The 72,089-nt window shown below is 41.4% G+C and overlaps 2 protein-coding genes and 1 long non-coding RNA gene across 5 annotated transcripts; all 3 read left to right on the plus strand.

Annotated features, from left to right (window-relative positions):
• The first annotated feature begins 27,375 nt into the window (after positions 1-27,375).
• Positions 27,376-35,396, plus strand: LOC143490534 (uncharacterized). The gene is made up of 10 exons (XM_076989388.1): positions 27,376-27,472; positions 28,974-29,024; positions 29,118-29,465; positions 29,746-29,907; positions 30,029-30,178; positions 30,283-30,378; positions 30,458-30,493; positions 32,357-32,377; positions 32,950-33,009; positions 33,427-35,396. Exons 1-10 carry the CDS (start codon positions 27,457-27,459, stop codon positions 35,394-35,396), a joined length of 2,910 nt encoding a protein of 969 aa, XP_076845503.1. The 5' UTR covers positions 27,376-27,456.
• A 6,209-nt stretch (positions 35,397-41,605) lies between these two features.
• LOC143527517 (uncharacterized) lies at positions 41,606-44,647 on the plus strand. 2 transcript variants are annotated; one of them, XR_013134151.1, is made up of 4 exons: positions 41,606-42,447; positions 43,051-43,187; positions 43,821-44,092; positions 44,192-44,647. It is a non-coding gene; the product is annotated as an uncharacterized LOC143527517 (long non-coding RNA). The 2 variants fall into 2 exon arrangements; XR_013134150.1 differs by having other exon boundaries at positions 43,821-44,647.
• A 6,714-nt stretch (positions 44,648-51,361) lies between these two features.
• On the plus strand, positions 51,362-56,807 carry LOC143527521 (butyrophilin subfamily 1 member A1-like). 2 transcript variants are annotated; one of them, XM_077022800.1, is made up of 11 exons: positions 51,362-51,596; positions 51,800-51,844; positions 51,954-52,313; positions 52,562-52,711; positions 53,326-53,508; positions 53,626-53,703; positions 54,434-54,467; positions 54,635-54,657; positions 55,398-55,460; positions 55,986-56,012; positions 56,117-56,804. In XM_077022800.1, the coding sequence occupies exons 1-11, from the start codon at positions 51,587-51,589 to the stop codon at positions 56,647-56,649; spliced, it is 1,506 nt and encodes a 501-aa protein (XP_076878915.1). In that variant the 5' UTR covers positions 51,362-51,586; the 3' UTR covers positions 56,650-56,804. The 2 variants fall into 2 exon arrangements, with proteins under 2 accessions (XP_076878915.1, XP_076878923.1); XM_077022808.1 differs by lacking the exon at positions 53,626-53,703 and having other exon boundaries at positions 56,117-56,807.
• Positions 56,808-72,089: the final 15,282 nt, after the last annotated feature.

Below are 72,089 nucleotides of genomic sequence, written 5' to 3' on the forward strand. Positions count from 1 at the left end.
TACGCACATGCTACTACCCCACACCCCAAACCTAGACCCATGACATCGTGGGGTCGTAACAGACGTAATCTAGACTAACAATATAAACCAATACAAAGCGAAATATACTACAAATTGCACCCGAACCTGAATTTCGACCTGAACCTGAATTACAACCCGAACCTGAATTTCGACCCGAACCTGAATTACGACCCGAACCTGAATTTTGACCCGAACCTGAATTGCGACCCGAACCTGAATTGCGACCCGAACCTGAATTTCGACCTGAACCTGAATTTTAACTCGAATTTTTGCATACCTGCGAGGATTTTACAGACTGTTTTTTCAAGTAATAATGATTTCAGGTTCAGGTTCTGGTGACACTATAATAGCCCCATAATTTTCCCTCTCTTCTCTTATCTGGTTTCTTGGAGAACATGTGTGAGTGACACAAGACAAACAAATATAAGAACTGAACAATTAACAGGAACCTGCAACTTTAGACATTTCAGTAAACTATTCTGCATTGCATTTCCTGGCCAAAAGTCTGTATGTCATTTGTGCACGATGAATGATGTCCCCATAGCTGAAAACTCGCTCCACTTTTGTCAATATATTTTTTTCTCGACGTAGATGTCTTCAAATACACAATCCATGCTGAGATAGAACTGGATATTATGATGGTGACAGAGAGAGGCTCTCTTCCCCGAGATCAGATACAGAACCCAGGGTTGCCAACTCTCACGCATTGAGCGTGAGACACACGCATTGAGCGTGAGACACACGCATTTGACCGTCTTCACACGCTCTCACGCCACACGTCCGATTTCTCACGCCGGAAAAAAATCTAGTTTATTTACCTCTGATCCACATCTATGATTCAATGAGTTACTAGTTCGCTCTGGCACCAACCCCTGGCGATCGATCGATCGCGATATAATACTTAATTTGTGTCCATTTTACACCCCGCCCGGTAAAAACTTACGTTCGCCAACCCCCCATTTGATTGGTTGTGCTGCAGCTCATGCACACACACGTACAGAGTGTGGAAAAGCAGAGGACTGGTCTGCGTCAGAAGGACGGAAATGAAATTAATGGGGCGCACTTTATAAATATTAATATGCGTTTTAAAATTTAGATTTGGGGTAAAAAAAAATCAAGTCTTTGCAAGTAAACAGGTTCAAGTCCAATTCAAGTCCCAAGTTATTGGTGTAAAAGTCCAAGTCAAGTCTAAGTCTCTGAATATTTTTTCAAGTCAAGTCAAAAGTCTTAATATTAATGACTCGAGTCTGACTCGAGTCCAAGTCATGTGACTCGAGTCCCCACCTCTGCTTTGCAGGCAAGCATCGAGGTTTTAGATCTGATGTATGCAGCTACTGGAAGGCAGTAAAGAGAATGCAGCACTGGAGTGACATGTGAACTTGGGGAGATTGAAGACCAGTTGTGCTGCTGCATTCTGGATCAGTTGTAGAGGTCTGATGACCCATAGAGAAAGATCCATAAGTAAGCAGTTGCAGTAGTCCAGCTTTGAGATGATGAGAGACTGTACAAGCACCTGGGTAGCTTCCTGTGAAAGAAAAGGTTGTATTCTCCATATGTTGCAGAGAAGAAATCTGCAGGATCTGGTCATTGGCCTCTCAGAAGTGAAAAGCTGAAGTCTGCCTGTTAAAAAGTTGCAGACAAAATCCAAAGTTAGCTGCTGTTAATTTTGTGCCAATAACATTACAAATATTATAGTTCTTATGAGCTGAAACCATTTATACCATGATTTGGTATAAATGATAAGTCTTTAAATCATCATTTACTTGGTTAGATTCTGAATCTTTGCAGGTAGAAAATTTATTGATATTGAAATTACTACTCAAGTTCATCCTTGGAAAACCATTGATGTCTAGGGGTACAAGTGTGCAGGTTAACAAAGCTCTTTTTCAAAGAGACAAAAATGTGATACGTTCACCTTATCGGAGTCCCTTTGAAAACCTACAGAGCTTTGTTAAGCTTATACATCTGGACATCAGTTTTCATGCAAGAATGAAAACTGCAAAGCCATTTAAAAAAGGGATCAGACTTCTGTTATGTTGAATCATGACAATGATAGCACTTAATCTTGGAAAACACATAAACAGTGAAGAGGGATTCAGGAGGTGGCAGATCCTGAAGATCCAGTGTAGTGGTGCAGCAGGGAGAGTCACTCACCTCAACATAATGGCCAGATTGATTTGTACTGTGAGCTAGTGCTCCTGATCTGGGCTGTGTTGCGCTCCTGCTCTGGGCTGTGTTGCGCTCCTGCTCTGGGCTGTGTTGTGCTCCTGCTCTGGGCTGTGTTGTGCTCCTGCTCTGGGCTGTGTTGTGCTCCTGCTCTGGGCTGTGTTGCGCTCCTGCTCTGGGCTGTGTTGCGCTCCTGCTCTGGGCTGTGTGGCGCTCCTGCTCTGGGCTGTGTGGCGCTCCTGCTCTGGGCTGTGTGGCGCTCCTGCTCTGGGCTGTGTGGCGCTCCTGCTCTGGGCTGTGTTGCGCTCTAGCTCTGTACAGTAAACAAAATGTAGGCCAAACTTGGTGCATATTATTTTTTTGCTTTACATATTTAACATATGAGAAAGCATATTTATTCCCTAAGGGTTAAAATGCAATGGACAAAATCTTCACAATGATCCCAATAATGGTGTTTTAATTTTTTACACAAACCATACCTGGTCTCCTTCACCCTTTCTTTCTTTAGTGCAGATCTGCATTAGCTTAACTGAGAAGTGGTCCAGCAGCAACAAGAATTTTAATTGCATAGGATTTTCTCCATTAATCTGGAAAGGTTTCAACAAAAAAATGCTGCAGTTTTAAGTCTATTCATATTCATTACATATTGTAACGGTGTCGAGTCAGAAGGACCAGAATGAGTCATGACACCAATGTTAGCGAACTGTTATTTTATAAGCAACACCCTAAAAGCATAAACAAGTGCCAAATACACTGATTCTAAGGGGGAAAGGGAGGGGGAACACTAACACACATACAACACACATCCAGGGAAACAGGGGGAACTCACCGCGGGGCCTGCTGGGAGGCCTGAAGACTCCACCCCTCGATGCTGCCCATTGGCGGACGGTACAATATTCAGCCTCGCAGAACGTGATGGAGGCGGATTTTTTAAACCCCATTAATGTCTGCCGCTCAAAATCTAGATCCAGAGTGCTAAAAATGTAGAAATGACGTCAACTACAACATGCGACATCAGTGGCATATGGAGAAAGCTGAACTGTTAAGCACATTGATTTGTACATTATTTAATGTAAATATTAATCGTTATAGGAATAGTCGGCGACGTTCCTAGCAAATTAGACTTAACGTTACCTCAGAAAAATGCTCAACTATTTCAAGGTTCACCTCACATTAAAACCAATTCAAAATGAGACCGAATTTGAGTAACTAGCTGTCGCTAGATTTAGTTATGTTCAATGAACCTTATAACAAAGACTTGATTACCGCATAGAGAATTATTTAACCCATTATGTATTTAACAGTGACCGAATTAAAGTATTTTAAAGCATCGGAAAATATTAGATATTAATATTTTATTGTTTTCATCTTTATCAAATGAAACATTCAAGTGAAATGTGTTTTTAAACTGGGCTAACTAGCTAGTTAACTAGCTAACATTGGCTTACATAAAGTAAGGACGTTTTCTTACCTGATGTCACCAATAATGCTTCACTTAAATTTTCTTCCTCTGTGCCCCGTTTCCATCTTATTTTGTAGAATCATCCAACGATAATCCGCTCAAAATAATAATTTGGCAGGCAGATGTAAAATAATCCAGGTAGCTAGCTAGCCACCACAGCTCGTAGGCTGACCGACCGTAATGTCCACCATCAGCACACTCGCTGAAATTTTCAAACATGACCTGAGAGGCGCGAACAATTGTCATTGGCCAGTTTCCTGAATGACAGTCAGATTAACCAATTATGGTTAAAAGCAATACGTTGAGCTCAAATCACGTTTATGCCCCTAGCCTAGAGATAACATTTATATTTAAGTGGTTGTTCAACTTGTGTTTTTATTCCAGTGTGTAACTATAGGCACACACATTTTTAAGTTTAAAAGCCTCTTCCATTACAATGTACGTCTACCAGTATATCAGTTCATCTGTCTCTCAGTGTGTTACAGGTTATTTCCTTGGTTATGTTCAAGTACAGACCCAGTGTTTAGAAATGTTTCTTTTAAAAGTCCAGTACCCAAACAAACTGCCATTTTCTATTGCCATTGACTGCACAAGAACTAAAATGAGAACAGACATCAATAGAGATGGAACAATCAACAGAAATCTCCTACAGCCATTACTACAGTTACATACTTTAGATATGCCAATGTAAAAATCTAATGTCTGAACTGACATTAGGAAGTAGGGGTGGGCGATACTCGGAATTTTGGTATCGATACGATACCGATACGATACTGGTCAGTATCGCCGATACCGATACTTCCAAACTGTTTGGGGGGCGATACTTTTTACTTGAAATTATAATCCATTAATATAATAATTTATATTAAATTATATATATTTTTGCTGATGCTGGTCCAGCGTGTCGCGTGCCAGTGATTATGCCTCGTGCCAATGGTGGCATGCGTGCCATAGGTTGCCGACCCCTGCTGTAGACGGTCAACCAGTTTCAGCTGTGGAAAATTCAATTAAAACAGGCGAATACACCACAATTAAGCCAACTACAGGAAAGTCTGATGTATGGAAGTCATATTCCATTGTAATTAATGGAGAGGGAAATCGGCTTGTTGTGATTGATATCAGAAAGTGTTGGTGTACGTCACCTGATGGCATGTGTTTGGACTGTGGTAAGAAATGGGACAGCGCGATCCATCGCTATATTGCTGTTTTAATAAATATATAAGAATATTTCAAGTATTAAATCTAATTAATTCAATTCATATTAGGATTGCGGGCGGGGGCGACAGAAATGTGTATGTGGCGGGCGGGTGCGGGATTAAAACAAGCGATTTTTTGGCCGGTGCGGGCGGGAGCGGGACTAAAACAAGCCGGTGCCGGCGGGAGCGGGATTAAAACAAGCGATTTTTTGGCGGGAGCGGGATTAAAACAAGCGGGAGCGGGATTAAAAAAGCAGTCCCGCGCAGACCTCTAAACTGCAGCAAAAGAATCGATATTTTCGCCGTGGTATCGATCCGATACCGATCCTCACCTTTGTATCGATACTATCGATATAAATATCGATCCGCCCACCCCTATTAGGAAGTCACTCTTCATTCTGTAGGCATCATAAAAATGAGCATTTTCAATTGCAGAAATTATTTTCTTTTTCGTCAAATCAATTACCATCACGTTCTGTGGCAAATTAATATGTCCAAACCTATATATTTTGTTCTGTGTACATTTTTCTCCTGAACATCAATGGATCATCTAAATTACGAGGATGCCTAACAATCAAAATATGAGTATTGATACATGTAAGCTAATACTATGGAAACCACATTCATTTCTGACATTGAAAATCATGTTTAAACCAGCAGTGCCAAAAGACATAAGATTTTGATTAAAATGAGAGAGAAAAAAACTTTTTAGTTCTTACAGACATAAACCTTTATATAATCAACCGAATGTTTAATTGCAGATAATTGCTGTAATTATACATGAATCTGTATATAATTTAAGAAAGCAGAAAAATACCGTATAAATAATACTGTATTATTTCCATAAAAAAACGAGAAAATCATGTAACTTGTAATTATTGTCATTATACTTAAAATAAAAGACATTTTGTCAAATTACAAATAATGTCTGTAATTTTTTTGTAATAAGTTTTGCATACAATTGGAAAAAATGTTAAAATACATTAAATATTTAGTTATTTTCCATAAAATTAGGATTTTTTTTACAGTGTACATATACATGTATTAAGTTGTCACTTACCAAATGTAACCATGTTCATATGTGCTTTTGTGACCTCATATTTATACCTGTCTGTGCATTATGTGTCATTCAGTGTCCAGAAGTGGAAATTAAGAATGGCTCAAGGTATAGGCTGGTAGAGTCAAATTAATACTTATTTAGGCAGAGCATACAAATCAATTTATTTAGGAACCAGAGAATTCCAATTGTCTTGAAATTGTAATAGTCTGCTTTTGTCTACCATTAACTAAATCTCTGAGAGACGGGCAGGGTCACAAACCCCCCTTCTCTCCCTTCTCCCCTCTCTCTCCTTTCTCGGATTACCTCCTGTCCGGGCAGAGATTATGCATATTCAGGAATCAGAGTCCAATGATCACCAGAATAGCAGCTCATGGGGAACTACAGTCACGCCCCTAAATGTTGCTTAAAAGGTCTCCCTCGAGAAGTGAAAAGAAGAGTTGGAGTGATGCCAAGAGACCGCAATTAAGTTAGAACTTTATCCAACTTCTAGGAGATCTTCGTTATAATTTATTTCTCGAGAACGTGTTTTATTTAGTCTGTGTCCGTCAAACTTACTTTTGTTTTCATTGTTTTAAAGTCAAGCTCATCTTCCTTTCTTAGTTAAATTCGAGTTATTTCTGTTTGGCCAATAGAAATTAACTTTAGTTTAACTTCGAAGTCCATCTCATCAAGTGAACTGCTACCCTCCAGCCACGACTGTGACATCATCGCCAGGTCTTAGCGATTCGAGCCGTCTTGAAAGACAGACTCAGCTGACCCAGCCACCTCAGGAGTGAACGAACATTGAACGCGCGTCGGTCGACACGCCTTCCTCCCCCGGACTCACGCACGGACGTGCCGGCGTCACAGTAAGACCCAGAGTTCACGTGCTGTTTGGGGTTGCCAGTTCGTCTGTTAGCGAACAATTATATCTCTACCTCCCAGAGTCCGATTTAGCAATAGTTGTTACTATAGTAATCTATGCCCGGATCTTCTCTTCATACTATCCTACTTTCTATTCTTTGGTGTTTACCATTATGTATCTGGTTTGATTAGTAGATTCACGTATAGGTTTAGTTTCACTTTGAGCCAAATCATCCCACATGTTATCCTTTATTTCAATTGTCATATTAACCATTTAATAAATTTTGATATTTGTTCATTAATCTGGTCACGGTGGTAAATACATATTTTGATTGATGGTATTAGGTCACTGCGCGGAATCAGAACTTAACCCTTTGTTAATGAGACTGATTAAACCATATTCCACCTATCTCCGGCTAAGTTACCTTGAAAAAGTAATCCGATTACTGATTACTCCTTTTAAAAGTAACTTAGTTACGTTACTGATTACTTGATTTTAAAAGTAACTACATTAGATTACAAGTTACTTTAGTAGTTACATTCAGCAGCAAAATCTATTTTTCCAATACTCACTTTATTGGATGTGCATTTTTAACAGTAACAATGTATTGAAGCAGGTTCGGTAACCGAGGCAGAAACTGCTTAATCCAAAAATCCAGAGGAGGAAAACTTTATTGATAACGCACCCCTGGCACGCGCAGACTCCGCCCCCCCAGTGTCAGCGCCCCCTAGTGGGCCCGCCGGCGGGCCCAGCTCCTTTACGGCGATATAAAACATATTAAACATTAATGAATCTCCGAACAAAAGCGCTTAAATAAAAATTTCCTATCCCATCTACATGCCTACCGAGTTTCAGCCGTCTACGTGCAGCCGATCGCGAGATATCCGGCTTTGAAGTTGACCACAAAAGTGCACCCCGCGAGGGGGTCTCCCGACATATCCGTTTACAAAACATATTTATGTTGTGAAATGTCTTAATGTTTTGTCACCTAAAAATCGTTTACTAATAAGGCTTTAATTTAAGACCTTAACAGCGTAGATCCGTTGTGGTTAAGTACCTTAAAAAGCTTGCTCACCTCACTGCAAAATTTTCCAAAATCCGCTTCCTGAATGAGACACTCCGACAAATCTGCCCCCTAAGCGTCACAGAAGCGTTTTTAACGCTGATTTGATCCCTCATTACAAAGCTGCAGCGGTTCTGCTTTGATTTGAGTGGTTTTTATTGGTCTAAAGTGGGGTAGTGACTTTGAATGACAGGTTTTACAACCTCTCCCACGGCGAGGTGCGAAGGGGAGGGGGGGAGGGTGAACCAATAAGCCCACAGAGACAAGCTGGAGCCTCAGAAGTGATTGAAAGCTGTTCTAACCAATAGTGTACATCCTTCCGAAGCTAACCAGCCCTCATATGACATGATTGGTCAAGTATATTTTTAAATTGAGCCCTCGGAAACTGGCGCTTCATTTCCAATTTCGGCCGCTAGCATAGCAACATAAGCTAACCCTTTGCTAACCTAAGCTAAGCTCCCCAGAACACACTGTTCGGCGAAACTGAAGCTGCCATGGATTATTTTGTTCGTTTTTATGTGGATTGTGGATACTTTTGAACATAAACGGATTACTTTGTGTGGAATATATGGGCAATTTTCGGAATTTTCGCCAACCCGGAAGTGAGATGGTACACCGGCTACGACGCGATTCTACGTACTGTGAGTGACAATGGATAATTTTTCATAAGCGATATTGTACAAAATATATATTCTAATACTAAACATTAACTAAGCGTTAGATTATAAACAGTTTTAGAGCGTTTGAGTGCTGCAGCACTCTGTATCGTGTCGGATGCTACCGGAGTTGGCTACGGTAACCTAGCTTATGCTGTCGGACTATATTGGACATAAATATGATATCATAACGTTCATATTTGGACATGGAATTTATTCATTGGAATTTTCTGGTCTTTCTGTAATATGTGCAGCGTTGTTGTTTGAAATGGCTCATCGGTTTCGTGTATGGAATTTGTTAGCATGTTAGCTTGGTTGACTAAGGGTGTGTACCGGGTGTGGCACATACTTAGCACATTTGGACAGGGTGTGGTGAACTGGACATTCCTTGGAACAAAGTGGAATAACTTTGCAATGCTTGCATGGATTTGCTTCATTTTTTCTGTGTTGTTAGAAAAGACCCTAGCGAAACTTTTTGCAATTTCCAATAAGAGATTTGAATAACTATGTGAATATACATTCCAGTCATGTTCAAGTTCAAGTCAAAATTTTTGACATTCCTGGCATTTTAGCATTTGTAATAGAGGCTCTAAAATAAACCAAATTATGTGAATATGATATTGAAGTGAATCAGTATGTTCCCCCAACTGTCTACTTCAGTTTGAGCCATGAATGATGATTTTCCTATATGTACAACTTGAGATATCTAGTGTTGAAGTGTACTAGTACCATTCGCTCAAAGATGGCTGCCAACCAGCATCAAGCATCAAGGGCTAGTAAGACTGCAGCATAAGGTTAAAGGGCTAAGACTCGCCGTGAGGAGTAGTAGTCGCTACTGTATCTCCTGACATTACGTTTGTGTAGCTGCGCCGTATTATTTGTAAATTTATTTGTAAACGTAATACAAGCGAACTGTTCAGTCAGACGGCTTGTGAAACGAAATACCATTACAATTTCAAGCATTTTAAAGTAAGCGACGTTAGTCAAAATTCCAGCACTTTTCAAACGTGGAACACAAAGCAACATTAAAATTCATCAGGTAAATGTCCCTTCCCCTGTTTTTGAGGGGTGTTTCTTTATACTACCACATATCGTTACGGGAGGAGGACACTGCAAAAAAATGACTGGTAAAACGTACTCGCGCTCTCACAGGGTGGCGCGCAGCATGCGGAGTCGAGCGCTACGGTCAGACGCAAAAGTAGAACTGAGCCAAGAAGGTATTCTATTCCTCTCAATTTCACCTCCTGAATCATGTAACCTGGCCGCAAAAAAAATGACTGGTAAAACGTGCTCGCGCTCTCACAGGGTCGCGCGCAATCATGTAACCTGGCTGCAAAAAAATGACTGGTAAAACGTGCTCGCGCTCTCACAGGGTTGCGCACAGCGTGCGGAGTCGAGCGTTACGGTCAGACGCAAAAGTAGAACTGAGCCAAGAAGAAAGCAAAAATATATATTTTTACTAGGGAAAATAAAAATAGTAACGCAGTTATTTGGATAAGTAACTTTAATCTGATTACTGGACTGGAAATAGTAGCGCGTTATATTACTCGTTATCGAAAAAAGTGGTACGATTAGAGTAACGCGTTACTAAGTAACTTAGATTTGAGGTATAAAATTATGTAGGGTCAGGCTAAAATCAGGTTTCTCTCTTAGGGAGCGACCTGTTCTTTATGATTCATTTGTTATTTCTCTGGTCCACCATCAATAAGGCCTTCAATAAGCCTCTGAAACTGCCCCTTTAAATCCGTTCACCTATATGCCCACTGCTCAATATGTCATGTTGTGTGCTGGTATTTCTTCTTCCGATTCATTTGTGTTCTAGAACAGCATTTCTGTGTTTTTAGTTTTCAAATCTAAGAACATGTTTCCTTACGTTAGAAATGCTGACGAATTCAATAATCATGTACAAATTGCATACAATTGTAACGACTTGAAATAGAAACCATTTTACAAAAAGGAATGCTTTCATTATATTTTAATATTTTTTTCTACATTCACAAAATCAGTATGGGAAACAATAACCTCTTAAACCATTATCTCCAATCAAATAGTATTCATGAAAAGTTCCAATCAGGATTTAGACCGAACCACAGCACTGAAACAGCTTTACTCAGGGTAGTGAATGATTTACTGATATCGTCAGATAATGGGCTCATCTCGTTCCTTATACTGTTAGATCTTAGCGCAGCTTTTGATACTGTAGACCACAACATTTTGCTGGATCGACTAGAAAACACAGTAGGTATTAAAGGAGTTGCACTCTCCTGGTTTAGATCATATCTGACCGATCGCTTCCAATGTGTAAGTGTTAATAAAACATCTAAATCTGTTCAGGTTAGATATGGTGTCCCACAAGGGACAGTCTTAGGACCACTTCTATTTACACTTTACATGTTACCCTTAGGCGAGATTATGCATAAGCACAACATCAGTTTCCACTCCTACGCAGACGACACCAACTATATTTATCGGCTAAACCCGATGATTTGGGTGTAAACAGTAAAATCGAAAAGTGTGTAGAAGAGATAAAACATTGGATGGCATGTAACTTTCTAGCACTAAATCCAGATAAAACAGAGCTAATAATAGTTGGGTCTAGAGCAGCGAGAGACAATGCTACGTAATGTAGCACTGAATCTACATTATTTTACTATAACCCCCAGCGCAGAGGTAAAGAACTTAGGTGTCACAATAGACCCAGATCTCTCGTTCGATACACACATTAATAATATAACTAGGGTAGCGTTCTTTCACTTACACAACATTGCTAAAATTAGAAATATATTAAAGACAAGTGATGCGAAAAAGCTAATCCATGCATTCATATCCTTTCGCCTAGATTATTGCAATAGTCTTCTAGCTGGATGTTCTGGTAAATCGATAAACAAACTCCAGCTTGTTCAGAACGCAGCAGCGCGAGTTTTAACGAAAACTAAAAAATTTGATCACATTAGTCCCGTACTATCGTCACTACATTGGCTGCCAGTTAGATTCCATATTGACTATAAAATACTTTTATTAACATATAAAACACTGCATGGCTTAGCTTCAGAGCAGGGGCGAGGCTAGGGTATTTTGGTGGTGCTAGAGCACCACCGTGAGGTTGCTCAGCACCCCCTGGCTCAACACATTTTTTAAATATTATATTATGCAAAAAACTTGCTCTGCACCTGCGCAATACTTTGGTTCGACTGGCCAATCTGGCAACCCTGCTTCAAAACGAGGCTTGTGACCAGTTCACTTATCAACTATATCTCTTCTGATATGGCACATTCACGCGACTACTTGCTGCTAGAATTGTCTACAGCTTGGCATTTTGTTCTGGTCGTAAGCTAGCTGTTCACATTCTACATTTCTGGATCTGCAAGGCAGCCAGCACCTGAGCTGGGGTGAGAAGGTATGTTTCTTCACTGCAAAAAAAAAATATATCTTAACAAGTAAAATAATAATAATAATAATAATCTTTATTTGTATAGCACCTTTCATACATACATGCAACTCAAAGTGCTTTACAGTATAAATAAAATAAACATTAAAAGGAGATAAGACAAAAAGACAAAAGGAAAATGTTAAAAGAAATTAAAGATAAAAATATTAAAATAACATAAAAAGTAAAAAAGGTAAAGTCAATAAGATAATAAGAAGTAAAGTAAATAAGATAAAACTATTAAGATAATTGGATTTAGAAAATAATAGACAACATAATGTAATAAAGTAAATAAGATTGAGAATTTCTTAACTAAAAGCGGATCTAAACAGGAATGTTTTGAGACTGTTCTTAAAACTATGCAGGGATGAAATGCCTCTGAGCTCTTCAGGAAGAGAATTCCAGAGCTTTGGGCCATAGTGGCTAAAAGCACCCTCGCCAATCTTTAGTCGGCTTTTAGGAATCACCAGTAGATTACTGTTTGAAGACCTGAGAGACCTGACTGGAACATATCTAACCATCATTTCACTGAGGTAAAGAGGGGCAAGACCATGAAGACATTTAAAAACCATCACTAGAACCTTAAAATATATTCTAAAGCTGACAGGTAACCAGTGGAGTGCAGGTGTAATATGATCTCTCTTTCTCCTGCGGGTTAGAACCCTTGCAACCGCGTTCTGAACTCGCTGTAGGTGCGAAATAGAGCTCTTTGGAAGAGCAGATAGAACAGCATTACAATAATCTAGCCTTGATGTGATAAATGCATGGACAAGTTTTTCACTGTCAGCAGGAGAGAGCATATCTCGTACCTTAGTGATGTTTCGAAGGTGAAAGTAAGCTGTCTTGCATGTAGTCATGATGTGTGATTTGAAGTTGAGCTCATTATCAAAGGTGACGCCCAGGTTCTTAACACATTGTCTGGCATTCAGATTCATATGATTTAAATAAGTCTGGACATCATTCCTCTGTGAATCACTGCCAAGAACAAGAACCTCTGACTTCTGTTTATTTAACTGTAGAAAATTGTCAGACATCCATGTCTGTATATCATCTATGCAGTCAAACAGTGAGCAAATTGATTTTAGGGCTTTAGGTTCTAGCGAGATATAGCCTACAGTTGAGTGTCATCTGCATATTGATGATAACTAATACCATGTTTTTTAATGATGTGTGGTACCGGAAGCATATATAGGTTGAATAGTAACGGCCCAAGAATTGATTCTTGGGGGACGCCACAAGTAATTTTTTGACGTGTGCAGGAAGAGGTACCTAATGCTACATAGTAATCATGCCCAGTTAGTTATGATCTAAACCAGTCTAAGACTAAGCCACTAAGGCCTACCCAGCTCTGTAGTCGATCAAGAAGTATTTCATGATCAACGGTGTCAAAAGCGGCGCTTAAATCTAGCAGAAAAAGGACTGAGAGTTTGCCTGCATCCTTATTCAATCTCAAGTCATTTACTACCTTAACTAGGGCTGTTTCAGTGCTGTGGAGAGCTCTGAAACCAGATTGAAAAGTGTCATTTATTTGATTTACTTTGACATAGTCATTCAACTGGATTGACACTACTTTTTCAATTATTTTGCTAAGAAAGGAAAGGTTAGATATAGGTCGATAATTATTAAGAATTGTGGGATCAAGATTTCTGTTCTTTAATAGTGGTTTAACCATTGCAGTTTTAAAAATTTTAGGGAATTCACCCAATTGCAGAGACTGATTAACAATCGTTAGAACTTCATTTGCTAATGAGCTCAGAACCTGCTTGAAAAAGCTTGTTGGTAAAGGGTCCAGTTCACAAGTAGAGGATTTTAGTGATGAGATCACATCAAGTAGTGTTACCATGTCAACTTCTTGGAAATAAGACATATTAGGTTAGGCTGAGTAACTGATGTAAGGGTTGATGGTCTATTAGTGCTTGTTGCTATGTTCTGCCTTATACTAGTAATCTTGTCCCTAAAAAATATAGCAAACTCCTCACATTTTTCAACTGAAACAGTCTCAAGGAAGCTACAGGAGGTGGGGTTTACTAGCAGATCTATGCTTCTGAACAAGACAGCTGAGTTATTATTGGATGAATTTATTAAGGTAGAGAAATAGTTTTTCCTTTCTGATTTCACTTCACTGTTGTAATTCTTCAATGTTGTTTTATAAATATCAAAATGTACTTGCAATTTTGACTTTCGCCAACGTCTCTCAACCTGCCTACAATCTTGCCTAAATTTTACAATAGATGGAATGTTTCTCCAGGGCATCTTAATTTTACCAGAGATTATTTTAGTTACCTTTGGTGCCACAGCATCAATACAGTTCCTAACTCTGTGTGCGAATGATTCAACTAGCTCATTCCCATTTTCTGAGAGGGGAGGGAGGGACTGTATCATGTCTGTGAAGGCCACGGCACTGCCAGCACTGAGATAACGCTTGGTTATTGTACGCTTTTCACTGAGTGTTCTAGTAGATAATGACATATTGAAAAATACACCAAAATGGTCAGAGATTGCAACATCAGTAATTTCAGTATTATTAACCTCTATACGTTTAGAAATGATCAAAATGTGGCCATGCTTATGAGTTGGGCCTGATACATGCTGTATGAGATCGAAAGAGTTAAAATCCCCAGCAATTAAAACATAATCAAAATCAACCAAAATCCTTGAAAGCATTTCCTCAAAGTCCTCAAGAAAATCTGCATGTAGTCTGGGAGGATGATAGACAACAACCAAAAGAACTGAATAAGTACTGTTGAGTTGTACTGCCAGATATTCAAACGTAGGATGTTCCCCCAATGAGATCTGCTTACAGCGGAATGCTTTATGGTAAAAACATGCAACACCACCACCTCTCTTATTTACTCTGGAGACATTCAAATAGTTAAAGTCGGGAGGCAAAGCCTCATTTAGCACTATTGCTCCATTGCTATCAAGCCAAGTCTCTGTTAGAAAAAGAAAGTCCAGACAGTAATCTTCAATTAATTTAGCTATTATCAAATCAATCAATCAATCAATCAAATTTTATTTATATAGCGCTTTTTACAACAGTTGTTGTCACAAAGCAGCTTTACAAGTGCCGAGTCCTAGCCCCCAGTGAGCAAGCCAAGGGTGACAGTGGCAAGGAAAAACTCCCTAGGAACCAAGACTCAGGGGGGAACCCATCCTCCTCTGGCCGACACCGGTCACCATGACAACAACAATTTAGACAGAAAGAAGAGAAAGAAAAGGAAAAATATGTAATAATGTCCATCATGATGTATGCATCCGGTTAGGCAGGAGGTGGCTGGCTCAGGATGGATCGCTGGTCTCCTCATCTCATTATTCCTCAAGCAGGCGGGCAGCCATGTGGAGAAATGAAACAGGGAAAATTAGCTCTGTATGAGGACATATACAGGACAGGTAAAATTATAAACATTTCCGGAGTGTGGCAGCAACTCCGGCATTTAGTTAAATTATTACAGCCTAGCTAAAAAGGCAGAACCAGAAGGTAACATAGGCTTGGGGGCATTCTGAGACAATGGCATCCGTCCACTGCACTGTCAACAAACTTGAGTGACCACGAGCAGTGACAGGACGACAGCACCAGCGCCCCAGTCTACCATAAAACCTTTCGTCTATGAACCCCTGGATCTGTACTTTTATCTAAGGGGGGATATTAATTATCAAACGCTAAACTAAATAAGTGGGTTTTCAACCTAGACTTAAAGATTGTGACTGTGTCGGAGTCCCGGACGCATTTAGGAAGATTATTCCAAAGCTGGGGGGCCTTACAAGAAAAGGCTCTTCCCCCTGCTGTTACCTTATTAATTTTTGGAACTAATAAAAGACCAGCACCCTGTGATCTTAGTGGGCGTGGGGGTTCGTAATAGGAAATAAGTTCCTGAAGGTACTCAGGAGCAAGCCCGTGCAATGCTTTATAAGTTAATAAAAGAATTTTAAAGTCAATACGGAATTTAACTGGGAGCCAATGCAGGGCTGATAGGACTGGACTGATATGCTGAAATTTTCTAGTTCTGGTCAGAACCCTGGCTGCGGCATTTTGAACTATTTGAAGTTTATTTAGATTCCTATTTGAACATCCTGACAGTAGTGCATTGCAGTAGTCTAATCTAGAGCTAACAAAGGCGTGCACCAATTTTTCCGCATCATCCTGTGATAATGCATTTCTTAATTTAGCAATGTTACGGAGATGTAGAAAAGCTATCCTAGTAGTATTATCTATGTATTTATCAAATGATAGGTCAGAGTCGAGTATGACGCCTAGGTTTTTGGCTACTGTGCCAGGTGTAATGGGGTAGCCTGCGAGATTAAGCATTAGATCTGGAATTTTCTGTTTTGAGGCCTTAGGGCCCAGAAGGAGAACTTCTGTTTTGTCCTCATTAAGTTGGAGGAAGTTTAGAGACATCCAGCATTTAATATCTTTTACACAGGCCTTTTTCTTAAACTGAGTTTGTCATCAGGTTTGGCTGATATGTAAAGTTGAGTGTCATCTGCATAGCAGTGAAAATTGACACCATGTTTGTTTATAACTGTGCCCAATGGTAGCATATATAATAGTGGTCCTAGAATGGAGCCTTGCGGGACCCCATATTTAACTTTTGTACGTTGTGAAGTATTACAAAAGACTTGTTTGTGAGTGAGCGGACATTTAGTAAGGAGACTTTGAAGACTTGGTGTGTTTGATCAGCATCGCCTACATCACTTGTGCATTTCACTGGGATCAAATTTTGTTTGTTTGTTGCACAATGTTTTGTGCCCTTATGTTTTCTTCTGACTACATTTTTATTTCGATTCTGTGAGCCATGCCACCGGCTATTTAAAATAACTGGAATGTAGCACTGACTAGGAGCATGGGTTCCAGTGTGTCAGACCTGAGAAATCACTGAGTGTGCAGGAGAAGTAGGTGAGTTCCTACAAGACTGCAGACTGTAGTGTTGCAGAACCTCTTCAATATCCTGGAGTTTACCTCTGAGACTGTGGACAGATTCTCTGACAGGAGATGGTGGGCTCCTTTTACTGACATTACTGACATTTACTGCTGGCGGTTGGGTGCAGATTCCGCATTTGAGTGATTCCATACATTAGATTATCCACAAGCGTTTGAGTCCCAGCCCTGTTAGGGTGAAGCTGATCAGGTTTAAAAAGCTCAGGACGCCTCCAAAAGATGTTGAAATTGTCAATGAAGTTTATCTTCCAATGAGCACAGGCTGTAGTGAGCCAGCTGTTTAGAGCCAGCAGTCTGGTAAAGTGACCACTGCCTTGACGTGCAGTTGGTATCGGTCCAGAAATGAACACTTCACACCGGGAAAACTCCAGAATGTCAAGCAGATGGTTAAAATCCTGTTTCAGAATCTCAGACTGTTGTTTGTAAACATCGCTAGAGCCGACATGTACAATCAGTCTTTCCGTAGCTGGATGGTCATGCAATATGTGTGGAATCATGGGTATCACTTCACAGACAGTAACACGAGGAAAGCAAAAGGCCTTAATACTGTTGCTCCATACATCTCTGATGACTGAGTCCCCAATTAGCAGCGTTTTGGGCTGTGGCGGTGTTCCTCGTCTTCTTTCACCATTAATGCCTCGGCGGCTAACATGGTTAGCATCCCGATGGCCAACATGGTTACCACCCCGATGGCCAACATGGTTACCACCCCGATGGCCAACATGGTTACCACCCCGATGGCCAACATGGTTACCACCCCGATGGCCAGCATGGTTACCACCCCGATGGCCAGCATGGTTACCACCCCGATGGCCAGCATGGTTACCACCCCGATGGCCAGCATGGTTACCACCCCGATGGCCAACATGGTTAGCATCCCGATGGCTAACCCTATTAGCATGCTTATTAGATAGCTGTCGATTGGCACGAATTGCAAGCTGGTGGTTGGGACGACTCTTAGCATGCTAACACAGTTTGCAGCCTGGTGGTTGGTCGGCAGATGGCCAGAGTTGTTTGCATGCTTAGCAGCCCGACTGGAGTCGGATCTCTGATGCTGATTGGGGTGTGCTTGATGTCCTTGATGTCCTGGAGAGGGAGGCAGTATGTTGTGATGAGACTGCTCAGTTTCTGCTACTTCTGTTGAGGCAAGAGCTTCATATCTGTTATCGAGAAGAATGTTCTGTTCTGAAGATTGCTGCTTGCCACCGCTGCTGTGCTGGTTTCTGTTACGTTCCTTCCCCCGAACAAGAGTCCAGCCCTTATCATTGTTGTTGTTAACGGGATTAGGAGTTGAGGCCAAGATGAGCAGGCTTTGCCCCCAGCACATCCCAGCGACAATGGAGAGAAACATCTCTTTCTTTGCCAGTCACAGGGATGGTTTTGTCCGCGGTTTGTGTGGCAAGAATCGAGTCCAGATATTCTTCCTCTTCCCTTATAGAGTGTAAGGTATGGATTATTTCCTGAAGTTCTGCAACCCTCTGAGATAGTTTGATACACTCAGAGCAAATAGATGATGTGGAAGCATGAGCCATAATCGCAAAAGCACCGGGCTTTTAATTAAGTCATTTTAAGGCAATAAATCTTTTTTTCTCTGATAAGAATTTTTGACTTACTAGGCATTGCAGGTTTTAGGATTATTTTGCTTATTTTAAGTATAATGAACTTAATCAGTCTTATCTAGAATTTTACCCAATTTTATGTCATTTGAACTCAAAACAAGCACAAAAAAACTAACCGTTCAAGTTAATAAAATTTTTCAGTTTACATGCTAAAAACACAATGATTTGTACTTGATTTAAGATTGAATGTTGTAGGGGAAAACACAAATCAAAGCAAAACTAATACGGCTCCAAAATGTATAAATGTACTAGTTCGCCTCAATTGGTGAGAAAAAATGTGCCTCTGTGAGCACTGGGGGCTGGGCACCCCTAAAGACCAGATCCTAAAATCGCCCCTGCTCCAGAGTATCTTAAGCCCTATCCGGACGGGATTAGTTTTTCAGGGGGACGTCTGTGAAAAATATTTCACCCTTGTACTCGGTGATAAAACTCTTGCATCCGGACAGCAATTGAAAAAACAGGAGGACCCACGAGTTTTTGGCTTTCTCGGTCACATGACATCGCCTTGTCACGTGATAGCATGTTTAATAATGTCACACTGCCAACTCTGATGATTCCTTTTTAACTTTTAACTTTACTACTGTTCAGTTCAGCATTTAAGATCTCCGTTTAAGTTAAGCTATTTTGTTAAACCAATACAGAAAACACATTATAAAAAATCGCTAATGAATGTAAATAGCTAAATAAATCCGTTAAATAAAATAAATCCATTAAAAAATCCAGTAAATCCATTTTCGCTCGCCGCTGTCTTTACGTGGATCTCCGTGAAAACGCGCGCCCAACGTGTAACTACGGTGCGTGGCAGTGGACATATAGCTGTTTTATTAAACGCAAGGTGATGTCTGCATGTATAAACTCAGACATGTGGATCCGGACGGGACTAAAATTACCAGACGACCACGGAGTACAGCGAAAAACAGTAGGTAATTCCGCCTGTAATTTTCTCTGAGGACGTCTGAGAAAAACACGGACATGCTCGTTCCGGACGGGATTAAAATCACAGAGGACCCCCCGTAAAAGAGAAAATTACCCCAGGACCCCCTGAGAAACTAATTCGGTCCGGATAGGGCTTTAGTGAACTTATTGATCATTACAATCCAGCACGTTCACAGGATGCAGGCTTATTAACTGTTCCCAGGATCAAAAAGATCACAGCAGGTGGAAGAGCCTTTTCTTTTAAAGCTCCACAACTGTGGAATAATCTTTCTGCCTTTATTCGGGACTCAGACACAGTCTCAATGTTTAAAACTCAACTAAAGACTTATCTGTTTAGTTTGGCCTTTGAATAATCTGTTACATATTTACCACATCACATATCTTTCTTCTCCGAGGTTCACTTGGGGAGTAACACTCCAGTTGGAGCCTACAATTCCAGTATCATTGCTCCGACACGGAATGAAAACCTGGCGTTAATCATAAGACATTTACATTGACAATATCAACACCCAGAACTTTCATTCTAGTTACCTTATACTTAGCCTGATTGTGTGATTTATTTGTAACTTGTGTATTAGTCTGTATAATTTGTTTTTGTGTAATTTGTGTGTTAACGGGCCGCCCAATGGAGGATGGGTTCCCTTTTGAGTCTTGGTCCTCCCAAGGTTTCTTCCTATTTCCCACCATCTAGGGAGTTTTTCCTTGCCACTGTCGCCTTTGGCTTGCTCATTAGGGATTTGGTAAAGTGCTTTGTGACAACATATGTTGTGAAAAGCGCTATACAAATTTATTTGATTTGATTTGATTTGACTGACAAAGACGAGCACAAGATGTTACACACACACACGCTTTATACACTAGCTAACAAGCACCGCGTGAAACACGTTAGACTAATGAGACGGGTGAACACACACACAACCACACCCCCACATGTACATACATGGACACGGACTATGTAAACACACCCTCAAGGGGAGCGGTCCGGGGCTGTAATGTGACAGAGCCCCCCCACCAAGGGCACTACCCATCCCGGGGTGTCAGCAAAGCTATAATGTCCCTGGACCCACACCAATGGATGGGTCCGGAGACAAATAATATACCAAAATATAGACGGGCACATTTATTAACATGGGCACAAAAGGGAAAAGGGGATTAGGGAGAAACACTGGGACAGACACAAACACAGGCACAGGTAAACATGGAAACAGGCTTCGTGCTTGCAGGAGGGCTGCCAGGGGAGAAAACCCTCCCTGGGCTGTAGGCGCTGCAGTGGGCGGTCTTCCTCCTGCCCTTGCTGCAGACCCTCCACCATGTGCGGCGCTACTTGGCGAGCTACTCACTGATGCCCCTGCAGTCCTCTCGGTGGGCATGCGAGTAGTCTCTTTCGGCGCGCCTCCGGGTATGCCTGCCACCACTCACTCTCTTCTCTCCGAGGTGCGACAAGGGGAACCTCAGCACCCCATGGCAGTGGCTCTGCACACATGGAACATAGACACATACTGTATAAGTGTATGACTCTGACAAAGACGCAGAGGTGGGGACTCGAGTCACATGACTTGGACTCGAGTCAGACTCGAGTCATTAATATTAAGACTTTTGACTTGACTTGAAAAAATATTCAGAGACTTAGACTTGACTTGGACTTTTACACCAATAACTTGGGACTTGAATTGGACTTGAACCTGTTTACTTGCAAAGACTTGATTTTTTTTACCCCAAATCTAAATTTTAAAACGCATATTAATATTTATAAAGTGCGCCCCATTAATTTAATTTCCGTCCTTCTGACGCAGACCAGTCCTCTGCTTTTCCACACTCTGTACGTGTGTGTGTGTGTGCATGAGCTGCAGCACAACCAATCAAATGGGGGGTTGGCGAACGTAAATTTTTACCGGGCGGGGTGTAAAATGGACACAAATTAAGTATTATATCGCGATCGATCGATCGCCAGTGGTTGGTGCCAGAGCGAACTAGTAACTCATTGAATCATAGATGTGGATCAGAGGTAAATAAACTAGATTTTTTCCGGCGTGAGAAATCGGATGTGTGGCGTGAGAGCGTGTGAAGACGGTCAAATGCGTGTGTCTCACGCTCAATGCGTGAGAGTTGGCAACCCTGGGTTCTGTATCTGAACTCGGGGAAGAGAGCCTCTCTCTGTCACCATCATAATATCCAGTTCTATCTCAGCATGGATTGTGTATTTGAAGACATCTACGTCGAGAAAAAAATATATTGACAAAAGTGGAGCGAGTTTTCAGCTATGGGGACATCATTCATCGTGCACAAATGACATACAGACTTTTGGCCAGCAAATGCAATGCAGAATAGTTTACTGAAATGTCTAAAGTTGCAGATTCCTGTTAATTGTTCAGTTCTTATATTTGTTTGTCTTGTGTCACTCACACATGTTCTCCAAGAAACCAGATAAGAGAAGAGAGGGAAAATGCTGTTATGGTTCTTTGTATTGTACTGTGAAAATATCAGCACTTTTTATTTGAACATGGAGTTCTACTTATGACTTTTTCACAGAATATTTATTTCTGGAAAATTGTAGTTTAAAGTATGAATATTTTTGCAGCTAAGTTTAACAAATTGAACTGTGCAATAAAGAGGTGTAATCTTAATTTTTTTTATACTTCGTGTTTTCAGTTGCACATGTTTTATCAAGATTTGAGAAAAATACAGATTTAAAAAAGAACGCATGTCTATTATTTACATTTAAAATATACCTGCAACATTGGTAAAAATAAAAAATAAAAAAAAGACTCGAAAGGACTTGAAATTCCAAGTTTCAGACTTGGGACTTGACTTGACTGTTGCCTGTCTTGACTCGAGACTTGACTTGACTTGAGTGTCTTTGCTTGAGACTTGACTCGGGACTTGAGGTATAAAGACTTGGACTTACTTGAGACTTGCAAAACACTGACTTGGTCCCACCTCTGCAAAGACGAGCACAAGACATTACACACACGCTTTATACACTAGCTAACAAGCACCGCGTGAAACACATTAGACTAATTACACGAGTGAACACACACACACACACACTAGCCACACCCCCACTTATACATACATGGACACGGACTACGTAAACACACCCCAAGGGGAGGGGTCCAGGGCTGTAACGTGACACTTAAGATGTTTGCGAACCAAACTCTGATTTTGTGCTTTGGCTTCTGTGTTTATCTCTAAATCTGATCTATGCTGCTTGCTTAAAGCAAAATGTATTAAAATTACAGATGTAAATGTTTTGCTGTTTATTCTAGTACGTTTTGAAGCGTACTAGACAGATCCCATGTGATCTGTGCTGATGTGTGTGTAGGGTTCTGGAGGAAGGCCTTCATCTCATCTCTGACTCTTTCATTAATTGTCATCATTACACTGGTGGTTCTTCTGGTTTTAGTAATTCAAGGTACTAAAAACCACAGAGAATCACTCCTTCATATTGTAGGAGTAAGTATTGGACACAGGCTTCAACGCACCATGGCAACAATGACAACATCAATAAAATTTTTCTTTAAACAGATTTACTACCACACTGCTCTTCTCGGAAAAACGCTAAAATGGTAGGTAAATGGATCACTTATGATCTACCTGTTGATATTGGTTTGTACAGACAACATCACAGACAATATCATGGACATGGAACCCCTCTATGTCTCAGGAAGAGTATTAATCACCTCCCTCATTCCAGATGAAATAATCAGTCAGAAATCTTGTTACAGGGACACACGAGTGATATTTATTTACTTTTATTGTTATACAGCAATTTCCAATGACTCCATCCCAGAAGAAACACTCCCCCTTACAGGTAACCTTTCACTTGCAGCATTTCAAAATTACAGGACAGCACTAAGAAGAACCTATCTACGAGTGATTTACTGTATGTTAGTTGCCTTCATGATAATGTAGATGTTTGTGCGTGGTCTACACTACAGTAAAACAAGCACACAATAACATGGTTAGAACAGTAAATCACACCAGTCACTTCCTTGTGGATAATGCAGGAAGTGTTTGTATTTTGTGACAGACATGACCAGTAAGTCACAGGGAGATCTGGACTCTGTGGAACGTGGTAAAGGTAATGAAGTCACTGTGAATTCTCACTTCAGTTCACACGTCCAAGAGAACAAGAGAACACTTTCATTGGTCTAACATTGTCTTTGTTCCAGAGACGACTCCAGAGACGACCACAGAGAGAACGCTGGTCTCTGGTAATCTGGTCTCTTTATTGTTCATTGGGCTAGTGTGACAGGTTTTTATTATTAGTCTTAAAACCAGGATAGAAACCTTGCTCCATTACAGCTGGCATGTCTGAAAGAGAACCATGTCTGATAAGGTCCTAAACATACAGGTCAGAGTTCACAGTCATTTGCACCGCCAGCGTCTGATGAAGAAAAAAAACCCAAGTGGGAAATGTGTGTGTGTGTGTGTGTGTGTGTGTATGTATGTGTATATGGATGTGTGTAGGTGTATACATATATATAAGGGGGTGTGTATATGTATGTAGGGGTGTATATATGGGGGTGAATGTAAATATGAGTTTGAGTGTATGTGTGAGGACAGCTGGTTCTGGGTCGGGGGCTAGTCGTGCCCGATCCTCTCCCAGCTGCTCCCCTGTGGTTACTTCTCCCCTCCAGGGCTCCGGCGTGGCGGTTGGCCCGCTCCCCTGGGCAGTTGTACTCCGGGGTGGCTCGGGGCTCCTCGGCAGGTGGGTGGCCCTACCGTGTGATGGGTGGCTCTCGGGGGTGTGTGGCGCTGGCGCCTTGCAACTGGCTCATGGTGAGGGGGGGGCTCTGTTTCCTCTGGTTCCCCTGGGCCTGCGCACCTTGGTTTGGGGCGCGCTGTCCGGGGTCTCCCCCTCCTGCAAATGCTTCCCAGCATGCGGGGGTCACTGGGATGTGCGGCCCTGGGACTCCACTGCTCCTGGAGGGGCTGTGGGTGGGTGGGATTCCTGGGTCTTTCTCTGCCTGCCTCTGGCCTCTGGGGGGATGTTGTTGAAGCTTTCTACTCTTGCTAATAAGGACATTCCGTACATTTATCATATGTTGCACTTACATAAACACTCACACATACACATACATCACAGTCATTTGTGCTGTATGTCTTAGCTACACTTTCTGCTCTTCTTTGCAGTGGTCATTTGAGCTGGTTGTTTTTTTCCCCTTTTTATTCCCTTTCCGCCTTTTTATTTTCTCTCCCCCTCTTTTCCCCTCTTTTCTATATTCTATCTTCTTATGGTCCACCTAACCCCAATCATTGTTATCACTATTGCACTGTATTAAACAGAAATGTTATCATTTGATCTGTACATTAAAACAAAGGGGACATTTTCCAGAAGGGGAAAATAAAAATGGTGGGAGATACTTCAGTGGGATTGGGCTTGAGGTGCCATACTTGTGTGTAGTGTTTTTGGCGCCCTCTAGTGGTTCCTGTAGGTCAGGGGTAATCAATTAAATCTTTCCGCGGTCCATTTTTGGCAGATAGCTCAGACCTTAGGTCCGGGTCCGCGGTGGCGAACGAAAGTTGTTGAGCGGGGGCGAACGTAACACTCAAATGGGTGGTGAACGTAACACTCGTCTAAAAATAAATTCTCCGGTTTAAAATATAGTCTCCCGTTAAAAAATTTTTGGCATTTGGGTCCGTATCCAGTTAATCAGGAATGTGATTGGGTCCGGACAGGACGGCGTTCGGGTCCGGATCCGGACCGCGGTCCGCCATTTGGTGATACCTGCTGTAGGTTATTTGCTTCAACTGAAGAGGCAAATCATCAGAATATGCAGAAAGTGAAACTAACCCAGGATCATTCAGGATGATTAACAGGAATGTTAACATTAACTAACATTAACGTTTACCTTAATGTTTACATTCACATAGAAATACATAATGGCAGGGTTGCCAACTTTTGAAGATCGCTTGGAGTGGGATGTTAGATTTGACTTGATGTGTATGTGACCTGGCTGGTGGGGACGGGAGAAGAAGTCTATCTGTGAGCGTGTGTGCTGTACTGAAGACGCTTCCTTCCACTCGCTGAACTGAACTGCTGCAGCGCATCTGGTGTTAAAGGAAGAGAGAGGTCGGGTGTGTGCGAGATGGTGGCGCATTTCAGGGCATTGTTTTTAATCGATCAGGCTTCCAAAAGATCATTTCAAACCGACCTCAGTAAAATGATGATGATGATAATAATAATAATAATATTAAAAAACGAAGTTTCAAAAGGGCACTTTCGTTGATAAAGGGCAGAGTTGGTGGTGCTTTAGCACAACCTGATGTCTATGTGTGCACGCCACTGCTCAAGGGTGTTAATTATTTTAAATAAAATACACACTGGCTATACGAAGTTCACCTCTGACCACGACTTTGCAGTATTTACAGCAGTATTATGTCTAAATATCTAGTTAGGACAAAACTAAAGTTCTCAATGAACTAAGTTAAAATCACTGTAACTCCGGAATATCATCTGTAGCGTTTTTATGCGTGTGCAAACGAGGGGCGTCGGAATTTGGCACAACACGTTCATTTGGAAAAAATTCTCCGTCGTGCCTGCTGCTTGCATGAGTTAAATGAAAATGAGCACTTTCTTCATTGACTTACAACTATGTCCTACCACCCAGGGTTGCAATTACTTACTTCTCTATCGGCACCCCCCGAACGAAAGTTGTTGACGGGGGGGGGGGGGGGGGGGGTGAGTGGCGAACGTAAGATGGACACAAATTAACTGTTATATCTCATCGATTTGGCGCCCCCTCTAGTGCAGCGCCCCTATGCGTCGCATACGCTGCATACCCCCTTTTTGCGCCACTGCTACCACCTGATTAACTTTCTGTTCCACCCCTGACGGGTGAAGGAACATCTACAGAAAAGCCACACCTCATTATAAGTCGCATGGTTCAAAGCGTGAGGGAATAAGTAGCGGTTTATAATCTGGAAAATATGGGTATCAATCGCGGGGCTCCGCTGTGGCGTGTCGAGGTCGCGTTCCGCTCTTCAGCTCTGTTTGCAGGGTTCATTCACCTTCACAAGGTGGAATTCAAGCACATGTACGACACTTTCAAGGTCCATTTTCAATATTGTCCAGCACCTTCAGCTTAATTAAGTTAAGCACGTAGTCGTCTGTAACTGCACCAGCCTCAATTTGTCCAATTAGACTGTTTATGTCCTCTTTTATTCTGTCGTGAAAAGACATTTCTGCTGCTTTCAAGTCCAACTACGAGCGATTGCTTCTGACTGTAGTCTAAGCCCCGCCCCAAATTCAGGCGAGCGTTCCTATTGGACAGTGATTAGATTTCATTCTGGCATGAACACAGCTTCGCAGAGACACACAGTGGAATACAATGACGTTCAGTCGATTGCATTTCAAGGTGGCTTCTGGCACGAATTCAGCGTTTCTTTCTTTAAATACAAATCCACACACACTGGAGCTTTTACTTTTCATTGTGGCATGTTTTTATCACATCAGTGTTTAAATCAATCTCGTGATCATTACATTTAAAGGAGATATTTGTCAGAAATACCGTACGGTAAAAAGCAATACCTTGGTGCTGTGATTACATTTCGAGCTGTATTATATTCAATTCTGGCAAAAATTCAGCGTTTTGGTTTTGAATGGTAATTCTTGTGTATTGTTTTTCAATAAAGAGATAAAGTGCATTGAAACGTAATGTAATAGTGCTTTTGCATTTCATCGTGGCACGTATTCTGCATGTTTGTATGAAAAAGCAATGCATTTTGTGGATTGCATTTCCATTTTTGCCTAGTAGCGATTACATTTCGATTTGGCATGGAATCTTGTGTTCAAATACAAAAGTAAACACATCCACACACACAATAACAAACCCACAATGCCCTGTGGCCTATCTCAGCATTCTTTGACCTTTGACTAGCGTAAACGCTGCCACAGTGTAATCAGTGACTCACTGGATTAATCTTTAATCAGCACGATTTACAACTTTTGGATCAACACTCTGAATGTACACTTTGGCACTTTGCGCTGTTGTGCCACACTTTGCCACGGCGTTCTTGGTATATTTTTTACTAAGTATTTTGATCTTCATTTACGTTTCATTGAAAATGGCCATGAAAAAAGGTGAGTGCAACATTGATATATTTTGTGTATTATTAAAAACTAAAAAATTTATTTAAAAAAATTATAATAAAGATTCATAAAAATAACTGCTTAGCTGGAGCAGGTGTGTTAGTTCTGGGTTTGAACTGAAACGTGCAGGGTGGCGGCTCGCCAGGAAGACACTTAAAGTTACTACTACTACTCTGTAGTAACTTCTACAATTACACCCAGAAGTAAGATAAAACCACAAGAACACTGAAATAAAATAATTTAGGACATAGAAAATATTAAATGATGCAAAAACCAAAAATGAAACCGAAACCGATTCAATATCATTAAAATATTTAACATTAGACATTTAAAAAATCACAATTGACAAAATATGGCACATTTCACATTTCATTTCATTTCATTTAAAACTCATGGCTAATTAAAGGCTAATCTAAATAAATAGATTTAAAGCTTCTTTTAAATGTATTGATCAAGTGTATTGATCAACAAGGAAGCTCAACAAGGCAGCTCAGATCAAAAGGCAGTGAATTGTACAGCTACAGACACTGTCCTGCCTGTCTGTCGCGAACGGGGGAGGCGTTCATACTTGCCGAGTCCCATTCTTTGCAGTGTTCTCCGAAACGATATGTGGTAGTATAAAGAAACACCCCTCAAAAACAGGGGAAGGAACATTTACCTGACAAATTTTAATGTTGCTTTGTGTTTCAGGTTTGAAAAGTGCTGGAATTTAGGCTAAAGTGCTTGAAATTGTAACTACTTCGTTTCACAACAAATAGCTGTCTGACTGAACAGTTCTCTTGTATTACGTTAACAAATACGAGCCTCATGTAATTCCAGGACGAAACATGAGAGAACGTGAAGACGTTAAGATTGGGCATTTTGAAAATAAACAACCATTAAATAATGTGATAAAAAGCGAATTATTTTGTGTATATGTATAAATATTTACCATAATTAAGTTTAAGGTGCTGGGAAATATTGAAATGGACCTTTAAAGTGACGTACAAGTGCTTTAATTCCACCTTGTAAAGGTGTATGAACCCTGCAAACATGTTCATTGCGCTGAAGCATGGCGCGCGTGAAGTTACAATATTCGAGAGGTGCACGACCTCGCGCATGGCCATTGTCATTTTCTGCGCGCGGACCTAGCTTTAAACCTAGCTTTAAGCTACACCTTTACAAGTGTGAAAGTCTTTTCTGCTCTTGTGGTTCAGCAGCATTTTGCGAAAGACGGTAACAAGTCAGACAGTCAGTGATGTGGTCAGTGCCTTAACGTAGTTTAAATAATGTACTATTAGAGGGAATGCAGCTCTGCTAAGATTTATGAGACACCTTATATGAAGCTACAGCAATAGAATAAAGCCTCGAAGCAAGCAGGAAACACAACTATATTTTAATATTAGAGCTTGTTCAGATATCAGAGAAAACTTTGCTGACATGTTATATTTGCTCTCACTCAGTTGCCTTGTCCAGTGAAACACTGCAGACTAACGTTGTTTTGTGTTAACAGCTGTGCTTGTTCTGTGGAGCATTTGTGGTCTTCTTCATGGTTCATATGCAGGTATTTAATTTACACCATTACCAGGTACCGCTAATGTCAACATGAATCTCTGGAACTGAAATGCATCTTGAAGGAGTCATTTCTTTGTTTCAGATGTTTTCTCTTTGCTGGTTCCTGACGGCTCTCTATCAGGACGTCTGGGATCTTCTGTCCTCCTGCCCTGTTCTCTTTCTCCAATACAGAATTGTAAGAGATGTGAAGTACACTGGTATGGTCCGAATGATCACAAAAACCCGGTTCTGCTCTACAAGGATCTAAGGGTCCAGGAGAACACTGGAGATGTTCAGTACAGGAACAGAGTGTCTCTGGTAGGAGAACTGGAGAAGGGGAACGTCTCTCTCCAACTGGAGAACCTCACACTAGCAGACAGCGGAGAATATGTGTGTTTTGTTCAGACCTTAAAATGGTATGACAAAGCTAGTGTGTCCTTACTACTAAAAGGTATGTACTTCAAGCCAAGCTATAGTACTTTTATATTCTAATTCTATTAGCTAATCATAAAGTTCAAAGTATTCACCACATTTTCGGTTTATTTACCATGACACATTCTTATGAATATTTTAATAAAAAATGATCAAATGGATATAAGGGTGTGAAAGCTTTCCCCTACCCCACTGTTTCCAAGCAACATGACATCCATAGAGTTTACCACAGCCTATAAACAATGTACACATATCAGGTTAACACACCTGTTGACCCTTGACCGTACCATGTCTTTTAGGTGTATTAGTATTAGGTGGCCTTCCTGTTCTCTCATTCGTCAAGGCTGGAGATCAGGTGAATGTCACCTGTGTGTCAGATGGATGGTCACCAAAGCCCAAACTCACCTGGAGAAACCAAAGAGGGGAAGAACTCACAAAAAGCATCAACCACTATAAAACAGGTTTTTAAACAAATAAAATTCATGTTATTCATGCTTAAAGTGGAACATCACTAGAGTGGACCTTCACTGATCGATGCTTAACCTCTGTATGATATTTCCTTTTCTTTTCCTTATTGCTAAGACTCTGAAGGGCTGGTGAGTGTGAGTTCCTGGGTTCTTTTCTCTTCCTCTGGGTCAGACTGGATCTCCTGTTCTGTGGGTTTATCTGAGCAGGAGATGAAGGAGATCAGAGTGGTACCACTCATTGATGCCTCAGGAACATTACAACCAGGTTATTCCCATACCCATCTGTTAATGGTGCAAAATTCATCGAAGCATTAATGGTTTCATATCACATAAATCATATAGACTCAACAACATATTCTCTTTGATCAGATATTTCTCCTAGATGGAGGGCACTGGTCATCTCACTGGTTATCGGTTTGCTGGTTTTCTCTGTAATTGCTGTTTTCACCATCTTCAGGTGGAGAGGTAGGACATGTTATATGTGATTATAATTCAAGTCTCAATTTGTCATGAAAAACTAACTTTTTTTACATTTTGCCAAAAGATCAAAAGGATCAAAAAGATAAAAAAAGATCAGAAGGTAAGATTCACTACAATGGAAGCCTTCAACTTTAATTCTGTTCTGATTTCTATACTTTAAAATTAGGGGTGGGACGCGATTAAAAAAATCAATCGAATTAATCGGAAGCGTTGTAATTAATTAATCGAAATTAATCGCATTTTAATCGCATTTCAGTATTTAACATGAGAAATATTAATTTAAGTTTGAATGATGAATGAATCAATGAACATAATCATAAACTTCAACATCTTGTTTATTTTTCCACCAGTCTACTACGAAGACCAATATATGTGTAGTGTGCAGAAAACAGTTCAGAACATTGGAAATTCTGACCAAAAATGTTGTTTAATTTAGGGAGTTTTGCTCAGGATATTGGAAGAATTGAAGTAAATCAGAAGATGTTTTTTAATACCATTTTAGATGGTAGACTTTCTTTAATTTCCCAGGCCTCTGCCATAGGCATCTTCATAGTGCCTAGAAGTGGTCTTCTGCATGCTCAAAGCAAATGACTGGATCTTCATCATCTATAGATTCATCATCTATAATATGAGCTGTCACACCAAGATCATTCTTGTTGCTAACAGAGGTCCAGTGATCCCCAGTCAGAGCCACATTTGTGGCACTCTTCACAATAACCTGTTTTAATTCTTTCCTCATCATACAGCTGCTGGATTTTCTTCGACATTGTCTTTCTGGTGTGAGTTTCCCAAAACGTTCTTAGTGCCAAGTACTTCGTCACCTCGTTCTTACGTACGAGGTTAAGAAGTACTTGGCGCTAAGAACGTTTTGGGAAACTCACCCCTGGACGGTAGTTCGTAACTTGCATCAGTTGACGCAATTCGCAGCGCTTCTTGTAAGCATTTATCTTCGACCACAGAGAGCGGACAACACAAATAATGTGACGCATCATGTATAAACGCGTGCGGAGTCGCGCGCTACGGCCATTCGCGAAAGTTTAATCCAGTCTTAATGGTCCAATGAAGGTCATTTAAAAACCAGGACGTTTCCTCACAGGATGTGAATTACGGACGTTTGGTCACCCTATCGTACTAGGAATACATTTAGCAGCTAAGTTATCATTACTGACCTGCGCGTTAAGCTGGGCGTACACTGTGCGATTTTTGGCCCATTTTCAGCCGATTTTTCACTCGTTTCGGCTCAATCGCGTGTCGTGCATCGTATAGTTTACACAGGTAAACGAGGAGCGATTCACAACTCCCGATCAGAAATCGCAGCGTCGCAAGAACATCAAACATGTTTGAAATTCAAATCGCTCCTCGTGAGAGTATCGCACTGTTGAAGCAGCTCCACGAGCCGACTCTCCCTGCGATTTAGTCGTACAGTTTGAGCTGGAGCTGAGTACACGATTTAAAATATCGCAGTGTACGCCCAGCTTTAGCCGCAACATGTTTTGCGTTGAGGTAGTAACGAAGGGTGCTCCTGTGATAAGCGAACTCCTTCCTACATAAAGTGTAAATAACACTATTTTTGTTTGTAATTCCATCTGAAAGTTTCTTATATTTAAATTTCCCATCCACCAGCATAGCCTCTTCAGTCATCTCCATCATGATCATCTTATTGTGTGTCCATAATCTGTATGCCCGGAACTCGCGCACTGAGAAACATTCCACGGTGCAAAAGTGTCTCGTCCGTTAAATGCGTTAAAATGCGTTAATTTTTTTAGTGCGTTAATTTTCCTGTAATGAATTAATCGAAATTAACGCGTTAAAGTCCCACCACTATTTAAAATATACCCCGAGATTTGACTGGCTTAAAATGCACCTGCATTTTAATGATTGCATTAGACATATTTCAAATTTTTGAAATAAAAATATTTTAATAGTTTTTAAATGGTGTTTTATTCTTTTTTTTTCAACTTAGAAGAGGCTCGTCTTCTTAATGGTGAGTAGATGTAAAGGGTTATTTGTCTTGTTCAGCCCATGTCTGCTGATAGACTGTCATATTAGCCAGCTACTGTTAGAGCTAAAGTTTAACCTAGTACACCTGTAACAGTTTTTATCAAATGTATCTGCATTTGGACATAAATGCAAATGCAACATTACACTGAGAAGGATCTAATTACATTAGTAGATCATTCACTTGTCTTTAGAGGACATTTCCATCACTGAGTTATGATCTTCACCCAATACACCCAAACATGAGCACATTCGTGATTCAGACGAATCCGCTTTGGAAACGGATCACAGCACCACCCACGTCACAAAATGTGTTATCATGTTTCCTTCAATTGCATATTTGCACCATGCGCCATTCACATACATTTTTTTAAATACATAAAAAAACATGTTAACCAAAAACATGTAAAAAATGTTGAAAATATTCCTCACGTTAATTGGCTGCTACAGTGAAAAAATTGACAAATTGAAAATGCATATTTGTCCAGAATAATTAATCATCACTTTTTTCTGATTAAAGTTCTTCATGCTAAAAGTAACACAGTGTCCTCTATATAGGACCGCATCCACATGAGGAGGAGAATGGACAAGATGATGATGGAGAAAATCAAATGCCAGGTAAACAACAACAATAACAACAACAATAATATAATGGAAGTGACTGAAGACCTTAGAATAAAATTAAACACAATTTTTAACTTATACTGTACACATTACTAGTGTAACTGTTGCTAGCAAGTAAAGACTGTGCTAAAACTTTTCAAACACATGCTGAATTTGCATGTCTCTGATAACAAATTTAAAGGCATTCATGCAAGTAGTACTATTTGCAATAAAAGGACACTTTGAAACATTTAACAGTAATAGTATAGTGACTGACTAAAACATTATACAGGTTTATTTATCATAAAGTTAATTCTCTTTGTCAGAAAACATATTTTAATACATGAAAGACTTTTAGTTTTAGTTAATTTCAGAAATATTATAAACACTGATTGACAGTGTTCATGTCTGATAAAAAATTTTGCTAATCAGTTATTTCAACAGCTATACCACCAGAAGCCTTACAGAAAGCCAAAATGTTCAGTGTGGGCCCAGAGGGTGTAAAGAGAGCTGCACCATCCAGCAATGATTTAAAAGATGTAGACAAAACTGCAAAATCCAGCAATGATTTAAAAGATGTAGACAAAACTGCAAAATCCAGCAATGACACAGAAGATGTAAACAAAGATGCACAATTAAGCAATGTCTCAAAAGATGTAAACAAAGATGCACAATCCAGCAATGACTCAGAAGATGTAAACAAAGATGCACAATTAAGCAATGTCTCAAAAGATGTAAACAAAGATGCACAATCCAGCAATGACTCAGAAGATGTAAACAAAGATGCACAATTAAGCAATGTCTCAGAAGATGTAAACAAAGATGCACAATCCAGCAATGACATGCAAGGTGCAGACAAAACTGCAAAATCCAGCCCTGACCCGGAAGGTGCAGACAAAACTGTAAAATCCAGCAATGACACAGAAGGTGCAGACAAAACAGCAAAATCTAGCAATGATTTAAAAGATGTAAACAAAGATGCACAATCCAGCAATGACTCAAAATATGTAAACAAAGATGCACAATTAAGCAATGTCTCAAAAGATGTAAACAAAGATGCACAATCCAGCAATGACTCAAAAGATGTAAACAAAGATGCACAATCCAGCAATGACTCAGAAGATGTAAACAAAGATGCACAGTTAAGCAATGTCTCAAAAGATGTAAACAAAGATGCACAATCCAGCAATGACTCAAAAGATGTAAACAAAGATGCACAATCCAGCAATGACTCAGAAGATGTAAACAAAAATGCACAGTTAAGCAATGTCTCAAAAGATGTAAACAAAGATGCACAATCCAGCAATGACTCAAAAGATGTAAACAAAGATGCACAATCCAGCAATGACTCAGAAGATGTAAACAAAGATGCACAATTAAGCAATGACTCAAAAGATGTAAACAAAGATGCACAATCAAGCAATGACTCAGAAGATGTAAACAAAGATGCACAATTAAGCAATGACTCAAAAGATGTAAACAAAGATGCACAATTAAGCAATGACTCAGAAGATGTAAACAAAGATGCACAATTAAGCAATGACTCAGAAGATGTAAACAAAGATGCACAATTAAGCAATGACTCAGAAGATGTAAACAAAGATGCACAATCCAGCAATGACTCAGAAGATGTAAATAAAGATGCACAATTAAGCAATGTCTCAAAAGATGTAAACAAAGATGCACAATCCAGCAATGACTCAAAAGATGTAAACAAAGATGCACAATCCAGCAATGACTCAGAAGATGTAAACAAAGATGCACAATCCAGCAATGACTCAGAAGATGTAAACAAAGATGCACAATTAAGCAATGACTCAGAAGATGTAAACAAAGATGCACAATTAAGCAATGTCTCAAAAGATGTAAACAAAGATGCACAATTAAGCAATGACTCAGAAGATGTAAACAAAGATGCACAATTAAGCAATGTCTCAAAAGATGTAAACAAAGATGCACAATCCAGCAATGACTCAGAAGATGTAAACAAAGATGCACAATTAAGCAATGTCTCAAAAGATGTAAACAAAGATGCACAATCCAGCAATGACTCAGAAGATGTAAACAAAGATGCACAATCCAGCAATGACTCAGAAGATGTAAATAAAGATGCACAATTAAGCAATGTCTCAAAAGATGTAAACAAAGATGCACAATCCAGCAATGACTCAAAAGATGTAAACAAAGATGCACAATCCAGCAATGACCCAGAAGATGTAAACAAAGATGCACAATCCAGCAGTGACTCAGAAGATGTAAACAAAGATGCACAATTAAGCAATGACTCAGAAGATGTAAACAAAGATGCACAATCCAGCAATGACTCAAAAGATGTAAACAAAGATGCACAATCCAGCAATGACTCAGAAGATGTAAACAAAGATCTGAACACCTCCCTCTGACCACTCCCACCACAGACTCTAAACACCTCCCTCTGACCACTCCCTCCAGACTCTGAACACCTCCCTCTGGCCACTCCCACCACAGACTCTGAACACCTCCATCTGGCCACTCCCACCACAGACTCTGAACACTTCCATCTGGCCACTCCTACCAGACTCAGAACACCTCCCTCTGGCCACTCCCACCACAGACTCTGAACACCTCCATCTGGCCACTCCCACCACAGACTCTGAAAACCTCCATCTGGCCACTCCCACCACAGACTCTGAACACCTCCATCTGGCCACTCCCACCACAGACTCTGAACACCTCCATCTGGCCACTCCCACCACAAACTCTGAACACCTCCATCTGGCCACTCCTACCAGACTCAGAACACCTCCCTCTGACCACTCCCACCACAGACTCTGAACACCTCCCTCTGACCACTCCCACCACAGACTCTCTCCCTCTGAGCACTCCCACCACAGACTCTGAACACCTCCATCTGGCCATTCCCACCACAGACTCTGAACACCTCCATCTGGCCACTCCCACCACAGACTCTGTACACCTCCATCTGGCCACTCCCACCACAGACTCTGAACACCTCCATCTGGCCACTCCCACCACAGACTCTGAACATGTCACATGTGCACGTCCTCATGTCCATCATTGCTATTTTAAACTCAGAATTGTCCACTGTGATAAATCCCAAACTAAATTAAGATGGAGCTCAACCCTCTTGTGACACTGCCACAAAATAATGTCAAATCTTTGTTTTTTTTACACTCAAATGTGGCAGTATTTTTTAAGGTCTTGATGATGATGATGATGATGATGGTGAATATGGTGATTATGATGATGATGATAATGATGATGATGTCAAATTAATATTCTGTGATGTTCGGGCTGTCACGAAGGATGAGACATGGAATCCTCTTTTGACTGACGTCACTGACGTTTTATTTGACATATAACGCACAAAGTGCACGAAGAACATGCAACACTCACAGATACGTGTAAACTGTAGACAACGACGAGCACAGGACACTGCGCGAGCACAGATTAAATAGACGAACCACATAATCCCCACGTGATTACAAGACAGGCCACAGGTGAGACGGATTATCACAAGACACAACCACAACCACGGAGTTCCACAGACGCAGACGATGCACGTGGACAACGTAAACACACACCCAAAAGGGAGGGGCCGGGGTCCTCAACGTGATATATTCATTAAGACAAAATAAAAAAGTGTTGAAGTGATGAAGAAGTGTATGTAAGTGAGTTTAGTTTGGCCTTTGATTAATCTGTTACATAGTTACTACATCTCGTATCTTTTCTCCGAGGTTCACCTGGAGAGTAACATTGCAGTCGGAGCCTACAATACCAGCATCACTGCTCCGACACGGAATGAAAGCCTGGCGTTCATCAACAGACATTTACAGTGACAATATCAAAACCCAGAACTTTCATTTTTACCTTTTACTTAGTCTGATTGTGTGATTTGTGTGTGACTTGTGTATTTGTCTGTATTTTGTGTAATTTGTGTGTTAACGGGCCGCCCAATGGAGGATGGGTTCCCTTTTGAGTCTTGGTTCTCCCGAGGTTTCTTCCTATTCCCCACCATCATAGTGTTACACTCAAGGGAGGAGGCACGACGAGTGTTGAACGGTGAAACATAGAAAGTTTATTTTAACAGAGACACGTAGCTTCGACACGATAGTGCGAGCACGGTACAGGGACAGTCACACTGGCACGAAACTTTAGACAAAGACGAGCACAAGACACTGCGCGAACGCACATTATATAGGTGATTAACACAGACCCTCGTGATCTCGAGACAAGGCACAGGTGCGACTACGAACACGCTCACAGACAACCCACACCCACGGAAGTACATATATGAACATAACGACACGCAGACAATGTAGCAGCACGCCCACAGGGAAGGGTCCAGGACTGTCACCGTAACACATAGGGAGTTTTTCCTCGCCACTGTCGCCTTTGGCTTGCTCATTAGGGTTCTGGACCCATAGTATTGTTAACCTTGTAAATCCTGTAAAGCGCTTTGTGACATGTTGTGAAAAGCGCTATACAAATAAACTTTGATTTGATTTGATGTTTATAGTGAGAGAGGGAGGGGTGGATGTTTATAGTGAGAGGGGGAGGGGTGGATGTATCACTAGAGCTCCTGAGAATTCAGGATTCTGAGGACATCACCCCTCCTTCTTCTCCTTCTTGCCAGCAATTAGCAAAGCCAAACATCCCCCTTTATTATGTTAATTCACAGAGCAAGACTGAGGCAGCAGCCTCACCCAGAAAGTCTTTGATCACAGAGATCACAGATCACAAATCACAAACAAGCAGAAACACAAATGCTTCTACCAAATGCTTCTAACACAAATATAGATAGATAGATAGATAGATAGATAGATAGATAGATAGATAGATAGAGAGGTAGTATAAGAAATGTACAAAGAGCAAGATTCAAGCCTGCTGTTTAGATCACAAACAAGCAGAAACACAAATGCTTCTAACACAAATATAGATAGATAGATAGATAGATAGATAGATAGATAGATAGATAGATAGATAGATAGAAAGCACATGACTTTGTTTTCCTGTCTTTTCCTCTCCTTTTCCAGCCTGCTGTTTAGATCACAACATTTATCAGTGATGCAGTGATGCAACGCGACCATGCTAATTTTCGCTAGCAATGATATGGGATTTCCTATATAACATTAGCATCAAGCTAATTGCGCCATATAATTTCTTAGCTTTTCAAATGCGAATTCAAACGCGGAAACAGAAAGTGTTTGATTACAACAAATATTATAGAGTATAGTATATGAAATATACAAAGAGCAAGATTCAAACATTTTTATTTATTTTTATTGTTTGACGGCACGGGACTCATTAGAGAAACTGTCGTCTCTACGTGCGATTGAATTGTAACTTTTGAAACACGAGTCTACAAATTTTCTGCCGTTTGTTGTAGTATCGGTAACATACAGTCTGCTTGTAACTTCAACTTTTTCGTGAAGTATCACGTTTGGTGTTTTGGTCATATGAGCTTGGGGGTGAGCCAGCTTGTGCTTTGGCAGGCGTATGAGCTGGGGGTGAGCCGCTTCCACCGCATTACCAAGACAATGGGCGTTAATCCCTTCACAGCAGGGGAGTGGGCTACATGGACCCTACCAAGCCCTGTGAAATTTTTCGCTTCTCTAGGAGCTCTAGTGATTTATAGTGAGAGGGAGAAGGTTGAATGTTTATAGTGAGAGGGGGAGGGGTGGAGGTTTATAGTGAATTTGAAGTCCCACTCTAAGCATGACATTTGCTCAGACCCTTAGTGTATCATCATCCCACGTTTATAGTCTGAACCAATTTAAACATCCAGCCTTCTGCCATTCTCACTCCTGAGGATTTTGTCATCTTCTTTGAAGAGAAGATTGCAGCAGTCCATCAGTCCTTCTCCCCAGCTCCCAACCTTCCTACTACTATCTATAACCCAACACTCAACTCCTTGGCTTCTTTCTCCCCTCTCTCCTCAGACAAGATACATCAACTTCTGACTTCCAGCAATCCTACTACATGCCCACTGGATCCAATTCCTTCCACTCTTTTCCAGAATATGTCAAGAGAACTCCTTCTGTTCACCTCGACAATCATCAACAACTCCTTAGTTTCGGGTCATGTACCTACTGTGTTCAAGATGGCAAGGGTGGTACCAATCCTGAAAAAAACAACACTTGACACCTCTGACATGAACAACTACAGACCGGTATCACTTCTTTCTTTTCTATCAAAAACTCTGGAGCGAGCAGTCTATGACCCACAGACGTAATTTGGGGGGGGAACGGGGGGGGGGCATGTCCCCCCCACTTTTTCAAAAGTCCCCCCCAGTTTTTATGGTTAAAACCAAATATTTAAATAGCGACGATCCATGTCCCCCTCACTTTTTATTACAAAATTACGTCCATGCTATGACCAATTATCTCTCTTCCTCACCCAGAACCAACTCCATGATCCTAATCAGTCTGGCTTCAAATGGGCACACTCAACAGAAACTGCCCTCAAAGCAGTGACCGAGAAGCTCCATGCTGCCAAGGCTAACAAGCTATCATCAGTTTTAATTCTTCTAGATCTTTGTGCAGTCATTGACATGGTCAACCACAACATCCTCCTCTCTGTTCTTTCTAGCCTCTGTGTGACTGGCTCTGCTTGGAAATGGTTCCAGTCATATCTTGAAGGCCGTTCCTATCAGGTAACATGAAGAGGATCTACATCCAATCCATGTAAACTTTCCACTGGAGTCCCCCAAGGCTCAGTCCTAGGCCCTCTTCTTTTCTCTTTATATACTTGTTCCCTTGGTGACATTATTTTGTCTCATGGTTTCTCTTATCATTGCTATGCTGATGACACCCAGCTAATTCTCTCCTTCCCTCATTCTGACACCCAGGTTTCTAGGCATATCTCGGCATGCTTGGCAGATATTGTTTCATGGATGACTGCTCACCACTTGAAGCTCAACCCTAGCAAAACTGAGCTCTGTACATTCCAGGAACCCCAAACACACACAACCACCTCAGTTTCCTTTGAGAACACCTTGTTAACACCATCAGAAACTGCACGAAGCCTGGGTGTTACGTTGGACAACGAGTTGTCCTTCTCAACACATGTTTCAAAACTGATCAGATCCTGCAGATTTCTCCTCTGCAACATACAGAGAATACGACCCTTCCTTTCACAGGAAGCTACTCAAGTGCTTGTGCAGTCTCTAGTAATCTCTAAGCTGGACTACTGCAATTCCCTACTTGCAGGTCTTCTTCTATGGGTCATCAGACCTCTACAACTAATTCAGAATGCTGCAGCATGACTGGTCTTCAATCTCCCTAAGTTTTCACATGTGACTCCTCTGCTACGCTCTCTTCACTGGCTTCCAGTAGTGGCACGCATCAGATATTAAACCTTAATGCTTGCTTACAAAGCCAAAAATGGACTGGCCCCTCCCTTGTAACGGAGACAGCCAAAGACATTGCAAAATCACAAAGTGGATTACTTTCACCTTGGAAGGCAAGAGACTAACCCATCCACAGCTCTTTAAGTGTATGTAAACATAAACACTGATCCTTCGCTCGGTAACAATCACCAAGGAATCCCTACTCCTAATGGCTCTCCTCTCCAAAAAGCTTAGGAAGTCTTAACTTATCTGATCGTCTGAGAGTAAAACAAAGACCCTTAATGTCTTAAGAGCACAGAGAGCAGGAAAGGTCTACACTCATAAACCTAAATCACAGGCCTATCTGATTCTCCAAGGTTTGACCCCATTTTATAACACCTTGAATTCTTGTGTTAAGACCCAGAACTAAAGGTGCAATATTTTAGAAATCCTTGTAACTCCAAATCTGAACTGTACACGGAATTGGAATTCAGCTTACAGGAACCAGCTCGGCGGATGCAGTCTAGAGACACCAAACATGACTATCTTTCACCCAAGGGAAGGATAATGCGTGGAACCAATATCCAGCTTCCCAGCCTTCAGGCACCAGGACAGAGTACCTCTGAATTGAACATTATGTGATCTGTGGTTGATATACCAATCGTGAAACCAATCGTGATCTTTCATGTATTCAGCATTAAGTAATGTTATCAGAATCTCTGTGGTTATATAATCACACCACATTGATGCATATCCATGTATTACTATAATTTCAGTAGTTAGATACACCTATCTTTGTAGCTTTGAATTGTATTGTGAAGGCATGCATGCATATACATATTCTTGTGTGTTCTGCTGTTTAGATATGCATGCTCATTAAGTTCTGTGTGTTAAGATCATAGAGACCTACATATTCTCATATCCATGTGCTACATTATTTGAGATCTATCAATACACTTGTAGTCCAGTGTAATGTCTAATTAAGATTTATATATCTATCCGAGTATCAAAATGTAATGAGCTATAGTAGGCATCAGGGGCGATTTTAGGATCTGGTCTTTAGGGGTGCCCAGCCCCCAGTGCTCACAGAGGTACAATACCAAAGTATTGCGCGGGTGCAGAGCAAGTTTTTTGCATAATATAATATTTTAAAAATGTGTTGAGCCAGGGGGTGCTAAGCAACTTCACGGTGGTGCTCTAGCACCACTAAAAATACCCTAGCCTCGCCCCTGGTAGGCATATACATATACATGTATTAAGTTGTGTCACTTACCAAATGTAACCATGTTCATATGTGCTTTTGTGACCTCATATTCATACCTGTCTGTGCATTATGTGTCATTCAGTGTCCAGAAGTGGAAATTAAGAATGGCTCAAGGTATAGGCTGGTAGAATCAAATTAATACTTATTTAGGCAGAGCATACAAATCAATTTATTTAGGAATCAGAGAATTCCAATTGTCTTGAAATTGTAATAGTCTGCTTTTGTCTCCCATTAACTAAATCTCTGAGAGACGGGCAGGGTCACAAACCCCCCTTCTCTCCCTTCCTCTATCTCCTTTCTCGGATTACCTCCTGTCTGGGCAGAGATTATGCATATTCAGGAATCAGAGTCCAATGATCACCAGAATAGCAACTCATGGGGAATTACAGTCACGCCCCTAAATGTTGCTTAAAAGTTGTCCCTCGAGAAGTGAATCAGAAGAGTTGGAGTGATGCCAAGAGACCGCAATTAGGTTAGAACTTTATCCAACTTCTAGAAGATCTTCGTTATCATTTATTTCTCGAGAAAGTGTTTTATTTAGTCTGTCTTCGTCAAACTTACTTTTGTTTTCATTGTTTTAAAGTCAAACTCATCTTCCTTTCTTAGTTAAATTCGAGTTATTTCTGTTTGGCCGATAGAAATTAACTTTAGTTTAACTTCGAAGTACATCTCATCAAGTGAACTGCTACCCTCCAGCCACGACTGTGACGTCATCACTAGGTCTTAGCGATTCGAGCCGTCTTGAAAGACAGACTTAGCTGACCCAGCCACCTCAGGAGTGAACGAACATTGAACGCGCGTCGGCCGACACGCCTTCCTCCCCCCGGACACACGCACGGACGTGCCGGGCAACGTCACAGTAAGACCCAGAGTTCACGTGCTGTTTGGGGTTGCCAGTTCGTCTGTTAGCGAACAATTATATCTCTACCTCCCAGAGTCCGATCTAGCAATAGTTGTTACTATAGAAATCTATGCCTGGATCTTCTCTTCATACTATCCTACTTTCTTTCTAAAACATCTATAATCCATTTAAGTTCCATGGCCGTCAATAATTGCTGATTATTTGCTGTTGTTGTTTAATGTTCTATTCCTTGTTGTTTACCATTATATAGCCTATCTGGTTAGATTAGTAGATTCACGTATAGGTTTAGTTTCACTTTGAGCCAAATCATTCCACACGTTATCCTTTATATCAATTGTCATATTAACCATTTATTAAATTTTGATATTTGTTCATTAATCTGTTCACGGTGGTAAATACATATTTTGATTGATGGTATTTATGGAAGAAAATCTGTCTCACCAGACTTTGAATTTGTATTTAAAGCACCGAATTTGTTTGCCCTTGAATTTGAAGCTCTGAATTTTTTTTTGCACCGAAATTATGCATCTGAATTTTGTTGCTTTTGAATTTAATGCTTGAACTTTTATTATTCATGGTTAATACATCTGGGACACAAAGGATGAGCAATCGATTCAAGTCTCCAATCGAACCAACATCCAACCAATCACATTACGCTCCACTGGTCACGGCGGTGTTTGAAGCCACAGGCGGACAGAGGGAGAGGTATGTCGGCGCACGGGATCGGTTCCTCTTCGGTGAGTGTATTTACTCATTTATTTGTCTTTTGTGGTGTTTTTAAGATACAGTAAACGACGTGTTGCACATCAGAGGTTTGCGCTGGACTGATCTTTTTTTGAACTCGCTATGTAGTCAACGTAGCTGCGTATATGTGTGTCTGTCCGTCAGTCTACACTGTGCTTTATGATATTATATTTATCATAAAATCATTACATTCGTTTATTACTTCCTTACTAGTCAAGTAGTTTTCTTTTTGAGCTGTCTTCATTAAGCAGGGTAATCATGTTGTTTTAGAACTGTCTCCATGGGGTAATGGTTAGTGAAGAGGGCTTCAAACAAAGTGGACCTTGGTTCGATGCCCGCGACTGACAAGCAGTTTTTTTTTTTTTTTTTTAAATTATATATATATATATACAGGGCCGGCGCCAGGACATATACAGTAGGGGTGGCGGCGTGTGACGATTGTTGAGCGGGCGAGGGGACGCCGTGTAGCGATTGTTGTAAAATAAATGGGTCTTATTATTTACACTGAGGGGGTGGGACACCTTGCCTGAGGGGACGACGCCCTTTTTGAAGTGGAAGTTTCAGAAGTTGAGTGCAAGTTGTTTTGTTTTTTTAATACAAGGTATTTCAATTTGATTATATTCCAGGATTGAAAGGCTGTGGTGAAGTCTATGGGTAGCTGTCACATGCATCTACTATGATGTTCTCCATTACCTTGAAGGAGAGGGCTCAACATTTCCAACACCACACATATCTTCTGTTGCCACTATGTGTTCCTACCACGACTGCAGGAAGACCTAGATACTTTTGTAGTGGTTGGGACAATCATCCAATAAGAACAGAGAGCCACATGACACCTAATCAACTGTGGGTGCTGGGTCATTCACATCACCCAATTCCTGCAGCAGATAGCACAGAGGTACATGCAAGTGTAATATGATTTTAACAAAGTGTGGTTTATGTATAAAGTTTGCAAGTGGCTATTTTATCCACATAAGTGTATACAACTTATTTGTAGGGAATGGAGATTCCCAATATTGAGTGGGACAACAACGGACTTCCCATTGATGACCACTCAAATATCATTGTCCCACACACAGAATGCCCACTGACAGATGAACAGATGACAGCTTTGAGAGATGCAGTTAACCCAGGAGCTGCATCCCAGTCCTCTGGCTGTGATCTTTACATTTCTGCTGTCCAGTTTTGTGAGAATTTCCTGTCTCTTGAAACAACTGGTCTGAGAATTGGAATAAAATAACACATCTTTACAAAGTTAAGACCATAAGAATGAAAAATGTATGGCAAATTATGTCATCAGTTTTAGTTTGAGCAATAAAAAAACAATAAAAACTGAGATGCAGCTTCATTACTTTTTTTAATTATTTACAGTGTAGGAAACATTGCAGTAAATGGATACAATCAAAAGTTGTTTGCCCAATTTTGTTATTCTGATGTTTGACCTAAAGGTAAAAATTATACACCACAAAAAATAAAACTAATTAAAACTCATGCTTGACTCACTTTCATTTTATTAAGAGTTGAAGTTTTCAAAAATGATAGAGTCAAATTCCCTTCTGCCTCTTTTGGAAAAAGCAAGGCCATTATCAAGTCGTTGAGTGAGCACTGTCCACATTGGGGATTCTTTAATCTCTCGTCCTAGCTGCTTGATCTGTCGTGACACGTCCAATTACCTGTTTAGAGTAACAAACGGAAGAGAAAATGAAAAAATAAATTCCTTATCCAGAAGTAAACTCGGAGAGAAAGATTTATTATTTATATATATATATATATATATATATATATATATATATACAAAAAGTATCTGGATATATATGTGTGTGTAAAATATATAAATATATATAAAAATTCGCTTGTCAGTCGCGGGCATCGAACCAAGGTCCAATTTTGTTTGAAGCCCTCTTCGCTAACCATTACCTCACGGAGACAGTTCTAAAACAACATGATTACCCTGCTTAATGAAGACAGCTCAAAAAGAAAACTACTTGACTGGTAAGGAAGTAATAAACGAATGTAATGATTTTATGATAAATATAATATCATAAAGCACAGTGTAGACTGACGGACAGACACACACATACGCAGCTACGTTAACTACATAGCGAGTTCAGAGAGAGTTAAAAAAAAAGGATCAGTCCAGCGCCAACCTCTGATGTGCAACGCATCGTTTACTGTATCTTAAAAACACCACAAAAGACAAATAAATGAGTAAATACACTCACCGAAGAGGAGCCGATCCAGTGCGCAGACATACCTCTCCCTCTGTCCGCCTGTGGCTTCAAACACCGCCGTGACCAGTGGAGCATAATGTGATTGGTTGGATGTTGGTTCGATTGGAGACTTGAATCGATTGCTCATCCTTTGTGTCCCGGATGTTTACTCTGAATATCTTTGACCTCGTATTTTAGCACGCAAAATTTTGCACGCGTATTTTATGAGCCAAGTTTGTCCAATCGAATTCGAGCAACTTGAAAAAATATCTTTTGAATTTTTTAACGCTTGAATTTTTTTTCATTGTATTTTATTAACCATGAATAATAAAAGTTCAAGCATTAAATTCAAAAGCAACAAAATTCAGATGCATAATTTTGGTGCAAAAAAAAATTCAGTGCTTCAAATACAAATTCAAAGTCTGGTGACACAGATTTTCTTCCATAGTATTAGATCACTGCGCAGAATCAGAACTTAACCCTTTGTTAATGAGACTGATTAAACCATATTCCACCTATCTCCATTAACACAATACTGGTTCCTGAGCAATCAGGATGGTGCCCCGTTCATAATCCATAAACTAACATATGTATCCGCTACACCCTACATGATGTCCATGGTCAAAAGCCGATCCGTACAGCGAACACTCAGAACCTCAAGCTTGGCTCAACTCGAAACTCCATGCTTAAAGTCTCATGGAAGACAAAGCTCCAGACTATTCTCCGTCCTGGCTCCAAGATGGTGGAATGATCTTCCATTAGCTGCTAGGACTGCAGAGTCTATTGCTATCTTCAAGCGTAGACTGAAGACCCACCTGTTTGTTGAGTTCTTACCAGAGCACTAACTCAGCTGATACCACTTGCAGTTGTTCTTAAATTGTATGTCTGTCTATGGTTATTTGTGCTTCTTGGCAAATGTAACTTGCAAAACACTAGGTAATGACATTGACTCCTGTAGTTTAGTAGTAGTCTGACTCAATGGTAACTTGAATTCTGGCCTATCCGTACTATTTCCTAGGATGTATTCTGTGATCAGATGCAAAGCACTTTGTAAGTCGCTGTGGATAAGGTTGTCTGCTAAATGCCGTAAATGTAAACCGATGATGAAATATGAAGAATGTGCATGTTGTTAGTAATGTGAATAGTTAGCAGTACCTATAAAAGATGGTGAACCTTCTGTGCACATGCTGAATGTTTATTGAACGCTACTTCGAGAACACCGTGATCACTCCATCCATGGAAGCGCGTAGCCTTGGTGTAGTTGTCGACAATCAACTCTCCTTTACGGCCCACGTTGCTAACACAACACGATCATGCAGATTCGCCCTTCACAACTTTCGGAGGATTCTGCCATTTCTCTCTAGGGAGGCCACTCAGGTCCTTGTCCAGTCCCTTGTCATCTCAAGACTGGACTACTGCAACTCCCTCCTGGCTGGTCTTCCTATGCATGCCATCAAACCCCTGCAACTGATCCAGAACGCTGCAGCTCGGCTGGTCTTCAACCTTCCCAAGTTCAGCCATGTCACTCCCTTGCTGTGCTCCCTCCACTGGCCTCCGGTAGCTGCCCGCATCAAATATAAAACCCTGGTGCTGGCCTACAAAGCAAAGAATGGTGCAGCTCCTCCTTACTTGATGGCCATAGTAAAACCCAGATGCATACCTAAAGCCCTCCGCGCCTCAAGTATGTCTTGTCTTGACCCTCCATCATCCAGGACACATGGGAGACAAGCATCCAGACTTTTCTCTGTTCTGGCTCCAAGGTGGTGGAATGAACTTCCCTTGTGTGTCCGAACATCGGAGTCACTTGCTGTCTTCAAACGCCGACTGAAGACCCACCTCTTTCAAGTGCACTTTGCATAATTATGCTTCTGTGGCCCGTGTAATAGAGCAAACCCGACTACGCCACCTGGGGAAATTCACCCCAGGACATGTATTAACCCAAGCCAATAAAGGCACCTAGGCACACAGGTAAACCTGAATAAAATGTTCAGAGATGTGGATTTGAGGTAATCAAAGGTTTATTCACAACCCATCCATAAAATCACTTAATTTCTTAGTATTATTTTAAAAACAACAACAATGCAGAAAACAGTAAAGAAATACAGGAGCTCCGACGAACTGGCTGTGGGTGTCAAAGAACTAGCGGTCTCGCCCGGTCTATATTCTAAAATCTCCAATACACACACACACATGCAAAAGTGCAATGCACGTGAACACACCACTGCAAATTAAGGTGCCAAACCACGAGTGAATGGACATCCAGATGTCCTACAGAAAGAAGAGATACAATTAGAATATGCAATTGCTCCGACCTCTAGACCCACAGGACGCCCCACAGTCAATATTTCCCAGAAGACAAGAAAAATGCTTTAAAAACAATACCACTAAACCAGAAACTGCTGCCAAAATAAACCATAATCGGTTAACAGAACAAAAACATTATCAACCCATCAGTTAATAATCAAATATAAATATCACATCAAGTACAGCAAAACAACCAATAAACGAATTAGACAACACGTTACATAAAATTACACAGAAAAACCAAAATAGAAAAAAACAAGGAACCTAACCGACGGCGTATCCAACGCAGCCAAAAGGAAACAAAACAAAACCAGCACAAACAAAACAAAACAGCAGCGACTCCAATTTCACTAGGTAGGTATTGAAATATTTCATTAAAACATGAATTGACGAATAGCTGCTTCCAGGCCCGCTCGTTCCAATCGCAACCCGGACCGGTCACTGGCGACGCTCACACAGGACCTTCGGCTGCTGCCATTCACAGCTCACACCCTGTTAGTTGTTGCGCCAACCCACGTTACTCCTACAATGAACAGGTATTAGCTGCATGAACCACCAATGACCAACAACTGTGCGGAATACCGCGTACCTACCTCCGGATCAGTGCTGCTTCAGCACACCCGGGTTAAAATAATAAAACCGCCGTGAAGCCACAACAAATGGCTACAATGTAAAAGCCGGTTTAGGGAGCTTTGCGCCAACGCGCCGTCAACACGGAGTGGAAAATAGAAACTTGCATGAACCAGCCAAACAGCACACCTGCACAGAGACATTACCCATTAATATAAAACCCCAACCCCAAAGTACACCACCTCTAAAAGCAACCTACCCGTTCAGTGACTCAGCCCAGCCCAGCCACAGCAGACCACAACAGAGGGAGGATATTGCCTACCCGCAGCACCACCATTCGTGTGTATATATGCTAGAGCCAACACCCACTCTTAATTGGACACACCTGGCGCTCACGTAGAGGAAAGGGGGGAGGAGAATGGAAACACCTCACACTGACTATAGTTGCAGTCACGATTCGCAACCCACTCGTAGCCCATCACAGGCTTCATCTGTTACACTTCGTCTACTGTGCTTTATCGTCTCTTTCCTCAGGTGTTTGTTACAGGTATTGCTTACTGTCTTTTTTTCAGGTATTGTGCATGATTGGGTTATAGGAATTGTTTACTGTCTTTTTCCTCAGGTGATGTGTATATTCAGGTATAATTGTTAGGTATCATTTGACTTTCGTCTAGTGGTTTTTCCAGCTTAGAGTACCTTGTGTTCAGGACTATCTATTCTACCTTGGAGATTCCAAGCACTACATAGCACTTTTGTAAGTCGCTCTGGATAAGAGCGTCTGCTAAATGCCATAAATGTAAATGTACACAAAATAAAATAAAAACTAAATCCTGATGGAAAAAACGGTAACCAGATAAGCTGTTCTTCAAGGCAACCAGAACATGACAACAGACAAACACAAGACATGGACTTAAATACAAACACTGACAGACAGGTGTAACACATGGCCAGGCCAGCTAACAATGGAGGGGCATGTCCATGAGGGAAGAAACACACACGCACACTATCATATGGCAAACACTAATAAGATGAACCGGCAGGAGTCTGGAACGGGGAGGTGATGGTTATGAAAAGTGGTGAAGATAAGTAAATAAGTGACACCAGTGCGGTTTATCTGCTAAACAAACATAATGGCTGAGAGTAGATCCTGCAGAGATACAGCACTTTACGTCAGAAATACAGCTGATGATGTAAAGATCCAGAAACACGAGGAGGAGCTGGGTCCATGTGCAGGGAGAGTGTTTTTTTAAACTAAGGGGCAGAGCAAAAGACAGTGTACATAAAACCAATGAACCAAGATGTTACGACCCTTGTCCAGGCTCCGGGGTGGAGCTCCCTACTTCCTCGTATTCCTGTAACCACTATTTACACTATGTACAGAATTTACACCCAACATCTTTCGTAGACACACACAGAAGGACTCAGAAGTACGCACTCACAATCACGATAATATTTTGAAACGAGCAAAACACACGTCAAAAACAAGCCAAATACACACACATCAGTCACGCCCTGTGCCAAACAATGGAGGAAAAAATGCCCCCTTCCTGATCGGACGTGTCGGTCTTATTGGCGGTCCAGCGAAGTGCTGAAAAGAGGCAGCCAATCCAGTGACAACGCGATTCTGGGCCATCGGTGTGGAGGCACATCTGGACCATAGCCTGAAAGGGACAACACAAACACACAATTGCACAAAAAAGTGGTCGTAACACAAGGGCAAAGGTACAAGAGGTCTAGGCAAAGTCAAAGTCACAAACACAGGCAGAGATCATAGACCATAAACAGACTAGGGAATAATCACACTCGGTGTGCACTAGTGATGGGACATCTGAAGCGAGGCTTCGAGGCGTGTACCGAGTAATAAGGGGGCGTGTCCGATGAAGCCCCGCTTCGGAGCTTGTGTCATATTGAGCAAAATCACGTGATCAGCAACAAACGAGGCCTCGCATTACATCAGCCACGTCATTGCTTCATTTTGCGTATCGTTTTTCTAAATAAAAGCGCTATGAACCCTGTTGCTTCGTGGGTTGTAGTAGGTGGTTAAATTTAAAATCTGGAACGTTCTAGATTCTTTTTGTTTGATCAGGATGTAAATCAGATTCACACATCAAAAACAGACTAAAAACCATTGGAAGAGGCAAACCTTATTTGTAATGTTAAAAACATTTTACATTTGGTAGACACCCTTATCCAGAGCGACTTACATTTTATCTCATTTTTATATAAGTGAGCAATTGAGGGTTAAGGGGCACCTCAGTCATGGCCTCAGGTCTGGGGATCGAACCCACGACCCTCCGGTTACAAGACCAGTTCCCTAACCACTTTCCTTCCCTAACCACCAGGTCATGACTGCCAAACCAGATCTAGAACCCCCAAGAAGCAATTATTTTAAACACATTCTGTTTTTTTTAATCGGTTTCTAACTCAAAATATTCAGTCTGCTTCAACAATCACTCAATTCCCAATATAGTAAAGTACAACATATCTTCATTGTCAAATACGTTCATGACGTACAAGAAAACCCAACACAACCACTAATGGTCAAGGATTAGATTGGCTACAAATCATTTTAATAATTAAAACATGACAATTAAGTATGATTTAATTTATTCTCCTGTTACTAAACATGAATTTGATGGAAACTTTGTGACAGTATTGCATTTACAAATTGTTGAAAGTATGATCCAACTGAATGACGAGGCTGTTACAGTTTCACCAGCAGATGTCACTAGTGAGTGATGAATGAAGCCTCGAGTAATGAACCTTTTTGCAAAGCAAAGGGTTGGAAAGCTTCATTGCTTCAAGAGTCTTCATTTGCCATCACTAGTGTGCACAAGACAATACTTCACAAAGTAGGTATGAACCAGGAAGGGAATAGTTCATGAGTGATGAGGAACAGCTGATGTAGGAAACCATGGAAACCCTAGAACTCTGGAGAGCTCTGGTGGCGAGAGAGAGAACTGCAGATATTAACAGATGGACTCTGTACCATGTCTACCGGTGCACCATGTATAATATTAACAACGTTATATGAGTTCCTTATTGACCATTCAAACTGGAATGTTAACTGGTGATCTCTGGTTGTCTCCTTCACTGGGATTAATCTGTAACCAGCGTATCTGATGACATTTAGTGTTGTACACACTGTCATAATCTCCCTTAGATGGAGACTTTCTTACAGTCATGTAAAAACTCAAAACCAAACATGGAAATACATCTTACAGCAGTGACTTAGCCTGAAGTCTGTGTTGAACTGTGTTTTTCTTCATTTCTGTTTCGGTTTATAGGGCACTGTGGTGTAGACAACCATGTACACAGGTGAGTCTGAAGCACGTTGTAGTCACCTTGACCATGAGCACAGATATAAGAATGGTTTATTGTGCTAATTCTATGGTGGGAACAAATTCAAAGATCTGTATTATTGAGATTAGTATGCTAGATTACTCTAGACAATTTTTAAAGGTGAAAACAATATGTATTAAATAGAAACCTAATAAACTGATATTGTTTTCTATTGACAGTTATGCTAGTTTTCTTGTTTATGGTTCATCTCCTGAGTTGTGCAGGTAAACCAGTTTACCATAATCAGATGTCTGATTCTGTGATTTAGATCCTGAGTATATCAGACATTTTTGGATTGAAAATTAAATGAAACTCAGAAATGTTCTCTTTCAGATTGTCAGACAAACCTATTCTCTGTGCGGGTTCATGATGGCTTCATATCAGCATTGTTAGGATCCTCTGTTCTCCTGTCATGTACAATCTCACCTTCAGTGGACTGTAAGAGCTATGAAGTACGCTGGTACCGACCCGATAAATACAACAGCCTGGTTCTGCTCTACAAGGATCAAAGGGTCCAGGAGAACACTGGAGATATTCAGTACAGGAACAGAGTGTCTCTGGTAGGAGAACTGGAGAAGGGGAACGTCTCTCTCCAACTGGAGAACCTCACACTAGCAGACAGAGGAGAATATGTGTGTTTTGTTAAGAGTATTGAGTGGTATGATAAGGCCAGTATGATCTTGAATATTACAGGTAAGACTTAAAGACTTCATAATTATCATTTCAAACAACAACAAACCTTACATAAAAAAAAATTATGTTTATATCAGCTGTGTGTACACCCTGATACATCAAATTTTAAGCATTGTTTATTTATGCAATGTGAAAATTTTAAACACTGCTCATTTACTGAATGTGAGATCATGATCGACCCCTCCCCCACTCTTATCCTCCCCCCTGTCCTGTAGTGATTGGCTTTTATCCTCTCCTCTGTCCTGTAGTGATTGGCTCTCATCCTCTCCTCTCATTGGCTGATGCTGGAGATCAGGTGAATGTCACCTGTGTGTCAGATGGATGGTCACCAAAGCCCAAACTCACCTGGAGAGACAGAGGAGGAAGAAAACTGAACAGTGTTGAACACTATGAAACAGGTTCATTATTAACACATATGTTGATTCATGGTTTTTCTAATGTTTACATTTTCTAATCTGCACAGATAGTTTGCTGTTTACTGCAGCAATAATAATTTTAAAAATTATGATAAATCAAGGCATTATTATCTATTTAAAATACAATAACTTCCTTCAGGGTTTGTTCAGTAAAGGCACACTTAAATAATCAAATGTGAATGTGCCATATTTAGTCAACTGTGATTTTTTACTCCTTTTTACCCATCTGTGCAGTTAACACACACACACACACACACACACACACACACACACTAGTGATTACTAGGGGGCTGTGGTGCACACATGTCCAGAGCGGTGGGCAGCCCTAGCCCAGTGCCCGGTGGGAGCAGTTGGGGTTAGGTGCCTTGCTCAAGGGCACCTCAGTCATGGCCTCAGGTCTGGGAATGGAACCCACAACCCTCCGGTCACAAGACCAGTTCCCTACCACAGGACCATGACTGCCCCAGGCTTTGTCATGGGACCTTGAAGACATGACTGCTTGCAAAGCATACAGAGTGATGTATTTTAAACAATATCCATTTTGATATTGTCTCTCTCTTTCCTGCTCCCCCTCTCTCTCTCTCTATCACATTAAGACTTTGAAGGGCTGGTGAGTGTGAGTTCCTGGGTTCTTTTCTCTCCCTCTGGGTCAGACTGGATCTCCTGTTCTGTGGGTTTATCTGAGCAGGAGATGAAGGAGAGCAGAGTGGTGCCACTTAAACCAAGAAAGAACTTTACAGCCCGAGAGAACGAACCCACATCATCATCGTCAGAACCAGGTACACAATCACTCAGCTACAGTGATCTGTTACTTTGACTGATACTCATGAAGTGACTACAGTGTGAACAATTCATTACTGAATATTACTAAATGGTCCTTCATTCATATTCTGTAGCGTGGAGAGCCTTCATCATTACTCTTGTCTTCACTTTTCTGGCTTTCACCGCAATCACAGTTTATGTCATGATTAAAAGTAAGAAAAACATTCACTTCACATTTTAAAAAGTAAATGCAGTCATATTAAGTACAGAATTTACATATTTTATGTGTGTTAGAAATTCTGAAACCCTTAAATGGTGAGCACAATAAAAGTCAAAAGCAGTTGGGTTAGATAATAAAGTACAATGATTTATTTAACAAAGCATGGATTAACCCAGAGATCTCAGTTACACACACACAAGGTGTCTGTCGCAGAGAGCTAATTCCCCACTACGAACTCTCATCTTTTATACTTTTACTCATCAATACACACGGTATCCACGAGGTGAACACGAGGTGATCAACCAAATGTGATTGGACAATACATGAAATAATTAACACTGATTTGACAGATGCATATGACGCATGCCCCCTCCACGCTCAGAATCCTCGTGATGTCATGACAGACTGAGTGTCGCCGTAGTCCCTTCCAAGTAGAGATTAGGCGTCTCCAACGAGGTCAGTTTAGGAACAACAGAGGAACATCAGATTAGGACTGAGCCGAGGCCGTCCAGAGAGCACACGCACACGCATCTGAGGCCTACTGAAGTCACGAGAATGGCTTCAGTGGCATAATTAACACACATATATGTAAAAAGATCTCTTACACCTATATCTAATGTGTTTAATGTATACTAAGAAAGCCTGACATAAATGGAAATCATCAAATTTCCATCACATATGTTACATTCTTATTCTAAGTAATTAACTGTTTTTGATTGCAGGACCATGGCATTCAATATCTAATAAAATCTCTGGAGTTAAGTGAACCTTTTCAAGAATCTTTAAATAAACATTCATACACATGTTAAAAGACAGACATACATTTAAATAGTCAGATAGATACTGTCATTTATTTAATTATTAAAATGCATCTTTAAAAATCTTTATAATCATTAAATGTTTTTCCTTCATTTCCTGTCAACAGAGGGGGAAGTTCTACTCATAGGTGAGAATGTCAAATGTCTTTGATGTATCTTGTTTTTCTCTAAACTATACACAGCACATCTACAAGGTCAAAGGTTACTTACTACTGTCCAGGTTCTCTGAAGCAATGTGTCTTAAGCAGAGAAAAAGGGAGAAGTGAGACCTGAAACCCCAGTGTGAAATCATGGATCAGATAATGCATCTCAGCAAGGCTTCATGGGAACCATAAAATGTCCTTATGTCTATATGAGGAGTGAATACGGGGGTGATTTGAAAGAGCTCATACAAACAATACTGAGGACATAACTTGGAGAACAGGACACACAGTGAGGAACTCAAGAAACTCTGACAGGATTAAGTCTGCAGACCTCAAAGGGCTTTAGTATACAACCACTTTACTAAATTATCAGCCAGACTGAAACTCCACCACAGAGCTACAGCTTTGCTTAAGGAGACTGGCACAGCTGCTAATTACACTTGATTACTGAAGAGCAGCTCTGTGCCTCCCTCTGGTGGTCAAAGTTGGCCTAGCAGATAAGGAAAGCAAGAGATATTCAGACTTCAGATGCTGCCATTCTATTGTAACATTTTCTTTTCCCCTAAAAATTATTAAATAACTTTGCAAGGTTTTTTGATGAGTGAACGGATAATCTAAACTCACTGTGATCAGCTTGTGATTACATATACAGTGCTTTTCTGATTGTGCTTGTAGATATTGTGCTTGTTATAATATTAAGTGTGTGTCTGTTGATTTTTTGACAGAATCGTCCAAGCAGAAATCACCCACTGTAGACAAGGCAACAAACACACAAGATCACTTTACAGGTAGATCCCCTCACTGCAGTGAGGATCAGTTAGATCCCATTACTACAGTGAGAGCTGTACCTGGTGGATCTGTAATGATCTTTATGTTCTCCTATGGGAGGTGGTGTGAAAGGAGTGAGGTACAGTGCAGGGTGAGATGAACACTCTCAGGTAGCAGGTATCCAGGACGTTTTTTAATTTTCAGATGGGTGACAGGGTTTTAAGTCTAACACTAGCTAGTAATGAGACACGGAGCCAGTAGAGAGAATGCGATAGTGGAGTGATCTCTGTGTGAACTGGGGAAGAGTGAATATGACTGGATCAGCTGCAAGTGTCCAGTGGTGTGAAAAGTGATGTGTGTACACACCACTGTCTGCATACACACCACTGTCAGGCTTTACACCTGTAAATTTCACTTGTAAATTCTCACTAGTGAAGTGGACACACTCTAAGTCTATAATACTTCAATGGACAAAACCTCAGTATAAATATTATTATTATGATTATTATTTTTCTTCATATTCTTCTAACTATTATCAATTTCAGACTGGTCCCAGATGATCTTGAGAAAAGGTAAATACACAAACCACAGACTTCTACAATCAGACACTGACAAAACTACTTCATGATTTAAACTGATGACAGTGAACTGATGACATGGTTTATCACTCTTTCAGTCAACCTCACGCTGGACTCTGAAACAGCCCCTGATTGTCTGAACGTGAATAAAGATGGCAAACAGGTTACCTGTACAGCAACAGGGGACAGAGAGACTCTGCCTGAACTTACTCATGTCTTCTGTAGAGAGAGATTCAAGACCGGACAGCACTACTGGCAAATGAAAATGACTTTCATAAGAACTGTTCTAAACAGGACAGAGAAGTCAGATCCTGTGTCCTGGTATGTAGGAGTGACCAGTGTACCAGAGAAGAAGAGAATTCCTTTAACTCCACAAAATGGCTTCTGGCTTTTCTGTTACAAGAAAGAGAAAGGTTACTATGTCTGTGGTAAAAATCAGACTCCTGTGTTAGTCAGAGACAGGTTCACAGAACTGGGAGTGTTTTTAGACTGTGAACTGCACACACTGTCATTTTTTGACTGTGATACACAGTCACACCTCTACACCTTCTACAGTGTGAATTCAACACAACCCCTGATTCCAGTTATTGGTCCTGATCTACAACAGAATTGTTCCTTCAAGCTGGACTAAAATGAGTGCATTGTATTATTTTCTTAAATAAATCTCTTTGTCCATCCACATCAAATCTGACATTGTTGAATTGGAGTGAAAGTGTAAGTATTTAAAGAAACGTTACATCATCACTATACACAGGACGTCTGGAATAATGTAGGAGTTCTCATACATTTTAATAACTGATGCAAATCAGACAGCTGCACCTTCTACTGTAGACTCAACAAACATCTAATGTTGAGTATCAAGTTCTGGAGTTGGATTTCATCTTGATGTTCACTTTTAAACTTACACTATGTATATGAAAGTTTTCATATATTTCTGTTACTGTGAGTCCACAGATATGAATGAAACCCAATCACTGATCTGTCCTGGTTGTCCTATATTCCAGAACTCCCTCACTAAATAAATACGGCTCAGATCCAGAACAAACCTTCACTGTAACACTTACACCAGTGCAGCTTATCAGCTAAACAGTCATAATGGATCACAGTAGATCCGGCAGTGTATAATTCTGTTCTTAATCTCAGAGTGTTTCCTGAATGGGATGATTCAGATAGTTTAAGACACAACGAAGCCTCCAGTGTGGTTTCCTTCAGGTTGCTTTTCTACTGTTGTGTTTTACAGGTTTTGCTACATCGCAGTAACATGAAACATAAAAAATAAACTCTTACATTTACATTTACGGCATTTGGCAGAAGCCCTTATCCGGAGCGATTTACATTTTTATCTCATTTTTATACAAGTGAGCAATTGAGGGTTAAGGGCCTTGCTCAGGAGCACCTCAGAGAGCTGTAGCTGTCTTTATCCAGAAGGAGGCAAACTCCAAACATATCAGACAGTTCAGAAACATCGTGCTGCTTATCGTAGAAGGGAAAATGTTCTTCTTAGAGATGGCCAGAAGGATGACCACCTACCTCCTTGAGAATAACTAAATTAACACCAGAGTCCAACTGATTAGCTATTGTTGGGGCAAAATTCATATTTGGTCTCTCTGTAATCATATTCATCAGTATTCGTACATTTATTGACCACTCTTAGTATTAAGTGGAAAGGAAATCACTTTATTAAGGTATATTGAACATATGTTAGGTCTGGTACACGTTGGTATGCTTAACATGATTGTAGGCTCTCTCTATATGCTCTTTCTGGTGGTTACCAGGCAGGGTAACTGAGTGATTGGGAGTTTCACCCTCGGCTGGGAGTCGAGCACCAGGTGGCCGCGCATAACTGTGGGCTGACAAGCACACAGTTCGCAGAAAACCAGTGAGAGTGAAGGTCGCGCTCTGTGTGAGTGTTTGTTGTACGAGAGAGCGTGGTTGAGTAGCTAAATCTGTTCTAATTATTTTAATAGTTTTCCTGATTATTATTATCTTATTTACTTTACTTTTTTATTATCTTATTTACTTTACTTTTTTACATTTTATGTTATTTTAATTTTTCTATATTTAATTTATTTTAACATTTTGTTTTTGTCTTATCTCCTTTAATGTTTCTTTTTATTTATACTGTAAAGCACTTTGAGTTGCATGTATGTATGAAAGGTGCTATACAAATAAATATTATTATTATTATTATTATATTTCTAGTACATTGTGTCGTACTCCTAGTATGTTGAAGGCAGACAGTCCTGAAGGTCTTGGGTCTGTAGATAAGGGTGTACCTGGCGTCAGAATGGTATATCTGGTGGACCAGAGGAACAAGGAGGTCTTGGCCCAAGAACCCTGGCAGGAGAGGGGTGGTGGGGTGAAACCTCATCCCATCACCTCACCTCATGTGGGCCACCAATGAGACCTAACATGCTTAACTCATGTCACGGAAGTATGATGTAATCATGTGGTAAAATACTTTAAGAACTATGGTCTGTGAGAGGGGGTGGGGGGGCAGTTCTCTCCTGCAGATGCTCTTGAGTGTGTAACAGAGATCTCTGGATCAATCAATCAATCAAATTTTATTTATATAGCGCTTTTTACAACAGTTGTTGTCACAAAGCAGCTTTACAAGTGCCGAGTCCTAGCCCCCAGTGAGCAAGCCAAAGGCGACAGTGGCAAGGAAAAACTCCCTAGTTTTTTGCATGAGGAAGAAACCTTGAGAGGAACCAAGACTCAGGGGGGGAACCCATCCTCCTCTGGCCGACACCGGTCACCATGACGACAACAACAATATAGACAGAATGTAGACAGAATGTAAAAGATGCAATAATGTCCATTTGGATCGATCCATCTTTCTGTTTTTTTTATATCTTTTGTCTTTAATAAACTTTGTATTTTACTTTGATACCTTACCAACTGTTTCTGACTGTTCTTGCTCACCATTAAGGTTCAAATTCCCATGACACTATGAAGAAGATGGTAATATACTATTTCAGTGACCTGCAGCTGTGTTTTGCCCTCGAGGATTTTGCCACTGGGTGGCAACAATTAGAAGTGGGAATCGCTTTGGGATGTGTCATCTCTTCTATCCTCTTTGTGACTGCATTTGAAGTAATCCAAGTTGGAGGAATCAAGCTGCCATCTGGACAGAGATTGCCCCCACTGAGGGCATATATGGATGTTACCAGCCTTCTTAAAACAGCAGCATGTACGTCAAGACAGCTAAATGCGTGAATGAACTTCAAGCCTTCAGAATCATGGAGTCCTATAGCAGGGTGTTCCCGCTCTCAGTGTTGGGTAAGTTACTTTAAAAAAGTAATTTGTTACAGTTACAAGTTACCTTGTTTAAAATGTAATTGTAGTGTAACTTTTCTGATTACTTTTGAAAAGTAATGTAACTAATTACTTTTGGATTACTTTTTGATTACTTTAAGGCAGTGGTTCCCAAACTTTTTCTGCCGTGCCCCCCTTTAGTAGATGAGAATATTTTTGCGCCCCCCCCCCATATTGACTAGGGATGCACCGATTCACGTTTTTCACTTCCGATACCGATTCAGATATCTGAGGCTTAGTATCGGCCGATACTGATCCGATACCAATCTGATAGAGTAAAACAGTGCTGAATCGACTTAAAACATTTTATTTAAACACAGACATACTGAATTACAAGTTTATTGAAAACTCTGCACCAGTATAGCACACTTAAACACATATAACATATAAATATGTAAAAACAACAAAACTTTTGTTCAGTCAGTGCAATTATGAATATAACATTTGAATGTAAAATAAATAATACCAAAGAACCTGAAACTTACAAAAACAATAGGTTCACAACTTTGGTCAAACATGAAAAAAATAAACTGCAAGAAACCTTTTAAATGGTTCAAGAATTCTAAATATAATTTAAAATAAATAAGGAGATGAAATAAGAGAAACAGCAATACATATGTGGCTAGTTTGCAAGCGCAGACATCGCAGAGCACAAAGCATGTAACGGCCAGAAATATGTGTACTGTCTCTTTAAGGGAGCGAGTTGAGCGCGCGTATGGAATATTGTTGTTTTTTTAGCTTTCTGCCGTAGACCGACTCAGACCACTGCTCTTTATTTTATTTCTGTAAGTAACGCATTAAATGAGCTTTGGACAACTCACCAGTTCATGTATGAACAGTGACGTATTGCTGGAGCCCAGGTTTATTTTGGTCAACCAGCAAATAAACGGACTAAGTGGAATACCACCAGCGCGAGTACGAGTCAGTGATTCACCTCTCCTCTTAATATTGACAAATGTGCACGTTTTACTTCAATCAATCAATCAATCAACCAATCAAATTTTATTTATATAGCGCTTTTTACAACAGTTGTTGTCACAAAGCAGCTTTACAAGTGCCGAGTCCTTGTCCCCAGTGAGCAAGCCAAGGGCGACACTTCCAAGCTCCGCGCCCCCCTGCAATAGCTCCGCGCCCCACCTAGGGGGCGCGCCCCCCACTTTGGGAACCACTGCTTTAAGGTTTAAATGAGTATTGACCCATGATCAACATTTAATTTTTGAGAACTGACAGTGTGAACCTTAAAAGAGTACTAAGCTGAGAGGGAATTGCTGACAGGCAATCACAGGAGGTCCACAAGAAGAGATGCCTGCACCAGGCATGTAAGACTCTCAGACTACTGTCATCGGGCCATACTCTTTTCTGCTCCTCCCCCAGGCTCTACCATTTTCACAGTTTGCAGACTAACACAAGCAGGTTCAGAAACCACTTCTTTCCCACAGCGGTCACCTTATTCAACTCTTCCCAAAGACCATTCTTTCCTTCTCTATCCATACCTTACCATCCACACAAAATCTGAACAGTGTTCCTCTTCAATTCACATCTGTATAACCCTATCTACAGTGGTATAGGATAATCTGTATATTATCTGTATGATTCCATCTGTATTTATCACATTTATTTATACCATATATTTTTCTTTGCCCTGTGCATTGTACTGTCATAACTACATTACACACACATGCATTTCCCTAGGTAATTTATCTACTCTGCACATAGCCTATCTGTTGACGTGTATGATTGACTGATGTATTCTGTAATGTATATCTGTTCACACCACAAGGGGGGGTTATCGACTTAATGATTGTACTATGACTGGTGAAGCCACGCCCTCATACACATATATATGTATATACTGCACTTGATGCTCTCTCTTGGCCTTCTCCCAACGTGATAGCAGTTAGAGCGATTTGTTATAGCGATTTGTTCATTAAAATGAATATGCCCTAGAGGCAGAGGAAAAATATTTCGTCCTGTTTATTTCTGTGTTGCAACCATTGAATTCCTGATGTTAGTGGTGCACCTGCTAACACTATTAACCATCTTTACTTACACTAGCTGTAACTAACTGCATTGTATCTCTAAATACTGCATTCTATACAATCTGCATGTGTTGCACTTGATTAGATACCAAACTGCATTTCACTACTTCATACAAATTTTATTTAAATGTATTGCTTGTCGAAGATAGGTCCAATGATACCAATTAGGTAGGCTAGGTCGTGTCATAGACATCGACAAACGTTTTTCAACACCAAACAGTCATACATATTCATTTGATACCGTCTGTCATTGTCTCTAATGCAGACAGGCTTCCTGCTTTCGTGCTGTACAGACACTTTTCTGCTAGCTCTGCTTGTCCTTTACTGTTTTTTCATTTATTTGAGTAATCTGAAAAGTATTAAAGAAGAAATCTACAAGATGCCTCTGCACTTTGGTTCAGAGCACATGTGCTGCCAGAACTGCTACAATCTTTTACAAAGAATGACCATTTTAGAAACAAATTTTAGGACCGTGTTATCAGAGTTTAAGGAATGGCATCTCAGCGCTGTTCGAGGACAATCTGTGTGTGGGAATGTTGCTGGCTGACAGCGGGCAGACAGTTTGGCGGAGCAGCGAGCGGTGGAGATGCACAGAGCTGGACCGGCTGAACAGGTGGACAGAGTCCAAAACGTGAGTACAGCGGAAAGATATGGGCAAAACCAGCAATGGGTTCGCGTTGGAGCTAAACCCAAACGACATGCTCCGGCTAACATAGTACATCCAGCTAATCCTAATGCTAAAGTTGTTGCTGAGAGATCACAGCACAGACACAGAGGAAATCAGTCTCAGTCGCTGCACTTGCAAAACAGATTTGAGACACTGCAAGACCTCAATGACTTTCCCAATAACAGTCTACTTAACCCAGAAAGAACCAGAAGATTCAGCCATTCAGAACATCCTAGAAGAGCCACCAGGCTCCAGGCCGTAGCCACAGCAGACACCCTTGTTTTTGGGGATGACTCTATTCATGGCATGAAAAACAATAGGAAACTATTAGCTCGATGTGAGCCGAACATCACAGTTTGTAACGATTTAACCAACTTGGTTGTTACTATCAATATTCTGAGAACTAATTAGGAGAGTATAAACCATGCAAGTGCCAGTACGTTACCAAGGTTGCACATCATACGTTTTTTTTATTCAGCCCAGCCCAGCCCTCACCCCTTGCAGCAACATCTAAACACCCAGAGCCACAATGAATTTAAGCTCAGTCAAAAGTCAATGTATCGTCCTTTGAATCCAAACAACAAAAAAGAAAAAAGGAAGGAGTATATCATGTCCTCAAGGAGAAAAATCCAAAAAACCAACCCCAGCAGCACAATGGTTCAAGCCAAAGTCCAAAAAAACAAAAAAACATGGGGCCAGCTATACAAAAATTAAAAATATCCCAAAAGGTAAAAAAAAAGAAAAATTGGAATGCGCTCACCCAGTTCCTTGCGATTTCTGGCTTTCAACAAAAAAAAAGGGTAATCCGCTTTCTTCTTTTGAAGGATAATCCAGAGGACAAGGACAAGGTTGTGAGAAGGTCGATACTCATTCGTGGCTGCGCAGCCTGCCTCCCCAGGCCTACCTTCTTACACATTACCCTCCCCTCTTTAAGATGGCTGCCATACTTCCTTTTCCTGTCCTCACATCAGGGTTCACATTCATAATAAAAGTCTTACCCTCTAGGAACTAACAGGAAGTGATATATTCTGAAATACACCCACCCCCAATACCAAAGAAACATCAGGAAGCTACACCTCCTCCCACCACATTCCAATGAACAGTCTAGGGTACTGAAGGATTTATTCCATGGGGTCACCCATATAATCCTACCAGGAATGTAAGCGTTAATACTTAACAATAGGGATCCCATGGGTCTCCTTTATGTGGCGGTGTCACATAGTCCCCCCCCCTGTTGGGGTTACACAGGAACTGCACCAAAGAACCTTTTTAAATTTGCCACATGTACAACGTCCTGTCGGTCACCAGGGCGCAATCCCTTGACTACATAATTCACTGGTCCTAGCTTCTTCTCCACTCTGACAGGTCCCTTCCACTTGGGTGCCAATTTAGCGGAGAATTGTTCAGAAGCGTTGGAAATGTGATGAGCACGCATCCAGACCAGGTCTCCCGCCTGAAAGTGCGCATCTTTCCTCCGGGTATTATAATACCTGGCTTGTCTAAGTTGCGCTGCATGAGAAAAGCGTCTTACCTCCTCATGGAGCTGATGTTGCCGCTCAACAAGGGAATACGAAGGTTGACTTGGCGTCACCGCACAGTGGTGGATGAGTCTCTCCAAGGGACCCTTCAGAGTTCTGCCCAAGGCCAGCTCAGCGGGGGAGTTCCTTGTGGTTTCATGTCTCGCACTGTTGATGGCAAACCTGAACTCAAACATCCACTTATCCCAGTCCCTGTGATTCTCCTTCACATAGGAGGCCATCATGGTTTTCAAGACTTTATTGACCCGTTCGGTAAGGTTGGTCTGTGGGTGGTAACTTGTTGTAAGTTTCTGAATGACCCCCCAGGTTTTGCAAAGGTCTGCCATCAACTGGCTGAGGAATTGGGGCCCCCGGTCAGATAAAACATATTTTGGGACACCCCACCTGGTGAAGATCTCTTCTCTCAGGATTTTACAGAGGCGAGGGCTTTTGCTGTCCCGTAAAGGGTAAAATTCAACCCATTTGGTGAAGTAATCCACGATGACAAACAGATAGACATTACCCTTTTTGCTCTTGGGAAAAGGTCCCATTAGATCCATTCCGAGCATGTAACCAGGCTCTTTGAGGTCAGTGCTCTGAAGGTACCCAGCTGGCTTGGTGTTAGAAGGCTTGTATGTCTGACAGACAGGGCATTCTTTAACGTGTTGCCACACGTCTTTACGCACTTCAGGCCACCAGGCCACCTCTAGAATCCTGAGGAGCGTTTTCGTCCTCCCCAGATGTGCCCCTAATGGACTGTCATGGAAGTACTTGAGAAAAGGGAGAGAGAGGGACTTAGGCACCACCAGCTGGTACTTGACCCCTCCTTCACCATACGGAAGGGCTCTGTATAACAGGTCTTGCTGTATTTCCCATCTTATACGATCTTTTGGTGTACACCTTGTATTACCATGGTCTTTCAACCCTTTGATGTAGTCATCTTCACCCTGAGCCTGAGCTATTTCGGCCAGACTCACTGGTAACGTAGAATTCCAAAGGCGGGGCTTTTTGGCTCCACAGGTAGCCACGAGCACAGGGTCCAACGATCGTATAGATCGGGATAGAGCGTCTGGTACCACGTTCATGCACCCCTTTCGATATTTTACTTGAAAGTCAAAACGCTGAAGTCTTATAGTCCACCTGGTCAGTCTGGAGGTGGCCTTGGGAGAATTGAAAGCCCAGGTAAGAGCAGCATGATCGGTATACACTACAAAGGGACTTCCCTCCAGGTAATAATGCCATTTCTCCACAGCCCATACAACGGCAAGGCATTCCTTTTCAGAGGTCGAGTAGTTCAATTCCGCACCTCTGAGGCTCCGGGAGGCATAAGCAATGACCTTTTCCTCTCCGTCCACCGTCTGAGTAAGCATGGCTCCCAGTCCTACATCACTTGCATCTGTATGCACCTGGAAGGAACGAAGAGGGTGGGGTTGTGCAAGCACCGGGGCCTGCTGGAGAGCTGCCTTTAGCCTATCCACACTTCTTTGACAGTCCTCAGTCCACACCCATACCACCCCTTTTCGTCTGAGGTGGTTGAGGGGAGCTGCCAACTCAGCAAAGTAGGGAATAAACTTATGGTACCAGCCTACTAACCCAAGGAAATGCTGTAAAGAGGTTAGGTCATGGGGGGTGGGGTAAGCAGCTACAGCCTTGGTTTTCCCTGGGTCTACCTTGACCCCTTACCCAGACACCAGATGACCTAGAAACTTTAGCTCTTTTCTGAGAAAATGACATTTCTTCATGTTCAGGGTAAGGTGGGCTTCCTTGAGCCTTCCAAAAACAGTCTCTATATCCCTCAGGTGTTGGGTTTTTGTCTGGGAATAGATGATGACATCATCAATATAAACAAAGCAAATTGACCCCCTTAGTTCCCCCAGCACTTGCTCCATCAGCCTTTGAAAAGTGGCCCCTGCATTTTTGAGACCAAAAGGCATGGTCAAAAAATGGTATAATCCGAATGGGCTGATGAAGGCAGTCTTTTCCTTGCTGCCTTTATCCATTTCGATGGCCTGCCAGTAGCCCGACTTCAGGTCAAGGGTGCTAAAATATTTGGCTCCATACAAAGACTCCAAGATGTCATGTACGAGGGGCATGGGGTAAGCATCCTGGGGAGTCTTCGCATTCAGCCGCCGATAATCCACACAGAAACGATTGCTTCCATCCGGCTTGGGTACTATCACCACTGGAGAGGCCCATGACGAATCAGATGGTTCTATTATGCCAGCCTTGAGCATGCTTTCAATTTCCAGCCTTATAATCTCCTTCTTTGCTGGTGAGACCCTGTACGCTCTGGACCGGACGGGCATCTCATCAAAGGTCACAATATGATGCTTGATCCTGCTTGTCCTCCCCAGCCTTTCAGAACAGACTGAGGGCCATTTCTGAAAGAGGATACACAACTCAGGGGGGTGAATATTCAACCGTTCATTAGGCTCCTGTATTTGGGAATGACTAGTGGTTTCCACCAACTGTTCCTCTTCAAGGGGTAAAGCCACGTAAAGATTGATTTTCGGCTCTTTGGGCCTTACCCATGGGTGGTTTGCCACCCCCGATGGTAAAAAAGGAAAAACGTTCCACCTCCCTCTGATCTTCAGGCTGTAGTGGCGCTCCCCCACATTTAGTTGAGCTCCGGACCTAATCAAGAAATCAAGTCCCAAGACCAGAGGAAACACCAATTGTGCATTCGTCATGATGTACGTGTCTGCCCTTACCAAAAGTCCGTGCCACTCATAAGATAGCTGGACTCTCCCCTCAGGGTTATGAACCTTCCCGTCCGCCAGGATAAAGGACCTTGTTACATCTTTGGTCAGGGATTCTCCCGGTCTTTCCATGGCCTCCTAGAGCTGCTTCTGCATCAGGGTATAAGTACAGCCAGTATCCAACACTGCCTCCACCTGAAACCCTCTTACTGCAATGGCGATTTTTAATAGTTGAGGAGTGGCTGATTGGACTAGAGCCATACTTGGGGACGGATTATTGGCCTCTTTAGAGCGGTAAGATTTTTTCCTGCCTTTGTCCTGTGTTTTAAGTTGATTTATCCTGGCCCAGTAGTCTTTTTTGGCGTTCATATCCCTTTCCACCATAGATCCGACTTTGACCAACTGCTCCACGGTATGCACCGTCCCCCGTAGGCTCCCTGCCAGGGCGGGATTGCAGTTGTTAAGAATTCTTCTAACCAGCTCTGCCTCGGGCAAGTCACTCTTCCATTTCAAGCACAGGGCTCGGTAATCATAGGCGAAATCCCGAATGCATTGGTCAGGCTCTTGGACCAGGGATTTAAGTTGTTCTTCAACCTCGGTCATATAGTCGGTGGGAAGAAAAGCCGACAAAAACGCTTTCTTGAAACCAGCCCAATTGTGAATTTTGATCTTCTCAGCCATCCACCAGCTTCGAGCAGGTCCAGTTAAAACAGCATTGAGGGTGGCCATAAGCTCATTATCTGTTAAGTGTCTTAAGGATAAGAAGTTTTCACACTTTTCCATAAAATCCAAAACCCCCGCTGCATCTCTTGTTTCTCCAAAAGTGGGAAATTCCAGATTGATAGGCGGTTTGGAATATGAGGATGCACTGTTAACTGAACCTGGACCTTCTACAGCAGAAGTCGTTGGGAAGAAAGAGGCCCTGGAGAACGGGGTGCTGGACCTCCACCGAAACAGATCCTTCTTCCACTGTTCATCTCTTCTTTGCATACATTCAACCACTCCTTGCTCAAGCTGGGTTAGGGATCTTTTGATCAGTTCCTCCATGGCCTCAAACCGCTGATCCATACTTTCTCTGAGCATGACTTCTCGGTTTGTTGTACTTTCACTGGCTGTCAGGAAATCCTCCTGCAAGTCCCTCATCTCAGCTTTCAAAGACTGAACTGATTGGGACAGGCCTGTTACCTCCGACTCCAGACGAGCTATGATGCTCCCTGTAGGTCTATTAGAAGGTATCTGGGAAGTTTGTTCTTCTTCGTCACTATTGAGGTATAACTCACCAAGCAATGAACTGACCTCAGCCACAGGAGCTGGATTTCTATACGTGACACCAGGCCCAGGGACAAAGGAAGGGGACTCTGAATCACCCACCCTGTCCGAGCTAAGGACGGCTTCTGTTTGGCCCACAGGTTCTTCCAACAACAGGGGCCCAACGGAATCCATCATTATCTACAGTCTAATAAAAGTACCACAAAACACTGTACATGAACTCCACCCAAAAACCTTATTCGTTCCCCATACGGGCCACCATCTGTAACGATTTAACCAACTTGGTTGTTACTATCAATATTCTGAGAACTAATTAGGAGAGTATAAACCATGCAAGTGCCAGTACGTTACCAAGGTTGCACATGATACGTTTTTTTTATTCAGCCCAGCCCAGCCCTCACCCCTTGCAGCAACATCTAAACACCCAGAGCCACAATGAATTTAAGCTCAGTCAAAAGTCAATGTATCGTCCTTTGAATCCAAACAACAAAAAAGAAAAAAGGAAGGAGTATATCATGTCCTCAAGGAGAAAAATCCAAAAAACCAACCCCAGCAGCACAATGGTTCAAGCCAAAGTCCAAAAAAACAAAAAAAAACATGGGCCCAGCTATACAAAAATTAAAAATATCCCAAAAGGTAAAAAAAAGAAAAATTGGAATGAGCTCACCCAGTTCCTTGCGATTTCTGGCTTTCAACAAAAAAAAAGGGTAATCCGCTTTCTTCTTTTGAAGGATAATCCAGAGGACAAGGACAAGGTTGTGAGAAGGTCGATACTCATTCGTGGCTGCGCAGCCTGCCTCCCCAGGCCTACCTTCTTACACATTACCCTCCCCTCTTTAAGATGGCTGCCATACTTCCTTTTCCTGTCCTCACATCAGGGTTCACATTCATAATAAAAGTCTTACCCTCTAGGAACTAACAGGAAGTGATATATTCTGAAATACACCCACCCCCAATACCAAAGAAACATCAGGAAGCTACACCTCCTCCCACCACATTCCAATGAACAGTCTAGGGTACTGAAGGATTTATTCCATGGGGTCACCCATATAATCCTACCAGGAATGTAAGCGTTAATACTTAACAATAGGGATCCCATGGGTCTCCTTTATGTGGCGGTGTCACAAGTTTCTGAACTGAATGTGAAACTTCCAACAGTATTGGCTGAATACAGAACAATGAAACGGATCATTATTCATGTTGGAAAGAATGACATAAGAAAAGAGGAGTCTGAGGTGTTGAAAAGGGACTTTAATGATATTTTTTCCACACTGCTGAAACTTAACATCCAGGTATTCATCAGTGGCCCTGTGCCTGCAGGGGGCTGCAATATGTTCTCAAGGCTACTGGCATTAAATGTTTGGCTACAGAAAACCTGCAGGTCAAATGGACTGAACTTCATCGACAACTTCAATCTGTTTTTTGGGAAGAGATAATTCTTCAATCGAGATGGACTGCAAATTAACAAGAGGGGTGTCAATCTCTTGTCAGAAAACTTTATTTTCTCTCTGTGTAACTTCTCTGTTTCAACTGGTGAAGAAACGTCAGCGTTAACACCCAAGGACACCATCGTCGCTACAGAGACACAACATCCTCCCCCCACAGAGGATGCGGAGTTATCAGATGGGAGCCATGTGCTGTATCAGCTGCCAGAAACACCACAACCGAATAGACAATCCACACCATCCTCCACCACCTCCACCTCATCATCACCTCACCTGAACTTTCCAGAAACTTTAGAGAAGCTTGTATCTGTAGGGACAAGACTGACGCTTTCACTGTCAGCGAGTCCTCAGGTACAGCGGAAAATCACCTCAACTCCTCCCCCACAGTCACCACAACCACTTTCCCCAATCAAGGAGTTAGTGAAAGGAGCCAAAACTAAGCTCAGCCAAATGGATGAACTATTGAACAAATCTCCCCCACATCCTCAAATTAAAAAACAAGCTCATAATCCACCAAATAGACAGCTCCGCTCGCAAGCTCATCACCAGCAGGAGCTCCACCCACCCTCCACCACCGTAAAGGAAAATTGATATCTTTTGGGTCCGTGCTGCTACAGTGTTGATATCAGCGGTACATATTTTCAAAACAAGCATGGACCCTGTGTCCCAATTATCTCTCCCATTCCAGTTCTTATCAGAAGCAGAAAGAACAAGGAGTTTAGGTCAGATACTGTGAATACATCCAACCTACAGTATGTTAGAAGTATCCCACAGGCTTTGAAACAAAATGCACAGTTATTAAGTTAGCTCTACTAAATATCAGATCGATTACAAATAAGTCTTATCTAATTAACGATTTAACTACATCTTATGGGCTTGATTTCATGCTTTTAACAGAGACATGGTTAAATTCATAAAGTGCTGATATTGTGCTAACTGAGTCGGCTCCACCAAACTTTAACTTTTTAAATGTTTCTCGCAATGGCAAGAAAGGTGGAGGTGTAGCAATGTTGTTTAATGATACTTTCCAATGCAAGCAGTTGTCACTTGGTGATTTCACATCTTTTGAATATTTGAGTGCAATTTTAAAAGGGGTACAAAGAATATTACTAGTCACTGTCTACAGGCCTCCTAGGTACAATGCTAATTTTATTGATGATTTCACAGATATGTTATCTTTTATTTCTACTGGATTTGATCATTTTGTCATTGCTGGTGATTTTAACATTCATATTGACAATCCCAATGATAGTTATGCCAAAGAATTCTATGATGTACTTGAATCTTTTGAACTTTCTCAGCATGTGACTGGAAGCACGCACTGCCATGGTCACACTTTGGATGTGGTTATCTCAAAGGGTCTTAACATTTCAGCCTGTATTAAGGATGTTGCATTGTCTGATCACTACTGTGTATTTTTTGAAATGTGGATTTCAATCCATAGCAATGCCAGGCAGGTTAGGTTAAAGAAAAGACAGATAAATGACAGGACTGCTGCACTTTTTGTTACCAAAGTGTGCTCTGCACCTTGCCAACTATCAGGCTCTGTTGATACTCTGCTGGATAGTTTCAACTCAAAAACTGCCAGTATCTTGGATCAGATTGCACCAGTTAGAGTTAAAACCATGCAATGTAAGCAGAAAGCTCCATGGAGAAATGATCCTTCAGTTCAGCACCAAAAAAGAGAATGCAGAAAGGCTGAGCGCAGATGGCGTAAAACCAACCTTCACGTACATAAAGAGATTTTCAAAGATAGGCTGCGTGATTACAATATAATAATGTGTAAAGCTAGACAATCCTTCTTCTCTAGCATTATTAACAATAATGTTAACAATAGCCAGGCCCGTTGACAGTCTTGCTGGGGCCCGGGACAAGAAAGTTTCATGTGCCCCCCCCCCCCCCCAACCTTACGTCATTTGAATTTCCTCTGTAGCAGATAATCCTTCTGTTAGGTCATATAGTATATAATACAGCCACACATCAAAGCTGTTTCTGACAGCTGACTGGTTAAAGCCTGGTTTATACTTTCGCGAGCGACCGTAGCGCGCGGCTCCGCCCACCTCGCGCGACCCTGCGTGAGCGGTGTAGGCGTTTATACTTTCGCGAACGTCGCGAGCGTCGCTGCAGTGTTCTCCGAAACGATAGGTGGCGATAGGTGGCAGTGGAGAATAAAAAACCCCTGCAAAACCGGGGAAAGAACATTTTTACCTGACCAGAGACCGTATTTAAACACATCAGGCATCAAACGTAAATATGGCTTTGCAGTGTTGTCCGAAACGATACGTTAACAAATACGAGCCTCTTGTAATTCCAGGGCGAAACATGAGAGAACGTGAAGACGTTAAGATTGGGCGTTTTGAAAATAAACAACCATAAACTAATGTGATAAAAAAGCGAATTATTTCGATTCATTTCGAGTATATGTATAAATATTTAACTTAATTAAGTTTAACGTGCTGGGAAATATTGAAATGGACCTTTAAAGTGACGTACAAGTGCTTTAATTCCACCTTGTATAGGTGTATGAACCCGGCAAACATGACTTTGTCCATCGCGCTGAAGCGCGGCGCGCGCGCGAAGTACAAAATTCGAGAGGCGCGCGAGGCCCTCGCGCACGGGCGGAGCCACAGCGATTACGTCATTTTCGCCGCGCGGACCCTCGCGCCGCTCGCGGCGCGTCGAGTATACTTGACGTGTCGCGAGCGGCGCGAGGGTTCGCGCGGCGAAAATGACGTAATCGCAGTGGCACCGCCCGTGCGCGAGGGCCTCACGCGCTGTCGATTCACGAGGTCGTGCACCTCTCGAATTTTATAACTTCGCGCGCGCCGCTTCAGCGCGATGAACAGAGTCAGGGGCGCAGATGGAAATTCTGAAGTGAGGGGGACCAAGCTGTACAATATATACGTTTATGCTTGTAGATCAGGGGTAATCAACTATATTTCTCCGCGCGCCAAATATGGCAGATAGCTCCGACTTGGCGAACGTAATTTAATGTGTTGAGTGGGGGGGTGGCGGCGAACGTAACTTGTTGAGCGGGGGGATTTAGCCTAAATTCTAGCACTTTTCAAAGCTGGAACACAATGCAATTTTAAAATTCGTCGGGTAAATGTTTTTCCT

This window comes from Brachyhypopomus gauderio, chromosome 1 (assembly GCF_052324685.1).
Source record: "Brachyhypopomus gauderio isolate BG-103 chromosome 1, BGAUD_0.2, whole genome shotgun sequence".
Taxonomy (NCBI): Eukaryota; Metazoa; Chordata; class Actinopteri; order Gymnotiformes; family Hypopomidae; genus Brachyhypopomus; species Brachyhypopomus gauderio.

Coding starts and splice junctions, on each gene's coding strand:
- LOC143490534 (XM_076989388.1), top strand. Junction 29,908..30,028: donor CATCAACCACTATAAAACAG/GTTTTTAAACAA, acceptor CTTATTGCTAAG/ACTCTGAAGGGCTGGTGAGT. Junction 30,379..30,457: donor CACCATCTTCAGGTGGAGAG/GTAGGACATGTT, acceptor TTTTGCCAAAAG/ATCAAAAGGATCAAAAAGAT.
- LOC143527521 (XM_077022800.1), top strand. Junction 53,509..53,625: donor ATCATCATCGTCAGAACCAG/GTACACAATCAC, acceptor CATATTCTGTAG/CGTGGAGAGCCTTCATCATT. Junction 55,461..55,985: donor CACACAAGATCACTTTACAG/GTAGATCCCCTC, acceptor TATCAATTTCAG/ACTGGTCCCAGATGATCTTG.